Source organism: Paramormyrops kingsleyae, chromosome 19 (genome assembly GCF_048594095.1).
Source record: "Paramormyrops kingsleyae isolate MSU_618 chromosome 19, PKINGS_0.4, whole genome shotgun sequence".
In the NCBI taxonomy this organism is placed as follows: Eukaryota; Metazoa; Chordata; class Actinopteri; order Osteoglossiformes; family Mormyridae; genus Paramormyrops; species Paramormyrops kingsleyae.
The window spans coordinates 26,744,614-26,813,568 of NC_132815.1; the positions used below are offsets into that span (position 1 = coordinate 26,744,614).

The 68,955-nt window shown below is 41.3% G+C and overlaps 1 protein-coding gene across 5 annotated transcripts; it reads right to left on the bottom strand.

Moving 5' to 3' along the window:
• Window positions 1-28,412: 28,412 nt before the first annotated feature.
• Window positions 28,413-58,512, bottom strand: LOC111859255 (hepatocyte nuclear factor 3-beta-like). Of its 5 annotated transcripts, XM_072702838.1 has the most exons (6): window positions 58,238-58,438; window positions 54,983-57,642; window positions 54,537-54,693; window positions 31,111-31,361; window positions 30,349-30,453; window positions 28,413-30,036 (listed from the first exon to the last, which is right to left on the bottom strand). In XM_072702838.1, exons 1-2 carry the CDS (start codon window positions 58,304-58,306, stop codon window positions 56,497-56,499), a joined length of 1,215 nt encoding a protein of 404 aa, XP_072558939.1. In that variant the 5' UTR covers window positions 58,307-58,438; the 3' UTR covers window positions 28,413-30,036; window positions 30,349-30,453; window positions 31,111-31,361; window positions 54,537-54,693; window positions 54,983-56,496. The 5 variants fall into 5 exon arrangements, with proteins under 5 accessions (XP_072558939.1, XP_023697547.2, XP_023697546.2 ...); XM_023841779.2 differs by having other exon boundaries at window positions 28,413-30,453; window positions 58,238-58,512; XM_023841778.2 differs by having other exon boundaries at window positions 28,413-30,453; window positions 54,537-54,690; window positions 56,532-57,642.
• Window positions 58,513-68,955: the final 10,443 nt, after the last annotated feature.

Consider the following 68,955-nt stretch of genomic DNA (forward strand, 5'->3'; position numbering starts at 1 on the left):
TTTTTTGTTAAAAAAAAATGTCTAATAAAAATTTGGTCACAAAAAAAAAAAAACTGGTCCAAATTTCAAAACATAGCAATGCTATTTGTAAAGGACGCTTCATGAATTCCCATGCTTGGTAAATTACTAGCTTTAACAAACATAATTACTATTTACAGTCAGTCCTGCTACAATGCAACTAGTGTGTTCCTGAAAAACCTTGTTCACTAAAATTGTGTACTAATATCCAACAGGAAAAAAGTTAGGGGAACTCCAAATCTTAGTTACTTACACCAAACAAAATGAATTAAATAAAAAGTGATATCACTGGCCAATAATGTAATTAAATGTGTTTTACATAATAGTACATTAGCAAATTATATCATAAACATCTGCTATGGGTCTTAATAATTCTCACGAGAATTGCCTAGTAATTACTTTAACCAAACATGCTGAATTTGTTAACTTGTCATTTGCCAAGTGTCGGGAGTAATGATGGCCAAAACAATCTTTCATGAACCATTTGCTGTTTCTACTAGATACTTAATACTACTTAAGACTATGCAATGCATGGATGAAGTTAAATTCTTTTAGATTTGAAAACCAGTTTGACCGATTCACTGAAAAAAAACGGCTCAAAAGAACGATTCGTTCAAACCTGCATGTTATAAAAACATGAAAATGTTTCTGTCACAGGAAAAGGTATCTAAGGCTACGTTCACACTGCCATGCTGAAGTGACTCAAATCAGATTTTTTGCCTTAATGTGACACAGATCTGGGCCGGTATGCATAAAACTTCCTAAGAATGGTCTTAAGAATGGTCGTACACTTGGACTTAAGAGTTAAAAAAATCTTAGCAAAAAGTAGGACCTAAGAGCATTGTATAAAGCTGCAAAAAGTAACTTTCAGCAAAGTCTAAGCCCAATACCTAAGTGCCGATGGAGGCAGCATTTAAGTGTCCTGAAATGAGGACTACAAATAAAATCCCACCCCAAATACTGAGCTCAACCAATAGAGGAGCTGCACGGTGAATATATTAGTGACATTAAACTGTTAATATACTGTACACTATTAGGAACACCATACTAATTACGGTGTTTGACCCCCTTTCGCCTTCAGAACTGCCTTAATTCTACGTGGCATTGATTCAACAAGGTGCTGAAAGCATTCTTTAGAAATGTTGGCCCATATTGATAGGATAGCATCTTGCAGTTGATGGAGATTTGTGGGATGCACATCCAGGGCACGAAGCTCCCGTTCCACCACATCCCAAAGATGCTCTATTGGGTTGAGATCTGGTGACTGTGGGGGCCATTTTAGTACAGTGAACTCATTGTCATGTTCAAGAAACCAATTTGAAATTATTCGAGCTTTGTGACATGGTGCATTATCCTGCTGGAAGTAGCCATCAGAGGATGGGTACATGGTGGTCATAAAGGGATGGACATGGTCAGAAACAATGCTCAGGTAGGCCGTGGCATTTAAACGATGCCCAATTGGCACTAAGGGGCCTAAAGTGTGCCAAGAAATCATCCCCCACACCGTTACACCACCACCACCAGCCTGCACAGTGGTAACAAGGCATGATGGATCCATGTTCTCATTCTGTTTACGCCAAATTCTGACTCTACCATTTGAATGTCTCAACAGAAATCGAGACTCATCAGACCAGGCAACATTTTTTCAGTCTTCAACTGTCCAATTTTGGTGAGCTCGTGTAAATTGTAGCCTCTTTTTCCTATTTGTAGTGGAGATGAGTGGTACCCGGTGGGGTCTTCTGCTGTTGTAGCCCATCCGCCTCAAGGTTGTGCGTGTTGTGGCTTCACAAATGCTTTGCTGCATACCTCAGTTGTAACGAGTGGTTATTTCAGTCAAAGTTGCTCTTCTATCAGCTTGAATCAGTCGGCCCATTCTCCTCTGACCTCTAGCATCAACAAGACATTTTCGCCCACAGGACTGCCGCATACTGGATGTTTTTCCCTTTGCACACCATTCTTTGTAAACCCTAGAAATGGTTGTGCGTGAAAATCCCAGTAACTGAGCAGATTGTGAAATACTCAGACCGGCCCGTCTGGCACCAACAACCATGCCACGCTCAAAATTGCTTAAATCACCTTTCTTTCCCATTCTGACATTCAGTTTGGAGTTCAGGAGATTGTCTTGACCAGGACCACACCCCTAAATGCATTGAAGCAACTGCCATGTGATTGGTTGATTAGATAATTGCATTAATGAGAAATTGAACAGGTGTTCCTAATAATCCTTTAGGTGAGTGTAGAGCTTTATACAACATACCTTTTTGTGATCATACCTTTAATTGGTTGTAGGAAAATCTACCTAGCACATCACCAATCAATTTCCACTAATAGATGCACATGTAGTATAAATTATGGGTCAAACGCAAAACTCATAGCAAGACATTGGATCCTAAAAGAAAACCAAACTGGACGACAGACAAAACGGTTCTTTTGGCACAGTTGGTGCTTATATGGAAGGAGGTAGTGCGACGAAAGTTTGGCCCAGCTGTTACAAACACGGACAAAAAAAAGCTTAGGAGGCTCGGACAAGGCGTTCAGCAGAGGAATGTGAAAAAAGGTGGTATAATGTTCTATCGACCTCGCGAAAGGAAATCACAGTTTATAAAGCAAGCATGCAAGCTACAGGTTTGTGTCATTACTTATATTGCTCTTATGACCCTTGCTATAATAGATGATGATGATAATGATGATAATAATAATAATAATAATAATTTTATCTTTTTATCAACTCGTTATCATCGTAAATCCGCAGTACGTCCTTTCTTTGATGGAAAGTGCGCGGTCTCCGTCTGGGTGCGCGTAGTGCAGCTGCCATCATTCACCTAACTGGCTTAGGAGTCCTCTCCAGCTCTCTTAAATAATTTAGGAGCTGAGACCAAGTCTTAACACTTAAGAATGTTTATGCATGCCACTTATTCTTAAGTCTGGGAGTAGAAGCAAAATCACGTCACTCTTAGAATTGTGACGCATTTAAAAGTGAAATTTTACACTGAGAAGTTTTATGCATACCGGCCCTGGGCTTCTCAGAGTGAAATTTCATTCTTAAATGCGTCACAATCCTAAGAGTGACGTGATTTTGCTCCTACTACCAGACTTAAGAATAAGTGTCATGCATAAATATTCTTAAGTGTTAATAGTTTGCACTCGCGATCTCGTTCTTTCAGTCACTTCCCACAGCTTGTGACCATAGGTGAGGGTAGGAACGTAGATCGACTGGTAAATCGAGAGCTTTGCCTTTTGGCTCAGCTCCTTCTTTACCATGACAGAGCGATGCAGCGCCCGCATCACTGCGGACGCCGCACCGATCCGCTTGTCGATCTCCCGTTCCATCATCCCCCCACTCGTGAACAAGACCATGAGATACTTAAACTCCTGCACTTGGGGGAGGACACCATCCCCGACCCGGAGAGAGCATTCCACCCTTTTCTGGCCAAGAACCATGGTCTCGGATTTGGAGGTGCTGATTCTCATCCCAGTTATCACTGGGAACTGCGAACTGTCCCAGCGAGAGCTGAAGGTAACGGTCCGATGAAGACAACAGAACCACATCATCTGCAAAAAGCAGAGACCTAATCCTGAGGTCACCAAACCGGACACCCTCAACACCCTGGCTGCGCCTAGAAATTCTGTCCATAAAAACTATGAAAAGAATCGGTGACAAAGGGCAGCCCTGACGGAGTCCAACCCTCACCGGAAAGAAGTCCGACTTATTGCCGCCCATGCGGACCAGACTCTGGCACCGGTCATACAGGGACCGAACAGCCCTTAAAAGGAAGCCCGGCACCCCATACTCCCGGAGCACCCCCCACAGGATTCCCCGAGGGACACGGTTGAATGCCTTCTCCAAGTCCACAAAACACATGTAGACTGGTTGGGCAAACTTCCATGAACCCTCCAGAACCTTGCGGAGAGTATAGAGCTGGTCCACTGTTCCATGGCCGGGGGGTCACTGCTCCTCCTGAATCCGAGGTTCGACAATCCGGCGGACCCTCCTCTCCAGAACCCCCGAATAGACCTTACCAGGGAGGCTGAGGAGTGTGATCCCCCTATAGTTGGAGCACACCCTCTGGTCCCCCTTCTTAATGAGGGAGACCACCACCCCGGTCTGCCAGTCCAGAGGCACTGCCCCCGATGTCCACGCGATGCTGCAGATGCGTGTCAACCAGGACAGCCCCACAGCATCCAGAGCCTTAAGGAACTCCGGGCGGATCTCATCCACCCCCGGGACTCGGCCACTGAGGAGCTTTTTAACCACCTCAGCGACCTCTGCCCCAGAGATAGGGGAGTCCACACCCAAGTCCCCATACTCTGCTTCCTCATTGGAAGGCGTGTTGGTGGGATTGAGGAGGTCTTCGAAGTACTCCTTCCACCGACCCAAAATGTCCCAGGTTGATGTCAGCAGCACCCCATCCCCACCTAAATTGATGTTGCACCGCTTTCCCACCCAGAACCGCCGGATAGTGGACCAGAATCGCCTCGAAGCCGTCCGGAAGTCATTTTCCATGGCCTCACCAAACTCCTCCCAAACCCGAGTTTTTGCCTCAGCGACCACCGAAGCCGCATCCCGCTTAGCCTGCCGGTACCTGTCAGCTGCCTTTGGAGTCCCACAGGCTAAAAAGGCCCGATAGGACTCCTTCTTCAGCTTGACGGCATCCCTCACCACTGGTGTCCACCAGCGGGTTCGGGGATTGCCGGCGCGACAGGCACCGACCACCTTACAGCCACAGCTCCGGTCAACCGCCTCCACAATGGAGGCGTGGAACATGGCCCATTCGGACTCAATGTCCCCCGCCTCCCCCAGGACATGGGAGAAGTTCTGCCAGATGTAGGAGTTGAAACTCCTCCGGACAGGGGATTCCGCCAGATGTTCCCAGCAGACCCTCACTATATGCTTGGGCTTGCCAGGCCTGGCTGGCTTCCTCCCCCACCAGCGGTGCCAACCACCACCAGGTAGTGATCACTTGACAGCTCCACTCCTCTCTTCACCCAAGTGTCCAAGACATGCGGCCGCAAGTCCGATGACACGACTACAAAGTCGATCATTGAACTGCGGCCTAGGGTGTCCTGGTGCCAAGTGCACATATGAACACCCTTATGCCTGAACAGGGTGTTCATTATGGACAATCCGTAACAAGCACAGAAGTCCAACAACAGAACACCACTCGGGTTCAGATCGGGGGGGCCATTCCTCCCAATCATGCCACTCCAGGTCTCACTGTCATTGCCCACGTGAGCATTGAAGTCCCCCAGCAGAACAAGAGAGTCCCCAGAAGGAGTGCTCTCCAACACCCCTTCCATGGACCCTAAAAAGGGTGGGTATTCTGAACTGCCGCTTGGCGCATAAGCGCAAACAACAGTCAGGACCCGTCCCCCCACCTGAAGGCGAAGGGAGGCTACCCTCTCGTCCACCGCAGTAAACCCCAATGTACAGGCGCCCAACCAGGGGGCAATAAGAATGCCCACCCCCGTTCGGCGCCTCTCCCCGCAGGCAACGTCAGAGTGGAAGAGGGTCCAACCCCCCTCAAGGAGGCTGGTTCCAGAGCCTAGGCTATGCGTCGAGGTGAGCCCGACTATGTCTAGCCGGAAATTCACCACCTCACGCACCAGCTCAGGCTCCTTCCACATTAGAGAGGTGACATTCCGTGTCCCAAGAGCTAGCTACTGCAGTCGAGGATCGGACCGGCAAGGTCCCCGCCTTTGGCCACTGCCCAGCTCACATCGCACCTGACCCCTATGGCCCCTCCTATAGGTGGTGAGCCCATTGGAGGGGGGACCCACATGCCTTGTTCGGGCTGTGCCCAACCAGGCCCCATGAGTATAGGTCTGGCCACCAGGCGCTCGCCATCAAGCCCCACCCCCAGGATGCCATGAGTCGTCCCACAGATATGACGTTTTTTGTTGTTGGTGATGCAGTTGACCCGTGTAAAAATGGAGCAATGTGTGTATGCGTGACCCTTCGAAGGACCGATGCGTTCACATTGCAGTCAGATACAGGTCACTTGTAGTTATGAATGTGAACTGTCAAGATAGACAAATGAGCAAAAAAAATGAATTGAACGATGTGGCTTGCAGTGTGTACGTAGCCAAACAGTTGTATTTTGTTGCTCCCTTTGCAACTTTTCCATAAGATTAAAATGTTTTCAGTTTTCAGTTAGCCACGGTCTGCAAAGAAAAGCTTAGAGTGTTTTTAAAAGTAGACTATAAAACACTTTGCATGCTCTGTTTTTTTTTTGTCATTAAGTCCATATACTGTAGAACCCCAGCTGCTCCACACGTTCACTTGCAACACCTGATTGTAATAATGTAGTAATATAGTGGTACCTCAGTTCTCGAACTCATTAGAACTCGAATTTCTTAAAAGTTGAACCATCCAGTTAGAAAAAAAAATTACCTAGAGCTCGATCTGAATCTCAGAATTCAAACCATGAATGCCGACCTAAGATAACTTGTACATGCAGGGAAATGAGTCACGCGGCACGTCTCTCAGCCTCTCCAGTCTCAGCCTCGCATTCGCTGTGATAGCATCCTGCATGTTTACACTAGCTGAATACATATATTTAGACAGTAAAAATACATTTAGACAATGATAGACAGTAACAGTAATTATTATATAATAAAATACATTTAAATTTTTCTTATTAACGATTTTAATATAAATAATAAACCATTAATACATTTAATTATCATAATATTGTCGTGCCGAGCGGGGACAGAACGGAAACAAAGGCGCAGACGTCAGGGTATGGGGGAATATGGGGTTTAATTACAGGTAAGGCAGGCAAAATGCAGACAGACAATACAATGACCGGACTGGGGAAACAAACTGAAACATGGACTAAATACAGAGGACTAATGACAAAAACCAGAAACAGCTGATCACACGGGAATTCCACACAGGGTTAACGAGGGGGCGTGGCACACGGATGGAGCAGACAATCGGGGCAGGAGACATTGTTTTTTTTAACTTTACACATTGTTTGGATACATGTATTTTCTTACTTTACAAATTACTGTTTTGATAAATGTGCTTAGATGTGTTTTGTACAGTATATGATGCTCTTCTTGTTTTATCCGGTTCATTTTGTGTTTAAAAAAAAAATAAAATTGAATCTGCAGGAATTTTAGGAACTGTGGCAGCTTGGATCAAAAACTGGCTAACTGATAGGAAGCAGCGAGTAGTTATTAGAGGCACTATGTCACAGTGGGCCTCCGTTTATAGTGGGGTACCGCAGGGTTCAATTTTAGGACCACTATTGTTCCTAATTTACATTAATGATATTGACACGAATACATACAGTAAACTGGTTAAATTTGCAGACGACACTAAGGTGGGCAGGGTAGCAGATACTAATCTAGCAGCAGAGAGGCTTCAACGGGATCTGGATTTAATTAGCGAATGGGCTGATACCTGGCAGATGAAATTTAACACAGATAAATGTAAGGTAATCCATGCAGGGAGCAGAAATATACAGTACAGATATTTTATGGGTTCCACTGAAATAAAGGTAGCTGATTACGAGAAAGATCTCGGTATGTATGTTGATGCTTCCATGTCCCACTCTCGCCAATGTGGGGAAGCAATAAAAAAGGCGAACAGAATGTTGGGTTATATCTCTAGATGTGTGGAGTTTAAGTCAAGGGAGGTGATGTTACACTTATATAATTCCTTGGTAAGACCCCACCTAGAATACTGTGTGCAGGTTTGGTCACCATACCTCAAGAAGGACATTGCTGCCTTAGAAAAGGTGCAACGAAGAGCTACGAGAATGATTCCTGGTCTTAGAGGAATGTCTTATGAGGAGAGGTTAACGGAACTGAATCTGTTCAGCCTTGAGCAAAGGAGACTAAGGGGGGATATGATTCAGGTCTATAAGATTCTAACGGGTCTGGATGCTGTTCAGCCAAATGACTATTTCAATATTAGTCTAAATACTAGAACTCGTGGCCATAAGTGGAAATTAGCGGGAGAACATTTTAAAACAAATTTGAGGAAGCACTTCTTTACACAGCGTGTAGTCAGAGTATGGAATAGTCTTCCTGCTATTGTAGTGGAAGCTAAAACCATGGGTTCCTTTAAATCAGAGCTAGATAAGATTTTAACAACTCTGAGCTATTAGCTAAGTTCTCCCCAAACGAGCTTGATGGGCCGAATGGCCTCCTCTCGTTTGTAAATTTCTTATGTTCTTATGTTCTTATGAAACATATTTAGGTGTATTTTTTTGTGGCCGGGAACCAATTAATTGGTTTTCCATTATTACTTATGAGGAAAATTCAATCACAACTCGAACTTTTTAGGATTCGATCTGGAGTTCTGAATGGATTAAATTCTAGTTCTGAGGTACCACTGTACTAGATTTACTATATAACTATATTACTATATTATGTAGAGTTTCAAACTGGTACCTTTGAGGTCCCATGGGTGGAGAGCCCTGCCGCATTTCTCTAATTCCAGCACCAGTTTTCCACACAGGGAAAGATGTTAGCCAGTGATTCCAACAGGGTAGTACTCTTTGTATTCAGCTGTAAATCCATTGTTAGCCCTGTAAAATCAATCAATTTTATTTCCTAACAACAACAATTCCAATCAAGGGATTGTTTATTCAAATATGCTTCTTGAAGTATTATTTTGATTTTATCCCTCTTGCCTTTGATTCTGAATTGTTCAGCTGCTTATGAAATGCTATATATATGTCATTTTCTAATTTAAAGAATCAACTAACCATCTTCCAACCATTTCTCCTGGTCAGAGTCTCAGGGGAACCTGGAGCCTCATTTAAGAAATATGAAAAAAAAATTGAAGGTGAAATAATTTAAAGTAAAATAGAGGAATTGACTAGACATTTATTATAGCAGCTGTCCAATAAAGGGTGGTATAACAGTACAGTTTTTTTCCACCCTTTTTCGGGGTAGCAAGCTCTGGCATCCTCCTTAATGCACTCTCATATTCTCTCATGCTTTGTCACATTCCCTCATGCTCTCTCATTATCTCTCATGTTGTCTCACACTCCATCATGCTCTCTCAAAGTCTTATACTCTCATGTTCTCTTATGCTCCCTCATTCTTGGTCTTTCATGCTTGCCAAAACAAAATCCAATAACATGACAGTGGAAAGCAAAACCACCGGGCAGATTTCTGTGAAGGAGCATCCTCATTCCTCAACAGCATGGATTTGTTGCTAGGACAACTGAGCATTGGTTATTTGGAATGTGGTACTTTGGAATGTGTCTCCATTGGTTTGCAACCCCATACAAATGCCCCAAAAAGGAAAGATCTTCAGTGGTAGAACATCTGTCTAATGGTGATGCACTGTAACTTCTGCACCTCCAATCATACGGTTCCTAGGAGTAGCTCTTCCTGCCATTTGTTCAGTAGGGTGATGCCGCAAACAGACTGCAGGCCTAGCTAGTAATTTTTGTACTGACAATGTCAATTCTTGTTGTCATCTGTCTGTCAGCCTTGTTTGTTTTACTCCATATAAACCAAGTAGACCACTTCCTCAGCTGCTCACCACTGCATTAAAATCACACTCCCATTTCATCTTATCTGAAATTCATTGGCAGCAATTACTCGGCTGATCACTTTAGCATTGCCATGGAGACAAAAGGTCTTTGGCAGGCTTCGAAGGGATTAAGAACTTGTAAGAATTAAGTAATGAAATACAGTTTCTCCAAAGTGCATTTGCCTGTTGCTGAGGAGAAACCAGCTCTTATTAAAACATTATAGGTAGATCAATAATCATACACTAATCCACAATAATGTATGTGTAGTGCACTTACACATGAATATTCAGTATTATTTCAAAGTACATTTCTATTCATTTGTTTAACCTTCATTTTCATTTGAATGCCACAACCAAATGGCATGTGTGCATCTGAATTTATTCTCTGCTTCAGCCTAAGTCACTGTGACTATTGACTCTATTTTCTGCACTGAAATGATAAAAGTCAAACCAAGCTTCTGGCCCTGCTCTGTGACCTCTTTCAATGCTTACAGTTTGGGGAAAGTGGTTATCGAATGTGATTTTGAAGCTCCTGTTGTTAGATGAAGCGGTAGTCTATCAATTCCGAATAAACATGATGTGAACAGCAAGATGAGTGGAATGTTACTTTTACATTTATAATTTTAATGTGTAGCCAATAAACATTATAGATCTACCATAGATATATCCACTGTTGTACTACAGTCCATTACTATATGTTATATTGTGATGTAAATAAAGTAGCATCATGCAATGAAGTCTGTAGATTACTTTACTGTTTTCATTTCTGAATGTATATATGACACCAGCTACGATAAAGCAACTAAAGATTGGCTGGAATCTTTGTCCAGCCTCCCTCATGTTCAAGTCAGACCATGTGATTAACAAAGGTGGCCCAGATTTAATTTGTTATGGTTCTTTTTTGTCTTCATCCTCATCCTACCTACACACCTCTTTCTCTCCAGGCAATATTTGTTTTGCATTGTTGTCCACACCAAGAGAACTAACCTGTTACCTATTCATGGTGATCTTGCTCTGCTATCTAAGTGGAGAAATTAAAGGTCAGAGTTTTCACACCTGGGAATCGGGTATAACAATTTGATCAATCAGTCTAACGTGTATAATCAATGCTCAGTAGTGCAGTGTTACATTTTGATTTTCCAGTTTACACACTAGAACTTTCAGTTTTGAAAACGGTGCGTACTGTAGAAAACAGTGTGCAATGCTTTGTAAAGTGTGTGTTTTGAAATTGCTAACCTAGTTCAAAGCAGAGAATAAGCATATTGTTCTGCAGTGTTGGTTAAGAGATTTGATACATGTGTTCATTGTTTCAGTGACTGTGCCTAAAGTACCACTTTTTGTGTGTAAACATTCAGAAAAAAACAGTGATTTGATTGAATTTCCATAGGCCTATATCTCTACAATTTTACTGTTCGTTTTTTACAATTGCAAAGACACATTTCTTGAAACCTTCCACCCTTTTCTCAAAATGCAATCTTCAAACTATATTCATGTGACTATTCTGGCTAAATCAATCACCTCAAAACCATTTATCTGAGGCCAAAATCAAGCAATGCTTTCCAATCATACACACATTCAAAATAAAAGCACTACTGAGTGTTGATTATGCCCTACATAAAAAATGGAAAGCAGTGTTCAGGGCTACAAAAAATACTTATTGTACATAATACAGTTAAGGCATTTTGCTTTTTTCAAAATAATGTATATACAGTATTCACAACCTAGTAACACAGTTCAGAAAGTGTACTGTAAGTATTGCAAGCATTGAATGCCAGTAGTATTCAGTTCTTGCATACAGCAAAAATACAGTACTGAAAAAGGCCAAGGGATGAAGACAAAAATGTAAATGAAATGCACATTACAGTACACTTCTAAATGTTGTACAACTGCAAAATCAACATTGACGAGCGAGTCTTTCTGGCATTACATCTCTGTTCTGGGTGAGGCCAGAGGACGTCTTGTACATGACAGGCAATACTCTCCCTAGTCAGGCAAAGGGGAAGAACCCTCTGGTGTGCAAGATCCAGCCTTCACGAAACTTCACATCTATTGGTGTTTTTCCACTAGCATACTAGAACCAAGCCATAACTATGCTGTACCATGAAAGGTGTTACCGGGTTTGGAGAGCAACAGTGACGTAAGACCAAAGTTAAACATAATTACTGGAGATCATAATTACACACTGTACATCATGATTTTCTATGTGCTAATTTGCACTAGGAAGCCTGTAAAAATTGCCGTCTTATGTTAACATCAGGGGCGACATGGTGGTGCAGTGGTTAGTGGTTGCCTCACACCTCTGGGACCCGGGTTCGAGTCTCCGCCTGGGTTACATGTGTGTGGAGTTTGCATGTTCTCCCCGTGTCATCGTGGGGTTTCCTCCGGGTACTCCGGAGGACATGATGTCCAAAAACATGCTGAGGCTAATTTGAATTACTAAATTGCCCATAGGTGTGCATGTGTGAGTGAATGGTGTGTGAGTGTGCCCTGCGATGGGCTAGCCCCCTGTCCATGGTTGTTCCCTGCCTCGTGCCCGTTGTACATGACATGCCGAGGCGCCCCCTGCTGGCCGCGTGCCGGAGGAGCCCGCCGAGGCGCCCCCTGCTGGCCGCGTGATGGCGGTGCCCGCCGAGGCGCTCCCTGCTGGCCGCATGCCCAAGGTGCCTGCCGTCACCCTGCTGGCCACGTGACGGCGGTGCCCGCCGAGGCGCCCCCTGCTGGCCGCACGGCCGAGGTGCCCGCAGAGGCGCCCCCTGCTGGCCGCACGCCCGAGGTACCCGCCGAGGCGCCCCCTGCTGGCCACGTGATGGTGGCGCCCACCAAGGCGCACCCTGCTGCCCGAGGCGCCCGCGGCCCTGCCTGAGGCCGCCTCTCCTGTCCTGCCCGGCTCGCCCGTACTGACTGCCCTCTCCGGCTGCATCGCCAGCCACCACGCCCCCTGTCTTGCCCGAGCCTCTACCCTGGGGGGCCTCCCTAACGACTTCCTCGCCCTTGCCTCGGCGAGGCCGACACCCCCCAGGACGCCTGTGTCCCCTGGCTTGCCCGTTCGGCCCGTTCAAGCCCTGGCGGTGGCTTGGTGGCTGCCTGCGGGGTCTGCGCCATCGGCTCGGCGGTCGTCTCCGGGCCCTCCCCTGGTTCCTCGGCCTCTCCTCCGGCTCCGTGTCAGCCGCCTCCGGGCCCCCCTACTTTGGCGGGGCGTCAGACGGCACCTTCGCCGGCTCCAGCTTCCCCTCCGCCTACTCCGGCTTCCTCCTTCTGCCTGCCTCAGCCGGTGTTCCCTCCGTGTCCCCTCCGTCTCTCCCTCATCCCGTTCCCTTGGCCCCTGTGTGGTTCCCTCCTCCTCCCGTCCACCTGCGGCCCCTCCGGCCGCTGCCCGTCGCCCGCCTGGGCTCCCTCGGGCTCCCTTTTGTCCCCCTTCCGTTCCTGTCTGGTCTCCCCTGTCTGCTCCTCCTCCCTTCGTTCTGCCTGTCTCTGCTCCTCGTCCTTCTGTTCCTCCTCTGTTCACTCCTGACCCCTTCGTGTCGCCTGTGGGTGTTCCCTCTGTGTCTCCCTTCTCTGTCTGCCTGTCTGCCTTTCCTGTTCTTTGTCAGGTTCTGTCTTTGTTCCAGTCCTTGTCCTTGGTCTGTGTCTCTGTCTTGTTTCCGGTGTCTGGTTAATGTTTTTTGCTTTTGTCTTCCAGGTCCTGTTCCCCGCTGATTTAATATTGGCAGTACTTTAGTACTTTTTCATCTTCAGTCAGATGAAACCAAAATATATTTATCTGGATCAGATGGGGTCCAGCAAATTTGGTGTGTATCTGACCAGGACTACAACAGTGACTGGACTGTACTGACACTAAAACATGGAGGTGTGGGTCTTCTGCTATGGGGTTGCATGAGTGCAAAATGGGTAGGGGAGATGACGTTTATAGATGGTACCACAAATGAATGCCCGTACATCGAAATAATGAATGAAATGATGATTCCTAGTCTCAAGAAGCTTGCCAGTTTTTTTCAACAAAAAAAATACTGCAAAAATTACACAAAAAAGGGAAAACTTTGAACTAGCCAAGTACTGTATGTCTGCTGACTTGAATCACCTTTGATGTATTTTAAAGAGGAAGGTAGAGCAACAAAACACCTCCAGCAATGAGTAGCTGAAAAGAATTTTCTATGAGGAATGGCAGACAGTCTATCCACAGATTTGTGCAAGACTTACTACCAAGAAATATATAGCAGACGGACAGGCCAGAAGACCCAAAGGAAGGAAGCAAAGAAAAAGGTTTTCATGAATGAGAAGCAGGGAAGAGCCAGGCTGGAGCTTGCAAAAAAATATACATTTTACCCATGAATTGAGAAAAAATATTTAGTTGACTAAATCTACAGTAAATTCAATCAAATGAAATTCACAGTCTATACTCGCACATTCATGTACATACGTGTGCACACAGATTAGTCTACCAATCTACCTCTATTCACTCTAGATTGCTGAAGGAAACATCTGTAAAGCTGTCATTATAGCATGCCATTTGGTTTGGACATAATCTTTAAGGACATAGATTTAACAGCTGTAATGTGAACACTGTAATTCTTAAATGGCTCTTTATGAACTTTATCATTAAATAAAACCAAAATTTCAAACAAACAAAATACTTTATAACTATCTTGATTCATATTATAATTAATAGACAGTTCCCAACTTTGGTCAGGTTGCTGGTATGAGATTTTCAATTCAAGAGAAGTCTGCACACGCATTTACATGTATGTAAGAGTTTTATTACCTTGTAAGAAGTCGGTAGGGTTTGCAAACTACCCCAACGATTTTGATATAGCTAATTTTGGGTTTATAATGGGATAATATACACTCACCTAAAGGATTATTAGGAACACCTGTTCAATTTCTCATTAATGCAATTATCTAATCAACCAATCACATGGCAGTTGCTTCAATGCATTTAGGGGTGTGGTCCTGGTCAAGACAATCTCCTGAACTCCAAACTGAATGTCAGAATGGGAAAGAAAGGTGATTTAAGCAATTTTGAGCGTGGCATGGTTGTTGGTGCCAGACAGGCCGGTCTGAGTATTTCACAATCTGCTCAGTTACTGGGATTTTCACGCACAACCATTTCTAGGGTTTACAAAGAATGCTGTGCAAAGGGAAAAACATCCAGTATGCGGCAGTCCTGCGGGCGAAAATGCCTTGTTGATGCTAGAGGTCAGAGGAGAATGGGCCGACTGATTCAAGCTGATAGAAGAGCAACTTTGACTGAAATAACCACTCGTTACAACCGAGGTATGCAGCAAAGCATTTGTGAAGCCACAACACGCACAACCTTGAGGCGGATGGGCTACAACAGCAGAAGATCCCACCGAGTACCACTCATCTCCACTACAAATAGGAAAAAGAGGCTACAATTTGCACGAGCTCACCAAAATTGGACAGTTGAAGACTGGAAAAATGTTGCCTGGTCTGATGAGTCTCGATTTCTGTTGAGACATTCAAATGGTAGAGTCAGAATTTGGCGTAAACAGAATGAGAACATGGATCCATCATGCCTTGTTACCACTGTGCAGGCTGGTGGTGGTGGTGTAATGGTGTGGGGGATGTTTTCTTGGCACACTTTAGGCCCCTTAGTGCCAATTGGACATCGTTTAAATGCCACGGCCTACCTGAGCATTGTTTCTGACCATGTCCATCCCTTTATGACCACCATGTACCCATCCTCTGATGGCTACTTCCAGCAGGATAATGCACCATGTCACAAAGCTCGAATCATTTCAAATTGGTTTCTTGAACATGACAATGAGTTCACTGTACTAAAATGGCCCCCACAGTCACCAGATCTCAACCCAATAGAGCATCTTTGGGATGTGGTGGAACGGGAGCTTCGTGCCCTGGATGTGCATCCCACAAATCTCCATCAACTGCAAGATGCTATCCTATCAATATGGGCCAACATTTCTAAAGAATGCTTTCAGCACCTTGTTGAATCAATGCCACGTAGAATTAAGGCAGTTCTGAAGGCGAAAGGGGGTCAAACACCATATTAGTATGGTGTTCCTAATAATCCTTTAGGTGAGTGTAGATCTGCCATAAGAATTCTTGCATTAGAGTTGGCAACCTTGGATCATGCAAGATCGGAACCAGGGGAAGGAACCCTACAATTGGGATTGGTCACGAGCAGGATCGACATTAATGCCAGGACTGGGGAGCACTTTTATGAGGGACAAAACCAAGAGGCAGCTGTATCCCTTTTGTAACTCACACAAGGGCAGGAAAGAGAGGTAAGACAAACGCATAACAAATCAGCGTGTTGGCCGACCATAGTAGAGTGGAGTGAAGTGGAGTGGAGCAGGATTCTGCCTGATTTCCTGATGGTGCCCAAACTAGTGTTTTTCAATTACGTGCAAACAAGTTTTTAAAATAGCACCACTGCATTCATACTCTTTGTTTCTTAGTGGACCATGTCATGTGTAATAAAGATCTACAAAGAGCTTCACATCACTCATTGTCCAGTTGTCTATTTGTAACATTTTTGTTTTATTTTTCAACAATGATTTTAAAAGCATTTGTTTCAGTATTCGTCATTAAAGGCACCTTTTTGTTTAGTTTTTGTTCCTTTTTCGTTATAGAAAAAAATGTCATTGAGAAGTATTTTTTGTCTTAGTTTTTATCAACAAAATTAACACTGTTAGTGTCTGAGAGAATAGCAAAATGAATGCTGTTGTTTGCCAATACCATATTCACAATAAGCTCCTCCTGCCGTGGGGTAAAGAGACGGTTTCTTCTACCAGATTCTTTCAAATCTGCATAACCATGATTTGAATGGTTAGGGTGTAAGATGTTTGTACATTTACTGTAATTTTTATGTGTAGACAAAATACACTGTAGATCTACCATGGATATACTTCTGTATATAGTGAAAAAAAAGTATCATAGCACCGTGAAGTCTATAGGTTATTTAGCTGTTTTCATTTCTGAATGTTTGGATGACACCAGCTACCGTGAAGTAGCTAAGGTTTGGCTGGACCCTTTACCCAGCCTCCCTCATATGCAAACCGCATGATCAACCAGTATTTGTGATACAACCAGGGTGGCACACATTTCATTAGTTATGGACCTTCTTAATCTTCTTGCCCGTCCATGTCCTTCTCTCACTCTAACACCTCTTCCTTTCTGAGCAATATTTGCCTCCATTGATGTTCAAAGCAAGATCACTAACCTGTTGCCTATAATGCTCATGCTCTGCTATCCAGGTGAAAAAATTAGCTGTGAGTGTTCTCACACCTGAGCATGGGGTGTAGCCAGTTGTTTAATGGGTGTTGCATTTTGATTGGCTGTGCTTTCCAATGAACACACAAGATGGTTCCATTTTGAATGAGCATATTGTTTTGCAGTCTTGGAAAAGAGAGTTGGTGCATGAGTTGATTGTTTCTGTTATTGTGCCTCAGGTTCTATTTTTTGTGTATAAGCATTTAGGACAAAAACTAAATATGTTTTTGTGTTACTGCAAGACAAAGTGTTCTGATGAATTGACAATTGATTTTGCACAGGTGCAGCATGAGTAAGACTAATTGGTAACCAGGGTATTGCATTTTGAAGACCAGTGCTTCTACAGTAGGTGAATACGTAGTCGGGATTATTAATAGTCACACATCTAGTCAGGTAAAGTTAGGGTGACCAGATAATCCATGTCAGGGAGGACACTTTGAGCTACTTCAGGTTTTACAAACTACTTTCAAATTGAAAGGCTCCTGTGCTCGGCTAATTAGTTCAGCTCTTCTTGTGCTTTGACTGGTTTATTTCCTTGACTGAAAGACTCATCCAGCTGTTTCACATTAACATTAGTGACACATGCATGATTATAGGAGACTGACCAATCAGCACACAGCAAGAACTCAGTGCTCAAGTGAAATCCAGGTCCGTTTAATTGAAATGGTAATTTACAATTCCTGTCCTAGCTCAGAGTGTCCTCCCTGACATGGATTATCTGGTCACCCTAGGTAAAGTTGGATTACTACATGTACAATATAATAATCTATACCACAAGTGTGTCTGCTGGGGTGTGGCATGAGTAAATGGTGCCCTGTAGTTGTGTTCTGGACATACAGCAACTCTGGATATAACGGACTTCAGATACAACGGACTGTTTTGCCAGGTCCCTTGAAGTCCATTATAACTGGATTGTACTGTACAGGAGGTAAATGCAAATAGACACATGTTATTTAGTAGTGTAACCAGTGGATATAAAGCCCCCAAGAAAGCTGATACATGGAAAGATATCACCTTCTCCGTGAACGCTGTGCCAAATAAATCTAAATGATCTTCAAACATGCGTTCCCTTCTCAGAGCACCATTGGCAAGCTCTTCAAGAAGTAACAGAAATGATAGCAAGACTAATGCACAGAAACCGACCTATTTATAATCCACGATTGCCGTTATTACCATGAAAATAATTTTTACACTCTAAAATTGCTATAACTGATTATTTTGAACAAACTATCATTACTCAAATGTGCGTACGAATGGTCTTGAGTGTGTGTAGATTCTGTTCTTAGCTAAGAACAAATTCAGATAAGAAAACATTGGTGAATATCAGAATCTTCGTAAAAAAGTGCGTACGTGGGGTTTAAGAACAAATTTGTTCGTAAGAACGGTTGGTGAATGAGGCCCAATGACTGCTGCCTGGATGTGTGAGGGAATCACACTGTCAGCCAGTAGTTGGAGTATGTTTTGGTATATTTTACAATCATGTGGAAACAAGTATTAAAAGGCCCATGGAAAGTTAAAGTACAAGCAACTGGTACCTCGCACGGTAGGTAGCTCATACCTATTCCAGGTATCACCAAAATATTCACGTTTTTCTGGAAGACTTTTGTGAAATTGTCCGGAATTTTACCAGGTCAGTCACATCCCTTCAGCTGTTTGAAGCACCAGTATTAATTACAATTAGCAAAAGTTTGTTTATGTTTGTTATTTATGAACAACTGGTATTGTAGTCAAGTGCCTGAAACTGAAACTGCATTGATTTAATGCCTTCAGCTACAAGAATCTTAAAATCGCTTTGCTGGCTGTAAATCCAAGCTGTTAATGAATCTTAAATGAAGCAGCAGTCTTTGAAAGACCTGCGTGCTGCATACACGTTAGCATAGCTCACCCTGGCTGTTGAGAGGAGCCTTCACAGCCTTCCCAGCACAGCACTGCATGTAGCTACGTGCATTTCGTGCAACAGGTCCCGCCTTTCTTTTCGTTTGTCGAGAATTATCTAAACAATGCTGGATCCAGAAGTGCCCTGTTGTTCTATGTACAGGTGGGGTGGCTGAGGTATTTAGAAATGTCTTTTTTCTGGGTGCGGGTGGGGACGTGGACTGGTTTTCAGCCTTATGCAGCCAAAGCATTGTTTGCACGCTCTGTGCGTTCAGATCCGCATATCATTGTCGTCATTAGAAACCTAAGAAGCTTTTTTTATTGTTTGTTTGTTTGGATTCTTGCTATTGAGGAGTTCTTCTTTGATGGGATTAGACGGGAGTTTCAGTGTAGCCCACTGAAGCTCAAGTATGTGTCATTGCCATTGGAAGCCTGTGCCACATTTTTTTAATTTTCCTGTTAATATCTATATCCTATGACTTTGCCTTTGCAGTTCAGTAGGCGGTTTAATTTAGAAGAGTTTCTGACCACCCAGGTTCCTGAGCTGCTTTGAGCACCTTCAAAACCCAGAAAAATGCAGAATGACACGTCTGGTCTGAATGTTTGAAAGGTCAACATTGAGTAGCTCATGCATCATTTGGGAAGGTGTGCCACTGATCGGTTGGGCAGCAAAAAGAAAACCGTGTTTGTCTTTGATATCGGCATGCCCTGTTAATGTGTAACCTGAAGATTCATGTACCAACAACTCCCGAAGTGTCATTTGCCAAGGCTTTGTCAGAGGTGATTTCTTTTTTCTTTCTGATGTCGCTACAAAAACTGATTATTCTCTTTTTTTTTTTTTTGGATTTGCATGGGTTAACACTGAAATATACATTAACTGTACACTGAAAACAACACTTAACTTTTTAATCAGTTGGTGCTTAAGAGTGGTGCAGGAGCTCAGAGGGTGGCACTGTAGCCTCACATCTGCAGGTGTCAGGAGCTTGCATGTTTTCCCAGTGTTTGCATGCATCTCCTCCCATTGTCCAAAAAACACACGTTCTAGGTGAATTGGTGTCATTAAATTGCTGCTTGTGTATTTCAGGTCTGTACTGTGTGAAATACTGTGCCATTCTCTGTCATACGTTTCGTTAGAATGGCTCTGGGCTTCTGTGGTTTATGGAAAATAGATGTAGTTTCTGCTTAATACGGAATATTATTCACTGTTCCACCAGATGTCGTGAAACTGCCCTCTGATTGGAGAAAAATGGGTGTGACCACAAAATAAGCAAATAGCTTGGTCTGCAGAGAATAACATCTGAACATTGCTGTGGGAACGCACAGCTCTGTTCTCAACCTGATACAATCTTTTAGGGGGCAGGACACAATACCACCATGTTTCTATAGATGATGCTTTGAGGCAGTTGTTAAAGGCTAAAAATAATTTTTGTCCATAACTACAGTACATATTAGCTAGTAGACATAAAAACGATATTTGCAGTAGCTAATAGAGAGGCAGGTATGTTATTTTGCATGTAGTATGCAGGAAAGTGTGTCTCTGATTTTTGAGTCTGTAGTTCAGTAACAGTGCCTTGCAAAAGTATTCACCCCCCTTGGCATTTTCCATGTTTTGTTGCCTCACAACCTGGAATTAAAATGTTTCTTAATCTTATTTCATGTGATGGATTTGCAGAAAGGGGGCAGCATGGTGATGCAGTGGTTAGCACTGTTGCCTCACACCTCTGGGACCTGGGTTCAAGTCTCCGCTTGGGTCACATTAGTGTGCAGTTTGCATGTTCTCCCCGTGTCGTCGTGGGGTTTCCTCCGGATGCTCCGGTTTCCCCCCACAGTCCAAAGACATGCTGAGGCTAATTGGGGTTGCTAAATTGCCCTTAGGTGTGCATGTGTGAGTGAATGTTGTGTGAGTGTACCCTGCGATGGGCTGGCCCCCCATCCAGGGTTGTTCCCTGCCTCGTGCCCATTGCTTCCGGGATAGGCTCCAGACCCCCCCCCCCCCCCCCCCCGCGACCCAGTAGGATAAACAGGTTGGACCATGGATGGATGGATTTGCAGAAAATAGTCTAAGTTGGTGAAGTGAAATGAGAAAAGAAATATATAAATAAAAAAACTGAAAATTGGCATGTGTGTATGTATTCACCCCCTTTGCCATGAAGCCCCTAAAAAGTCCTAGTGCAACCAACTACCTTCAAAAGTCACATAATTAGTGAAATGAAGTCCACCTGTGTGTAATCTAAGTGTCACATGATCTGTCAGTATAAACACATCTTTTCTGAAAGGCCCCAGAGGCTGCAACACCACTAAGCAAGAGGCATCACACCATGAAGACCAAGGAGCTCTCCAAACAAGTCAGGGACAAAGTTATTGAGAAGTACAAGTCAGGGTTGGGTTATAAAAAAATATCCAAATCTTTGATGATCCCCAGAGCGTCGTTAAATCCATCATCTTCAATTGGAAAGAAAATGGTACCACAACAAACCTGCCAAGAGAGGGCCACCCACCAAAACTCACAGACTGGACAAGGAGGGCATTAATCAGAAAGGCAGCACAGAGACCAAAGGTAATCCTGAAGGAGTTGCAGTGTTTCACAGCAGAGACTGCAGTTTGTGTCCATAGGACCACAATAAGCCGTACACTCCATAGAGCTGGGCTTTATGGAAGAATGACCAGAAAAAAACATTATTTAGTGTTAGAAATAAGAAGGCACATCTTGAGTTTGCCAAAAGGCATGTGGGCGACGCCCCAAACATATGGAGGAAGGTGCTCTGGTCAGATGAGACTAAAATTGAACTTTTTGGCCATCAAGGAAAATGCTATATCTGGCGCAAAACAAACACATCCCATCACCCCAAGAACACCATGCATTCCCACAGTGAAACATAGTGGTGGGAGCATCATGCTGTGGGGATGTTTTTCAGCAGCAGGGACTGGGAAACTGGTCCGAGTCGAGGGAAAGATGGATGGTGCTAAATACAGGGATATTCTTGAGCAAAACCTGTGTCAGTCTGCCTGTGATTTGAGACTGGGACGGAGGATCACCTTCCAGCAGGACAATGACCAGAAGCATACTGCTAAAGCAACACTCGAGTGGTTTAATGGGAAACCTTTAAATGTGTTGGAATGGCCTAGTCAAAGTCCAGATCTCAATCCAATTGAGAATCTGTGGTCAGACTTGAAGATTGCTGTTCACAAGTGAAAACCATCCAACATGAAGGAGCTGGAGCAGTTTTGCCTTGAGGAATGGGCAAAAATCCTAGTGGCAAAATGTGGCAAGCTCATAGGTGACCAGTTATGCACGCTGAAGTTTTCTGTTATTTTGTCCTATTTGTTGTTTGCGTCACAATAAAAAAAGAAATCATCTTCAAAGCTGTAGGCATGTTCTGTAAATGAAATGGTGCAAACTGTCAAACAATCCATTTTAATTCCATGTTGTGAGGCAACAAAACATGAAAAATGCCAAGGGGGGTGAATACTTTTGCAAGGCACTGTAATTTTATATCATAGACTTATCTAATATGGTGCATAAGATCACGATGTAGGCTGCAATCCACGTGATTATTATTCATTTGTCTTTGCTGTAGCCGTTTGCTTTTGTGAGTGTTCAGCTCATGTATTGTCTTTTGTTTGGGGAGTGAGGTTTGAGTTCTTTGTTTGAGGTTTAGGCCACATTATCTCATAGGAGTATGCTGAACATAACCTCCCCTGACACCCTTGTTTGAGGAGCAGCTAGGGGTTTTTTTTTTTATCACATAAGCTGTCCCTCCCCAGTCCCCCTCCCTTGATCTACTGCTTTTGGTCTAGCACCAGTAATGAGGATAATAATGCCACCATCTGACCTAGCCCCTAAATGGCAATAGCATGTCATCAAAAGGACTAGAACTTCATTGAGGTGCAAGGATTTTGTTGGGAATCTTCGAAGAGTAACTGCATAGTACTGTATTTGCTTTTCACATGATACTGTTGGTCTTTCAAATGTGGCCTTCATGTGTTAAGAGGTTTGAGGACATATCTCAGAACTATTATTAGCATACATTTCACCTGTTTGCTTATATGATTTCATCTCTTCCATCAGAATGAAAAACTAACCTGGGTGACACTTGAATTAAACCTTGTTACTCATTATTATGACACATGCTTTATGGGCAAGCAATAGAAGCTTATGCAATCTTACTCGAATTAGATGTCACTTTTGAATTGGTTCTAGTTGTATTTTCATTCCGTGGATAAGCGTCTGTTTTTGCATTAATATGCTTTCTGTACATAAACAGGTATAACAAATATGGCCAAATTATTTATTCATCAGTTGTTCAACTGTTTATCCTAGACAGGGTCACTGGGGGGCCAGAAGCCTGTCCCAAGGAGGAGGAGGCTGGGGTATACTCTGGATGGGAGGCCAATTCAACACAAAGTACACACATGCATACATTCTCAGTCTGCAGGCTATTTAAAGATGCCAGTCTTTACTGTGTGTCTCTGAACTGCGTCGGGAAACCCGCAAGATGCAGACAGAAGATGTGAACTCCACATAGACAGCAGAGGAAAGATTCAAACCCCCATCCTTATGAGTGTGATGCAACATTGTGCTGGCTCCCACTAAATATAACACAGTCAAAAAATATTTTTAACCTTGTTTGTTTTGAGTTAATCATTTCAGAAAATCAGAGAGTAAAAACATACAGTCTTGCCAACAGGCCAATGTCTGGAATTTATTTACAAATCACGGTGACTTTTTCTTCCTGACAACTTTTATTGACTTTGCTGGATTCTCCGTCCTAGGAATTTCACTATTGTGAACTAAAATTGAATGGGGTATAAATTAAAGGCCACGTTTTTAAAAAAGTCTTCCCCACTCTTGTTCCCTGTCACTGTCATCTTTCACAATTCTTCTTCATCTTGTCTTCCTGCTTACCCTTTTATCTACTCATATGACTGGTTCTTATTTCTTTGTCTCTCTTTCTCTCATGTCTTTGGGCTCTCCTCAGAGTAACCTCCCCCTGTCCTTTACCCAGCTTGAGTCCGTCATCTTCGAGTACTCCACCCGCACGTACACCCGCGGGGACTGTGCAAACCTCGACATGTGGATGGCCATCTCCTGCGTATTTGCCGTGGGCTTTATCGGGTCCTGATTAGTCTCCAGAACAAACTCAGGAGGAAAGAAAACATCAGAGGACGTTTGTAAGCCAATAGACATGGCTAGTTTTCAGCACGGGCTGTTTACATGGACAACTGTGTGTTTCGCTAAGGCTCCCGCAAAGTGAGACAGCACAGGCGGATGGATGAATAAGAAAAGTTTTATAAACATTTTGAGGGAACGATACAACAGGCCGCCATGTTTGTTAATCTTTCCAAATGTTCACTGATCGGTTTATGGATCGCACACAGAGTAGGCTGACTGTTTACCCGGCCTGAATATCAGGAAGTTTGCTGATAGTTGCCAAGAAGAGAAAAGTGAATGTTTGAGTCCTCTTATGTTTTTCCGATCAGTCTTCTGGAAAAATCCATCAAACCCATGCCAGGTCATGTGACCTAGCCAACTCTATTAGTCAATGTAAATGTTTCTAATCAGAGGCCAATCAGGTCTCCATCCATGTGTGAAATCAAGCTGTAGTACCACTTTGTGGCATTAGACAAGGTAAGTGGAGACCTGGATTTCTCACGTCTGCAGTGGATCAGGCACCCTGTCCTGGCTGTGTGTGCATGCAGTTTGTATGTTCTCTCTGTTTTTGGTTTTCACCCACGCTCTAAAGGTATGTAGTTTACAACTGTGTAATTTGGGTAGAATAAAACCAAAGTGGTTAATGTATGAACCAAATGTTTGCAACACACGTTGACGCAAAGCAGGAAATGGTATTACTCAGTAAGTATAATATGCTACAGGCAACCTTCCTGTGGTGACAGATGGATGCACTCATTCAACAAATTATTATTTTGTTCATACAATCAAAGATTCTGAGTAAGAATGCCGTCTCATGCAACAGTGAGTCAAACTGTCTTCCAAAAGTGCCAAACTCTTTGCAGTAACCTTACTGCAGCCACTTGCCAGAAAGAGCTTTAGAAATGTCGGTCATGAATGCACAAAGAAAACAAAGGAGAGGCATGGTCCTGAATGTGAACCTGCTCCAGGTGAATTGCCATCAGTCCTCTGCTCTTGTCCGCCCATAACTGCCGAGATGAGGCCAGCCAAGCTTGGGCTTCATGGGCACCTTTCCCGGGTGAACCTTCTAGCATCCCCTCTGGGCTGACTCTTTGCCCCACCCACTCTATCCAGCCCACACAGGTCGTCGGGCAACAGGTGGGTGGTGAAGTGGTACAGGTACATGCTGTGCCCCCCTCCAGCCCACTGAGTCATCATTTAGAAAGTGAGAGAATTTGCTATGTGCTAACAGTGTTTGACAGGTACTCTCTGTAAAGTGCTGTTTCAAACCTGCTTGAAAAAAACAAATGCTCTTTTTATATGTACACCAAAACTACTTAGAATCTTTTTTATTTAATAAAACACATTAATGGTAAGAAAAAGTCCAAATGTATTGAGATTGAATATTACATAAAATACTTTATTTAGCAGACATATTTCTTTAAATTAATGTAAAACAGGAACAAAGAAGACTGTCTCTGGAATGAGTGAGCATTGTAATCTTACTTGCCTGGTCATGGCGAGTGGCTCAGTAGGCACAGCCTTTCTGCCATTGCTCAGAAGATTGCGAGTATGAGCCCCAGCCGTGGCAGAATAGTCACATGTCTGTGGGCCCTTGAGCAATGCCTTTAACCCCCAGCTCCCAGCTGTGTGGTGGCTGACCTTGTGCTGTAACACCCCCCTTACCCAAGCTTTCTCTCATCTGTATGTTATAGTTTACCTGTACTTGTGCAAATGGCAAATAAAGGATCATTATTTAGCATTCTAATCTCAATTGCTGGATATTTAAATAATATGTCTCATAATAGCAAAGCAATTAATTATTTTCATTAGGGCTGGGAAATTTATCATGTTAACCTGTTGCATTAATTTTACTGCCCATCCATTCATTTTCAGAACCTACTTATACTGTTCAGGGTCGCTGGGGGTCCGGAGCCTGTCCTGGAGGCTACGGGTGCAAGGTGGGGAACAATGTAGAATGGGGTGCCAACCCATCGCAGGGGACACTCACACAAGCACACCTACAGGCAATTTGACAACTAATCAGCCTCAGCATGGTTTTGGACTGTCAGGAGAAACTGGAGTACCCAGGGAAAACCCCACAATGATACAGAGAGAACAAGCAAACTCCACACACATGGAACCCTGGTGGGGACTCAAACCCAGCTCCCTGAGGTGTGAGGTTGTCAGACCCCTTTTATAGTTATTTGCTATAAAATATTTGCATGGTTGGGAATAAATAGTGTGTTGATCTGCCTGTTCACTGCCTGTGTGTGTTATTTGTACATGTGGTATACGGCATTAATCACTAAGGTATGTGATTAAAAAATAATAATTGAACATCCCTATTTATAATACAATCCCTCTCTTTTCTTGTTGCCACCTGTTCATCCAGCCTTCTTCAAACGAAATATAAAATATAAAAATATGGGTCATTCTCACAAACTTCAGATTTTTTATTTTTTTTTAAAAAGAGCAAATGTGTAGAGCAAATGACATTACCTTAACTTTTATATCAAAATTATGTGATTTGTGCTCCGATCTGATTTTCTTTAAAACCATTTTCCCCAAATAGGTAGCCAAAACCAGTATATTTATGGCTGAGCGGGTAGGTGTCTACATTAGTGACCAGCTACCTATGTGTGTTTTTCTTTCTCTCTATGAGCATAAATACATAAACATTTTTAAAATCTCCTCAATTTTTCAATTTCTATGATAATATGCATATTTTTGCTCAATTTGTTGTTAGTTTTGTAATGTTTACTATTGGCTTGGATTTGATGAAATACTTTTGTTTATTACAGAAAGAAATAGTAACATAAAACTGATTAACCCTGATTGATTAAAGTTGACAGTTTGCACAATGAAGTTGAAATGTAATTCGAGTCTGCCTTCAAACTACAAATTATAAAAAAAGACCCCTTATGATCTCATATGGGCCTCACCGGAAACAAGTCCGACTTATTGCCGCCCATGCGGACCAGACTCTGGCACCGGTCATACAGGGACCGAACAGCCCTTAAAAGGAAGCCCGGCACCCCATACTCCCGGAGCACCCCCCACAGGACTCCCCGAGGGACACGGTTGAATGCCTTCTCCAAGTCCACAAAACACATGTAGACTGGTTGGGCAAACTCCCATGAACCCTCCAGAACCTTGCGGAGAGTATAGAGCTGGTCCACTGTTCCATGGCCGGGGGGTCACTGCTCCTCCTGAATCCGAGGTTCGACAATCCGGCGGACCCTCCTCTCCAGAACCCCTGAATAGACCTTACCAGGGAGGCTGAGGAGTGTGATCCCCCTATAGTTAGAGCACACCCTCTGGTTCCCCTTCTTAAAGAGGGGAACCACCTCCCTGGTCTGTCGGGGGGGCCGTTCCTCCCAATCACGCCACTCCAGGTCTCACTGTCATTGCCCACATGAGCATTGAAGTCCCCCAGCAGAACAAGAGAGTCCCCAGAAGGAGTGCTCTCCAATACCCCTTCCAGAGACTCTAAAAAGGGTGGGTACTCTGAACTGCCGCTCGGCGCATAAGCGCAAACAATAGTCAGAACCCGTCCCCCCACCCGAAGGCGAAGGGAGGCTACCTCGCCTAGGGATTCCCCCAGAGGAGCTGGATGAAGTGGCCGGGGAGAGGGAAGTCTGGGTTTCCCTGCTGAGACTGCTGCCCCCGCGACCCGACCTCGGATAAGCGGGAGAAAATGGATGGATGGATGGATAATTTGGTAGTGGGATTCGTAACAATGCCCCATGTACTCCCCTTTGTGGTAATTCTACATAAATGTGGGTATTAGGTGCGATCAATTGCGATTTATCACAGAAAACTGTGCGATTAATTAATTTTTGGCACAGCAGGAACATACAGAGTTACTCAGCATGTGTGGTCACTTCGTTAGGGATATGCCTCTTTGTTAGCCTGGAGCCCGATCCTCCAGCACTGACAGGTCTAAACAGCCCTTGTGTTTTGCATATGCTGAGTTTACGCCTATCTGTAGGGTCCTCACCCACAAAGTGTGGTTCCTGTTGACTTTTACAGCTTGATACTGTTTGATTTTTTCATCAAGATTCTTGCCTCAAGAGGTGTCCTGTTGTCTGGTTAGCTGCCCATTATTTATGGCCGAGCGGGTAGGTGTCTACATACGTGTCCAGCTACCCATGTGTGTTTTTCTTTCTCTCTATGAGCAGCAGTGTTTTTTTTGTAGACTCTTTCAGCAGGGGTTTAACAGGGCTATTCAGAGCAGTGTGTGTGGTGGGGGGGGGCTTGTTTAGAAAGGGAGGCACTTCGGTACATGGCCTGGTCATAAACATACCTCACCTACTGGTCTTCTGATCAGGAGAAGGACAATTTGTGAGGCCTTGAATGGAAGAAGGCAGTTAAAACCAGCCTCATTCCAACCAAAGTGACAGTATTGAAGAACACATCCGGCACCATCAGCCCACAGGATTTACAACTTTCCCCATCCTCCGGAGTGTACCAATGCCATGAAGAGGTGTTGTAATGGAGCAAGAGAACCACAGCGGTTTATATCTGTGTACTGAATTCGCAGCTCCCAATGACATGGTACAGAGTCATTTGTGATAAATCACAGTGCTCTGGCATGTCAGCAGTTGGAGTGTTATGTAAAATATATAGTATAAATAAAGTGTTATAGATTTTATATTTTTCATATAATTCTTTTCATTACTGCTTAGGTAATGACAGAATAAACAGCTTTGAAAGTATAATTTTACACATTTTACCCATTGCAATTACATCAGGAATATTGAAAAAAATATATATACATACTGGACGGGAGGCCAGTCCATTGTAGGACACACAATTATGCATACACAACTTAGACACACCTATGAAGACTCCACAAGACACAGGGAGAACATACACAGAGTGGAGATGGGATACGCATTGAACCACCATGTCTCCTTCATTTGAAAATGTCATTTGTAATATTCCCTGTGACCCTGACCAGCATGAGCCGTTGAACAAGTTGCAAAACTGACAAACAATACAAAGCATTAATAAACACTAACCATACAAAGGGTAACATAACATTCAAACAATGTGGGGCATGACAACATTAATCTTGACAATACGGAAATGTCCGATTTACATAAACAGCAAAAGCTGGAATCCATATTTCTAGCTAATTTATAACAGGCATGTGAGGCTATTTCACACCTGGTGCATCTCAAAATGTGACCACACATGACTAACCTAAAGGTGTCTCTGATCCAAAGGTGGTGTCCCAATCTGAGAAGCCTTGATTTCTTAGTTATTTGGTTGGGTTTGTTATATTACCGGGATCAGCCCCCCAGGGACCTATCAGCATTTCATAAAGATTCTTTTTGGGAGCATCTAAACAAACCTCACAATTCCACGTTTGTTTATAGGAGAAGCCTGACTTGCCTACCTTCTGTTAGCATCAGAGCAGACATGGGGGGGCACTGGGGGCAGGTCATGGGTAGTATCCCCAAAAACCCAAAACCACAGTTCTTATCTGTCCTTATTTGCAGTAGAGGGTCAGGAAGTCAACACCGATGCCACTCATCATTTTCTGTCTGACCCTCCCTTTGTTTCCCCACCTATGGCCTCTGTCTGGTCACTTTTATCAGTGCTGGCTGAGATCCAGCCCCCCCCCCCATTTAGCCAGTCTTTCTCATTCAGCACTTCTCTCTTATCTCCCCTCTCATCTTGTGCATCATCCCAGCCCTGCTCCAGACCAGGGTCCTCTGAGTATCACTCAGGGCTGACAGAGCAGTCACCTGTCCTTGCTGCTGGAGTCTGTGTTGCTCCATGTCAGCTCCCCTTCTCCCCTGGATGCACCTTCAAAATTTGATTTGCCATACGGTCTTAAGAACTCTTTCATATACGAGTATATGTAAGGATATTCCCCCTGGGATCAATAAAGTATATGTTATCCTGATTGTATATTTCCACAGCCTGTGAGATTGATATGTAGGGTTCTCTCTGTTTCTTCAGCTTCTGTGGTGGGAGACGTCTCCTCATTTCTGCCCTTCTGCCCCCCCCCCAGCTTCATGCAGACCTGCCATCCTGCCCCTCGTCGTGCCAATGTGGGGCTACCCATGGTGCCGACAGCATTCCCTCTCTTCGCTTCCTTGCAATAGTGGGCACTGGAAAGCCCACGTTTCTGTCAGCAGCTGGCTGCTCCCACGTGCCCGATCTTCTCAGGTGGGTTTCGGCCATCATTTGGTATGGCATGTGACCAGCGTCTCCCTGGCAATGGCTAATTTGACCTCTATTTACCCTGTAAGTTTTAGAAAATTACACTTAAAGCATCTTCTGTTATACACACACACAAGCCCACACACACGCATTCATACATACAGAAATTTAGCATTTATTGAAGTGGCTTGCTCTGTGAGTTCTTGGTTAATATTTTGGGTGAGGTGGTCATAAAAAAAGAAATAATAACCCAGTTTATTTTAATTTGGTCATTACAATGTGCTGTTTGGAGAAAAACACGCTGTTATCTTTAGTTATTAATAACCATAAGCAGTATAAAAAGAAAACAGGTCTGGAAAAGTGGTGGGTGGGATTATGGGGTGGCGGAACTTGCTGGAGCCGGGAGGCGGGGCCGGCCATCGCTGTTCTTGTTTGCAGTCGTCCTTGACAGCGCCGCTGACTCCGGAGCACCTGTGTTTGCTCACCGGCTTTCCTCAATCTGCCCAAGAGAAAACGACGTGTCATGTGATGGCCAGATAGCCTTGGCACCCAGCAAACACAAAGGGCCCTGGCTCCAAGAGTTAATCATTAATGGCCGCCTTTCCTTTGCCACCACTCACTGACGCTGCCTGGCACTTGGTGGTCTCGTGTTTGTGGTCGGGATCGACGCCGTGGTCGCAGCCAGGTACTGGCAAATTAAGATGGTGCTCTCAGCTGGTGTCTTACTGCTTACATTTCTATTCATTCCACTGACATGACAGTGTGCTTTCTATACCCTGCACTGATATGCGTGTTATGGATAGTGGCCAATGGTCCACAGAGTAATTTTTTTATATATCTATCTACTACACTGAAAGAGCACTGACTCCTGTAAGTGCTGAGCTGAGACTCAGGGAGAGAGTTAGACCTGACCTCCGGAACTAAGTTAGTTGGCTGTAATGATGCTCGGACGTAGCCTCTGAAGGCTCATGCCAAGTCATACAAGATTCAAGATTCTTCTATTTGCCTTTTGTACAACAGCACACAGGAATTCTTATTCATATCACCCAGTCAGTAACATATAGCACCCAACAGCATGCTGCTGAAAAACAGATAGAAACCCAAGTTAATGCAGTAAGAACAGCACCAGGATCCTGATATTTGATTTGTACTGTACCCCTTCTTAGCTGTGCACCGCTCATGTGGTTTTGAGGTCTTTCCTGCCACCCGGTTTAACTTGAAGAGTCCATGGAAGCGTGAAGGAGAGCACGACCCACATCTTTATCCTGTCAAAGGTTTGTCTTGAGGTCGAGCTGAACAGGAGCTTTCAGAATGGCCACATTCTAAGTGCGTGTATTGGGATAGGTGTCGTGGGATTCCTCAAACTTCCATCTGCTCATGTTTCAGCAGGGTTGTTTAGGTCTCCCCCTGTCAAAAAGGAAGGGTACATATGGCAAGAAGGTTAACATGAGTCCAGAAGGGCATATCTGACACTGGCTGAGAGTCATTGATTATAAAAGGATACATTTCACCAAAAATTAGAAGCAGAAATGTGATAAGGCCAAGACAGCCACATAGAGATATGGCACAACCATGATAGATTGCAAGCCACAATTTTCACAATTTCTACGATTCGCCCAGCGATAAGACTTCTTACTAAACCCTACGCTCCAATACCTGAATAGCTGAAACATGCATTTTTTACAATCAAACTTGAAGAGGTCCTGTGACTTTTATCAAATGGGAGGTACTGATGCTGCCATGGCAACTATAATGGAACTATTCACAGGTCAGCTTATCCTTACCTGGGTAAAAGAAAGTAAAGAGGAGGAGCACAGTCAGGCAGGGTGGTGAAATTTTCCATTTTATTTCACATAAGGGAGCCTTAAGAAGGGCAAACCCTCTTTAAAGGTTGGGCATATGCCAAATCACAGTACAGTAGCCATACTCACCACATACAAAAGATTTAGGAGAACATGCATGATGCAATTCCGATAATATTGCGCCCCTTTATGATTCTGCAGTTTTTACAAGAGCACAATTTATGTAATTCTGCAACAAAGGGCTGAACAAAGGGCTCAAGTGTTCAAGTGTCACGCAAATGTACGCAAACACAGTAAAGTATTTGGGTGGAGGGTGGCACTCCAGTTAAAAAGGGCCATAAATTCAGGCTCAGAACAACAATCTGTCTGACAGACGAAATCAAGTTAAAGAGCACAGTTAACAAAAGTCATAGTTTAAACAAAGGTTCGTGTTTTAATAATTAATTTAACCTTTATTGTCCCTCATGGGGAAATTCTTTTTACGCCTCCATCAACTTGCACTTCGTAGAACAAGCTGTCTGTGAAGGGCAGCCACCTGTTGGGGCACCCAGGGAGCTGGGGGTTAAGGGCCTTGCTCAAGGACCCGCAGACATGCTGAGGCTGGGTTTGAACCGGCGACCTTGTGATTACAAACACACAGGCTTAGCCCACTGAGCCACACGCTGAACAGTTACATGAACAGGTAGGAGACAGCTGTACCACTGTAGAGTTCCCTACCTCCCATCTCCAGCAGAGCCCCAGAGACCCTTCCCCTAAATAGCGTTCAAACCAGACTGAAGGTGCTACAAGCACATTTCATCCACCTCAACTGCATCATGCCTTCAACCATTCATCCGCTTCCAGTTCATCCTCTTGGCCAGTTTGAGCTCCAGAGTGGCCTCCTTTTGCACCAGTGCCTGGAGATGCAGAGGAGCTCTTCCTGCTTGTTTAAAACTTGCAGTTTTGTTTCATGTCATTTTCACACTTAGTTCTCTAGGACTAATAAATCTAGACTCATTACTCTGAAGCTACACCTATTTATTTATTGCACATTCTGCTTCCATGCCAATTTGCACAATTTTTCCCCACCAATTAGAACTGATCGTGTTTTCAAATGTTGATATTGTTTACTTTTTCATTTGCACTATGACCAAGGAGAATAATACTTCACCTGAGTGTAAGACCACATGTATCATATAACTGAAGCTGACAATAAAAGATACTTTGACTTAGTACACATATTCCTCTGAATCACAGCACAGATTATAACTTAAGACTTACATTTTTTACAAGGATGTGAATTTGGTTTTGGACGGTAGGGACATGTCTCTACCAATATTGTGAGGGTGGGGGGATCAGGAATTATTTAGTACCTACCAATGTTCACACCAAACTTGAATTCTAAATGTTTAGTTATTTATATATTATTCTAATATTTACATTGTTTTACTTATTGCTGAGTTTGTGCTCTCTGTCTGACAAAACTGATGTCCCTAAGATTGGACCCGTCTCAGAGAGGCTACTGATTAGTGGAGAGATATGAAGACATTTAAATGCCATTCTTTAATTATTTTTCTTGCCATAATACTGTTTAACTAATGTTTTCTCTTGGGTGTTCATCAGCTTAATTAAGGTACCACAGCAACACAACAGATTTCAAGTAAAAAATCTGAGTTAACCACAATGGCATCTGCTGGCCTGATTTGGTATATGATATTTTGACAGGTGCAGCAACTAAAACATAAGAAATTTCCAAACATCAGGAGGTCATTTGGCCCATCTAGCTCATTTGGGAAGCTAGTTGTTAAAATCTTATCTAGCTCTGATTTAAAGGAACCCAAGATTTTAGTTTGCACTACACTAACGGGAAGACTATTCCATAGTCTAACTACATGCTGTATAAAGAGGTGCTTTTTAAAATCAAGGTTAAAATGTTCTCCCACTAATTTCCACCTATGACCACAAGTTTTTGTATTCAAACTAATATTGTAGTAACTATTTCAAGATTTAAGATTCTTTATATTTGTCACATGTATAGTTATACAGGTACAACACGCAGTGAAATGTATCCTGAACCGCTCATACTTTGTGCAAACAACAAAGAAACTAGAAAAGAAATTGTAAAATAAACTGTAAATAAATTATAGATAGTGTAAACAGAAAAAAGAAAAATAACCCATGAATTTACAATCTTGAGTGTATATACAAATTACAGGATGAATTACTGTGCAAGAAATGCTTATAGCCAGTTTAAAGTGCAGTGTGCAGTGTCCGCACAGCAGTGTAAGGTGAACTGATAACCATAACACTATGACTGGGAGAGTGGCATGTCTTGGTTGAGGAGTCGAATCCCCTGGGGATAGAAACTCCTCCCGAGTCTCTCCATCTTGGCCATAATGACACAGAAACTTCTGCCTAAATGCAGAAGTTTGAACAGTCTGTTATTGAGGTGAGACAAGTCCTTAATAATCCTAGCTGCCCTGGTCTTACAGTACATCTCCTGATGTAAATGTCCTGCATGGAGGGGAGAGCTAACCTGCAGCAGCGTTCAGCTGCCCGGATTACTTTGGTTGAATTTGGTTGAACAGCATCCAGAACTGTTAGAATCTTATATACCTGTATCATGTCCCTACTTAGTCTCCTTTAGTTGAGGCTGAACAGATTCAACTCAGCTAACCTCTCCTCATAAGACATTCCTCTAGGACCAGGAATCATTCTTGTAGCCCTACGCTGAACTATTTCTAAGGTAGCAATGTCCTTTTTAAAGTAGGGTGACCAAAGCTGCACACAAAATTCTAGGTGGGTCTTACCAAGGAATTGTATAATATTAGCATCATCTCACTTGACTTAAACTCCACACACATGTAACCCAACATCCTACTGGCTTTTTTAATTGCTTCCCCACAATGGCAAGAGTGAGACATGGAAGCATCAACATACACACAGAGGTCTTTCTCATAATTAGCTATGTTTATTTCAGTGGAACCCAAAAAATATCTGTACTTTACATTTCTGCTCACTGCATGGATTACCTTACATTTGTCGACATTAAATTTCATCTGCCAGGTATCAGCCCAGTCGCTAATTAAATCAAGATCCTGCTATAGCTTTTCTACTGCTAGTTCAAAATCTGCTACACTACCCACCTTGGTGTAGTCTAGAAATTTAACCAGTTTGCTGTATATACACTCACCTAAAGGATTATTAGGAACACCTGTTCAATTTCTCATTAATGCAATTATCTAATCAACCAATCACATGGCAGTTGCTTCAATGCATTTAGGGATGTGGTCCTGGTCAAGACAATCTCCTGAACTCCAAACTGAATGTCAGAATGGGATAGAAAGGTGATTTAAGCAATTTTGAGCGTGGCATGGTTGTTGGTGCCAGACGGGCCAGTCTGAGTATTTCACAATCTGCTCAGTTACTGGGATTTTCACGCACAACCATTTCTAGGGTTTACAAAGAATGGTGTGCAAAGGGAAAAACATCCAGTATGCGGCAGTCCTGTGGGCGAAAATGCCTTGTTGATGCTAGAGGTCAGAGGAGAATGGGCCAACTGATTCAAGCTGATAGAAGAGCAACTTTGACTGAAATAACCACTCGTTACAACCGAGGTATGCAGCAAAGCATTTGTGAAGCCACAACACGCACAACCTTGAGGCGGATGGGCTACAACAGCAGAAGACCCCCACTGGGTACCACTCATCTCCACTACAAATAGGAGAAAGAGGCTACAATTTGCACGAGCTCACCAAAATTGGACAGTTGAATACTGGAAAAATGTTGCCTGGACTGATGAGTCTCGATTTCTGTTGAGACATTCAAATGGTAGAGTCAGAATTTGGCGTAAACAGAATGAGAACATGGATCCATCATGCCTTGTTACCACTGTGCAGGCTGGTGGTGGTGGTGTAATGGTGTGGGGCAGGGTTCTTCAACTCGGGACCTCGATTCCAAATCCAGGCTGTGTTTTCAGTTCTCCAAGGTAGTTGTTTAATAATTACTGATTCTGATTGGTCAGAGGCTTCACACCTGACTGACAGGTAAAGGAAGGCTGGAAAACCAGCATTGCTCGGACCTCGAGGACCGTGAGTTGAATAACCCTGGTGTGGGGGATGTTTTCTTGGCACACTTTAGGCCCCTTAGTGCCAACTGGGCATAATTTAAATGCCACGGCCTACCTGAGCATTGTTTCTGACCATGTCCATCCCTTTATGACCACCATGTACCCATCCTCTGATGGCTACTTCCAGCAGGATAATGCACCAAGTCACAAAGCTCGAATTATTTCAAATTGGTTTCTTGAACATGACAATGAGTTCACTGTACTAAAATGGCCCCCACAGTCACCAGATCTCAACCCAATAGAGTATCTTTGGGATGTGGTGGAACGGGAGCTTCGTGCCCTGGATGTGCATCCCACAAATCTCCATTAACTGCAAGATGCTATCCTATCAATATGGGCCAACATTTCTAAAGTATGCTCTCAGCACCTTGTTGAATCAATGCCATGTAGAATTAAGGCAGTTCTGAAGGCGAAAGGGGGTCAAACACCGGATTAGTATGGTGTTCCTAATAATCCTTTAGGTGAGTGTATAGGCGTCATTATCATTCATATAAATTAGGAATAATAGTGGTCCTAAATCTGAACCCAGCGGTACCCCACTATGAACACAGACCCACTGTGACATTGTGTCTCTAGTAACTACACGCTGCTTCATGTCTATTAACCAGTTTTCAATCCAAGCTGCTACAGTTTCTGAAATCCCTGCTGCATTGAGCTTAAGCAAGAGTCGTTTGTGGGGGACAACATCAAAGGCCTTCTGGAAAACAAAGTAGATCAAACTGTAGGCTTTTTTGTGATCAATTTCTTTATTAGCTTCCTCAAAAAACTCAAGTAGATTAGTTAAACAGGATCTACCTCTCCTAAATCCATGCTGGCTATCCCTCTGAATGTTATACGATTCCAGATAATCTACCATACTCGTTTGGATTATAGCTTCCATTACTTTTTCAGTTATTTAAGATAAACTAATTGGCCTATAACAAAAACCATGGATTGTGAGCATAATTTGTTCCGGAAATGTGCTCGCAATCCAAAGCACTCATATATCAAAGTGAATTTTCCCATTAGAAATAATGGAAACTCAGATAATTTATTCCACAACCCAACAATATTCATTAAAAAAAAATATTAATACAAAATATGAATTAAAAATACATAAAATAAATTAACCTGCAGTTTACCTTTGAAAAGAATCGTGGACGGTGTGAGGGAAAGGAGAAGAGGAGGGTTATTTTGTAGGATTTATTTATTTTGAGCTTAGCTAGGTTTTGTAGCACATCAGCTTTGTAGCACATTACTGTAGCTAATATACATATATTAGTCATAGACGATGCTCGATTAGTAATAAAAGTCAGTATGTTACTTGTGTCCTTTATGGTGAATACCCGTGTAAAACAATCATTACACTCATTAATTATATCAATTTCATTGTCAATTATAACACCCTTACTATCCTGCAGAATAGTGATTTCCGCTTTTGGAGCTAAAACACCGAAAGAAACTTAATCCTTAACCTCCAATGCAATCTTCCTTTCGACATTCCTCTTAGTGAGTCAAATATTTTTTTTTAACTCAACCTGTAAACATATACACTCACCTAAAGGATTATTAGGAACACCATACTAATACGGTGTTTGACCCCCTTTCGCCTTCAGAACTGCCTTAATTCTACGTGGCATTGATTCAACAAGGTGCTGAAAGCATTCTTTAGAAATGTTGGCCCATATTGATAGGATAGCATCTTGCAGTTGATGGAGATTTGTGGGATGCACATCCAGGACACGAAGCTCCCGTTCCACCACATCCCAAAGATGCTCTATTGGGTTGAGATCTGGTGACTGTGGAGGCCATTTTAGTACAGTGAACTCATTGTCATGTTCAAGAAACCAATTTGAAATGATTCGAGCTTTGTGACTTGGTGCATTATCCTGCTGGAAGTAGCCATCAGAGGATGGGTACATGGTGGTCATAAAGGGATGGACATGGTCAGAAACAATGCTCAGGTAGGCCGTGGCATTTAAACGATGCCCAATTGGCACTAAGGGGCCTAAAGTGTGCCAAGAAAACATCCCCCACACCATTACACCACCACCACCAGCCTGCACAGTGGTAACAAGGCATGATGGATCCATGTTCTCATTCTGTTTACGCCAAATTCTGACTCTACCATTTGAATGTCTCAACAGAAATCGAGACTCATCAGACCAGGCAACATTTTTCCAGTCTTCAACTGTCCAATTTTGGTGAGCTCGTGCAAATTGTACCCGGTGGGGTCTTCTGCTGTTGTAGCCCATCCGCCTCAAGGTTGTGCGTGTTGTGGCTTCACAAATGCTTTACTGCATACCTCGGTTGTAACGAGTGGTTATTTCAGTCAAAGTTGCTCTTCTATCAGCTTGAATCAGTTGGCCCATTCTCCTCTGACCTCTAGCATCAACAAGGCATTTTCGCCCACAGGACTGCCGCATACTGGATGTTTTTCCCTTTGCACACCATTCTTTGTAAACCCTAGAAATGGTTGTGCGTGAAAATCCCAGTAACTGAGCAGATTGTGAAATACTCAGACTGGCCCGTCTGGCACCAACAACCATGCCATGCTCAAAATTGCTTAAATCACCTTTCTTTCCCATTCTGACATTCAGTTTGGAGTTCAGGAGATTGTCTTGACCAGGACCACACCCCTAAATGCATTGAAGCAACTGCCATGTGATTGGTTGATTAGATAATTGCATCAATGAGAAATTGAACAGGTGTTCCTAATAATACTTTAGGTGAGTGTATATTCCTGCTTTATTCTGACTATTTATTATCCATTTGTGGAATAGAGCCCTTTTCCTCCTGACTTTATTCTTAATTTAAATTTAACCATGTTATGATCATTACTGTCAAGTGGTTCTAAAACCTCAAACTTTCCAATGCTATCCTGGTTATTAGAGAAAACAAGATCAAGAATGGCTTCTCCCCTGGTAGGGGTTTTAACAAACCGGGTAAAAAAGCAATCCTGTACCAATTCCACCATTTCAAATTCATTTACAGTAGAGCCAGAGACTGTCCAACTGTATCCCAGGTAAATTAAAATCTCCCTTAACTACCACATAATTTTTTATTACTCATAATCCTGATATCGACGTATAACATTCTGCTTTCCTCTACATTAGGTGCTTTATAACAAACACCAACAATTAGGGCATTAATTTCCTTATCTCAGCTAACTTAGCTGTGCTCGTGTGTGGCACGGGAAGTATTCCAGAGAATATCTCCATGGACGTTCTACTTCTAAGCTGATCTGTGACCTCTGTAAATTTTTCCTGCAGAACAGCTCTCCTATACCTTTGCCTATGCCGTTGGTGCCAACATGTAGCACAACCACTGGATCCACCCTGGCTGGGGCCAAAAGCCTGTGCACATGATCCGGAAGGTCTCCTACCTGGGCACCAGGCAGGCAAAACACCGTATGGGACCCTCTATCACGGGTGAACACATAACTGTCTACACCTCTAATAATTGAATCCCCTACTACCACAACCTCCCTCCTCCTCGGGGGAGGGGGCTCCTCGGTGCCCAAGGGTACACCTGCCTCCCCAGTCTCTTCTGGCTCTAAAGCTGGAAGTACCTGAAAAGTGTCTATGCCGTTTCTTACGCCTCTGAACTATGGTCATCCAACTGTCTCAACCACTCTGTTCTTCATTCTCCACTCTCCCCGCTTGTGCCAGACACACTATCTACCTAAAATGAGCGTTACCTATCTCTTCTAATTCTGTGTTGTGTCAGATGAGAGCCAGTTGCTCCTCGAGGTCACAAACCTTGACCATGAGTGAGTCCACCAGCTGACATCGCTCGCAGATTAAGTCCCAGCCCATTATATTTATACAGAGTATTTATCTTTTAGTTAATTTGAATACAATAAAGTGCCGAGTACAATAAAATAAGTACATTATGACGTTAAAACGGAACTTTAATTATCCGATAGGGTCAAAGAGATTTTAAATTATTATTTTTTTTTAAATAACCAAATTAATTATTACTTACCAGAGAATAACTTCCTACGACGCGAAATCGCTCTTGGGAGACCGAAAAATCACAAAAAAAACCCTCTCACAGCAGGATACTGCCGGAGCGGGAAAAAAGTGGAAAACGTCCTCCCGGCCACGACTGGCGACCGAGCTAAGCTCAGGAGCAACTGTCTTTTACCGGAACAAGTTAACGTTACCGCTGTTAGATAATATTGTCTCGCATTTGTTTGTTGCGAAGTTTCAAGGACAGAAAACGCCGCTCACGCGACACCCGCAGCTGCAACTCATTGTCGGAAACATTCGCGCTGTTTATTAACAAGGACATACAAGCGCATATGCAGACCAAAATAAAATATAAAAAACAGCCACCGACGTAAACTGTAATAGCACACAAACACACAAATATACTCCCAAGCAACCGCTGCAACACGCACACAACACAACTGCACACCTCTCTTTCTCAGTGCAGCAATCCCAGCAGCCTCTGCCTCTGCGGCAGATCATTCGACAGGCGTGCTGAATACTGTAAACTGTGGGTAAATCATTATTCGGTAAAATCTCATTAGTGTAATTAATATTATCATAGCATATATATATGCATATATATTTCTATATTTTATGCTTGTGATTTATGTGTTTTGATTTTTTAAATATTGAAGAATATAGGAGTACTCAGTTCAAATGTCTAAAACAAAAGCATCTCTTTCAAACAGCCAAGTCGATTATTACTTTTCTATATTTTTGTCATGCACTCGCTGTTTGGTTTGTTTAATACTGCAAAGTCCCCTGCGTGAGTATGCTGATCTATTCGAATCTCCCGGCTTGTGCCGTGCTCGGTCTTAATGCTTCCGTGATGTGAAAACACTCCAAAGCCAGCTTCACCTTATCAGCTTTTTAAAAGGCTCTGTATTACAATGTTTCAGGTACTCCATTAATCAATCTATTACTGAATGCAGCATTTCAGGTACTGCAGTTCATTAATCATTCCTCCTTTATCCAAAGTATATTCTGGGACACACCTGTGAACCTTCTGTTCTTGCATAACACTGATTTTTTTTTAGCAAAGAATATTGACATGACATCAATGACAGCTTAGTGTGCCAATCTATCAGCCTTTATCGGATAAACTCTCTTCTGAATACCGAAAATAGGTCCATCCAAAGGCTCAACAGGTGATTTTCTATATGGGATATATGTATGTACATATTACAATTTTTTTTATTCAAAAGAAGTATACATAAAGTAGATAACATTTTTATATTATTGTACTTATTCTCATAGGGGGAGATTGATGTGGCTAATTCTGGAAAATTAATTAAGACCTTAATTATTACTCACAAAATATTCTTGTAAGTAGTCTTCAGGTTAAAAGCCTTATGTCACTCTTCTGGGAACTAGTGTTTTTATATATATTGAGAAAATCCTATGTTGCTAAAAGATCTTAACAAGGGTGAAAAAGCAGCTGAAAGGTTTTTAAAACAAACGTGTTGCACCAAAAGAGGTAGGAGTTGTCTTGAACAACTTCCAGTATGGCGTTGTCACAACAAATGATGTTTTATATACATATACACTCACCTAAAGGATTATTAGGAACACCATACTAATACGGTGTTTGACCCCCTTTCGCCTTCAGAACTGCCTTAATTCTACGTGGCATTGATTCAACAAGGTGCTGAAAGCATTCTTTAGAAATGTTGGCCCATATTGATAGGATAGCATCTTGCAGTTGATGGAGATTTGTGGGATGCACATCCAGGGCACGAAGCTCCCGTTCCACCACATCCCAAAGATGCTCTATTGGGTTGAGATCTGGTGACTGTGGGGGCCATTTTAGTACAGTGAACTCATTGTCATGTTCAAGAAACCAATTTGAAATGATTCGAGCTTTGTGACATGGTGCATTATCCTGCTGGAAGTAGCCATCAGAGGATGGGTACATGGTGGTCAAAAAGGGATGGACATGGTCAGAAACAATGCTCAGGTAGGCTGTGGCATTTAAACGATGCCCAATTGGCACTAAGGGGCCTAAAGTGTGCCAAGAAAACATCCCCCACACCATTACACCACCACCACCAGCCTGCAGAGTGTTAATAGGGCATGATGGATCCATGTTCTCATTCTGTTTACGCCAAATTCTGACTCTACCATTTGAATGTCTCAACAGAAATCGAGACTCATCAGACCAGGCAGCATTTTTCCAGTCTTCAACTGTCTAGTTTTGGTGAGCTCGTGCAAATTGTAGACTCTTTTTCCTATTTGTAGTGGAGATGAGTGGTACCCGGTGGGGTCTTCTGCTGTTGTAGCCCATCCGCCTCAAGGTTGTGCGTGTTGTGACTTCACAAATGCTTTGCTGCATACCTCAGTTGTAACGAGTGGTTATTTCAGTCAAAGCTGCTCTTCTATCAGCTTGAATAAGTCGGCCCATTCTCCTCTGACCTCTAGCATCAACAAGGCATTTTTGCCCACAGGACTGCCGCATACTGGATGTTTTTCCCTTTGCACACCATTCTTTGTAAACCCTAGAAATGGTTGTGCGTGAAAATCCCAGTAACTGAGCAGATTGTGAAATACTCAGACCGGCCCGTCTGGCACCAACAACCATGCCACGCTCAAAATTGCTTAAATCACCTTTCTATCCCATTCTGACATTCAGTTTGGAGTTCAGGAGATTGTCTTGACCCGGACCACACCCCTAAATGCATTGAAGCAACTGCCATGTGATTGGTTGATTAGATAATTGCATTAATGAGAAATTGAACAGGTGTTCCTAATAATCCTTTAGGAGAGTGTATATATTTATTTAACAGACATTTTCATCAGAAGTGATATACAAATGAGGATCAGAGCGCAGGGTCAGCCAGTGTCCCTGGAGCTATTGGGGTTAAGGGCCCAACTCTGATATGATTGCTTCACCATTTGTGGGATTTGAACCCATGACCTTCCAAACATGGGCACAGATCCCTAGCTGAGTCACACCCCATCCCACCCCACACTTTTCAGTACTTACTTATATCTTGAGTAGAAACTTAAGGGCTAGCCATATTGCTATAGAATAATTTAATTGAATGTAGACTTAGGAATATATAAAATAAAAATTCAAAAGGCATATATGTTACGCTCTAACAAAGACCATCGACTTCTGTTGCGTAATTGTCATGGGGGGTGCAGAGCGGAAACCAGCTCATTACAATGTTTGCCATTAATGTTTTTTTGTATCTGGGCCCTGATAAGGGGCTGAGCTTTTCCTCCATTTAGGCAATCAGTGCTCTTTTGTGTCTGACACCTCATAGCATCCTGCAGCTTGTTCCACATCTCCTCTGATGAGAGACCTCGCAGGCCAGAGACACGTCCGTGTCTGCCCATGTTAATCTCAGGCAGATTGATCTCTCTGCAGATCCGACTGCACATCTCAGATGTGCTGATGCCATTCTAAAGTAGAAATGCAATAACTAACTAACTATCTAACCAAATAACTACTAAAATCAGAATCATTTATTTGTTGCCAAGTACATTTACATACAGGGAAATTACTCATGCAAACCAATCAACATAATAAAATTGTGCACGTAAATACAACAATAATATTCTGTGCTTAGTGCAAATAATGTGCCTAGTACTGCCTAGTGCATAGTGTAATCTAGCAGTAGGTGGGTTAGGTAGGCTGGGTTGACCAGCTAACTGACAACTTGAGAGTGTGCTGGTTCATTATCACACCATTACCTCTTCATTTGTTTATTGAACTCATTATTAGGATGGTAAATTTATTCAAATGTATCACACCAAGCTGAAAAGGGTAGCCGAATCAGATACGGCATGCCAGAACCACCCACACACCCCCACTCACCACTCCCTCACAGGTGGAGCAGAGTGCAGTGCTGGGAGAGTACTGCAGATCTCACCTGTAGCACACAGATTGCACAGGTCACAACAACTATTTGTCTTTTGTCTCTGGAGACGTTTGACATGGTCTTTTCAGGATAGCATCCATTTAGCTGCAGAGTTATTGCCTTTCAGTCTGAGGTCCTGACCACCCAGGGGCAGGATTTCTGTGTGTGTGTCTGGGTCTGGGTGGGCAGTGTTCGCAGGTACCTAATGAATGAACATGGATTTCTGTCCATCAGTATCTTGATGTCTGTCTGGCTGTGTGCCTAACCCTTTGTGTTGTGTGTGTGCCACTTGCCAGTGCAGTGTAGAAATTGCCATCGTAAGTTAGGCAACCGGTGAGTCACACCCCATGTGATTCACTCACACAAGGCTTAAGACAACCAAAAATACCACAGATGTTTTTTTCTCCTCTTTGTTTTATGAAGCAATTGAAAGGAATTCTGACTACAATGGTTTTGCAGCTTTGAGAACTTCCAAAAGTTTGTTTATTTAAAAAGTGCCAATTAATTAAGCCCAAACCATTGTTGATTTTATGAAGTACTCATTCTCCTTCAAGTGGGACAAATCCCACTGACATTTCATGTGCAAATGCTGGCCTAATTTTTAAATGAATGAAATTTCTTTTCCCCACTGAGAGCATGATTGGAAGGCTGATGTATCCTGGACTGACCAGCATATGAAAACATGAGCGAATCATCATACAGTGTCATATGCAATGGAAATTAATGGTGAACAGCTGTGGCCCTTATCTAGCTGAAAGAGAGGTTCCCTTCGTACCCAGGGGTGGAGGAGGGGCCCTGGCTGCATGCATGGGAAAGCCATGGACCAGCCATTATGTCCACCCTTCTGCTAAGCAAATAGCTCAGGCTGCTCACTGCCCATCTCCCATTCTCCCTGAGCCACATTGTCTGTGTCCCTGCATTTCATTCTGTCAGAAGGACGGCCGGTGAGCAAACAGGGCAGTCCACCATCTCACCCAGTTCCCAGGAGAACCCGTAGCCCCCCAAAGCCGTCAAAGGGCCAGTGAGTCTGTGTCGGGACACTGAATACATTTCTTTAAGCAGGGGGAGGGGGGCAGGGGGCTTTACCTTTGTTACCAAATATTCAGTAAAACATGTCCTAGCAGTCCCAGTGATTTTTACCCCTCCTCTCCTTGCTGATTTGTTATTGGTTACCATATTTGAGAACTCTCTGCTTTATAAACAAGTTCTTCTTGCACCTAGATAATGCCACACGCTGGACAGTCAGAGCCAAGTTGCTGTCAGCATTGGTTGGCGCAGATCAGAGGGGTGTTTTGTTTCCATTGGTGGCCAAGAGATACCGTGTACTGTCAGGGTACATATTACAGACACAAAAAGAAAAAAAGAATCTTTTAACTTAAAGCAAGCAAACATACCATTGCATTGCTAACAAGACCTAAAGAAAATTTATAACTGGACTTCAAGGCTAGATGTGCTGGTTTCATACCATGTCTTGAGCAGAGCTTGGCAAATTCACATTGGAGTTGCTGTTCTTAAAAACAATAGACATTTGTTTCTATGTTTTGTTTTCATTGTTGATTTTTTCAAGCATTAAAAGCCGCACTGGTTTTGCAACCATTTGATACGTCACTAACAAAGTTGGGGCAGTTCAAAAAGCATGTCCAATGCACTCAAATTAGTGTCCTGTAAACTTGTCCACGTAAAAAAATAATTGATACATTGTACTGAATGCTTTACAAGTTATACATATGATGACATATCCTCAAAAGTCAACAGGTGACATGTAAGCTAAGCTCAAGTGTCGTGGGTCTCTACGGTTGTTCTTTAAGCAGGAAAATTGCTAAGGGCATTCATACATCTGAGTAGCTGTCAAATAAAAATAAAGACATTTGTAAAAGTGGTAACGAGGACATAATAGGGCACACAGCTGGATATTTACTTGTTTGCTTTCCAGCTGAAATGTATTAGTCCTGTCAAGCAACAGCTAATGAGTAACTGATGACAGCCCTCTCCCCCCCCCCCCCCCCCCCCAACCCGTCCTGTGACCTCTCATGTCATGTCTGCCTTTCTACAAAATGGGTCACCACGCAGCTCCAAGGGACTCTTTGGTATTTGGTGGCATGATACAGATGCGGGGTCCCTCAGACAGCCTGGGCCTTGCTTAGACATTCCAGAAACTCTATGAACAGAAGCCACATGACTGTTTTCCCATAAAACAAATGCATAGCCACTTCGTTATGTTTTTCCTCAGAAAATAGGAGCTGTAGAATGTTTATGATGAATGTTAGAATGTTTCCCCATTCTTCTGTTTATAGAAAGATTACAGCATTGATACCTTTAACACAGGTCCTGCAACATACAGGTATAGAAGTTATTGAAATGCCCAGCCTCTCTGCTATGACTATGACCTTTATTCTCCACTGCTGCTTTGAAACTAGAGGGAACAGTTTTGCAATTTGCTAATCCTATTTGCATTGAAACAGTGTTAGATTATTGTGGTTCATTTTAAGCGTCATATGTAGGTCGTCTATCAGCTGCAAATACCCATTACACCCTGTTAGCACTGCATAATGGCCTCATTTTCCTGACTCCATGGCATTCATTTGCATAGACATAAGCGACAATGTTTCTAAATAAATAACCTTAAGGTTACTGAGGTGTCAGGATGTTTCTTACGCTTCAGCAAAGAGTTAAACACCTGTAACTGATTCCACTTGTAAACAATTACAAGATGTGAAGAATAATAGTATCCTCTTTATATATGACCCCATTTCAGTTAGCGGCACTGATGTCACTAAGGATTTTGGGCCCCATGAAAGCATATTATATTGGGCCCCCAACTCAGATCAGTTGGCTTATGTTCCAGATTTTTTAGGGTCACACTCACTCAGGGGCCCTTGGAATCAATCTAACTCCCCCCCACTTTACGGCACCCCTGGTTAGTGGTGTAAATCATCAGCGTTGCCACGATACAGTTCGATTTTGATTTTGCAAGGCAGCCATTCAGTATCTGGCAATATCTAAAGAGTTACTGAGATATAATATGGTTCAATTCGATTCAGTAATATACAGTCAATATTTCCAATACTGTGAGACATGAGTGGATTTTTGTGGAATTCATTCTGAATTGAAAAAGCCAGCAATAAATATTACATTTTTTATTTTAACAAAAGAATATGTTGGAAAAACTATGCAAAGTGCTTTAAAATAAAATTAAATAAAAAAACAGAAATGTCTGCACAAAAAAACATTATGTCTTGTACATTATGTACTTGTAATTTTAACAGCAGAAAATTTCTGGAAATGTATCGCTCACACTCTGAAAACATAGGATCATTGCTGTGCTAAACTGCATAAAATATACTGTAATGTACTGGGCCCGGTTTCCCAATAATGGTGACTCCGAGCATCTTACAAAGACTCTAAATATATATCTTACAAAAGGTATTTGTTTTCCTATGTATGTTTCCTGAACAATCTCTTAACAGATTGCTTAAGGGAGAGCTTTTTGAGAGTGACCTTAACAGGCACCAGAACATCTGATTGGTTGACATTGATGGCTGAAGAATTGATTATTCCCTCCACTCAGCACTGCTTGACTGAGGCATGAGAGAAAGTAGTGTTCTTTATAAATATAACACTGCAGGAAATGCTTCAAAATGTTACATTAATCAGAACTGGGGAGGAGCTAAATATAAAATACAGAATAAACAAATTCAATCATCTAATCGTAAATACGATTTTCGCCGAACCCACCTCCCCAGATTGTAGTATCACCATTTTATTTTTATTTGTTTTATAACACACATGCCTGTCATTGATATTGGGACGAGCAATGGCATAATAGCCGAAAGAAAAGTTGCGTTATTGTGTAAATATATGAGAATGTTGAATGTGCTTCAGTATTGACTACTAAGGACTATTCTGGGGTGGTTTTTTGGGGAAAATATATTAGACATATATGTTAACGATCCTGCAGCGTCAACTCTTATCAACCTCATGAACCAAAGTTTCGATATACCGTGACTTTGGTACATTTAGGGAGGCATGTGCATTCCAGGGGCTTCGAAAAGAGGGGAACGTGTCCATCCCAATATAGGCAGAACCCCCCCCCCCATCCTTCCAATTTAATAAATAAAATACGTAATCAACAGCGTGTTCCTTATCTTTCATTATGAATCCCCGCGTTACTGAGGACAATTTGCTGCACATTCAGAGGGCAAGGACGAAAACTAAGAAAGACTGTAGCCATGTATCAGACAAAATAATTTTATCATATGGATCAGCTATTTTTTTAGCTAAGTGATGTTTGGTTATGCAACTGTACCCTTAATGATGTTAGTCTTATTTTAAATGAGCAGTATGAGCCAACAACAGTGATAAGAGACAGCTAAGAGAGGCTCAGACTAACCTTACGAAAGAATATCTTATGGAAGATATACTGAACTAAAAATGTCTTGGGAAACACATAGGTGTGTTAAGGTTTCGGGAAACCAGGCCCAGGTCTCTACTCTCTACTATGGGGAGTCTCTAGGTTGCTTTATGTGAGAGACTTTTTCTCAATTATTTTTTCAGCAGCATTTCAGCATATCATCATAATTTAAATGATATGAATCAATATTTGTTGATGAAATTGTATCATGGTCTTAACAATCGGTATATTGATTATAATCGATAAATTGTTGCACCCCTAGTATCAGCATATATAAAGTATTATTTTCACATCCAGAGATGACAAAAGTATTTAAAAAGTATATATCTACTCACATATTTTTATTCATATGTGATATATGATAGTGGTACTGAATTCATCCTAATGGTGAAACTGTCTTGATCATCATAAGACACCCTGACACATACAGGTGAGCATGTCTGGGCGTCAGAGTGCAGGGTTGGCCAGCATTCAGTGCCTCTGCAGTAATTAGGCTTAAGGGTCTTCTCAAGGGCCCAGCAGCAGCAACAATCTACTAACCTTCCAGTCATGGGAACAGAGTCTTAATCTTCAGAGCCACACACCATCCCATTAATACCTATTACACATATAAGCACCCTTCTTCTGTTAAGTTTCCATCATGGGACACACAATTGTAAACTAAGGCAATCACAACTGCAGTCAGCAAACATACTCCATGAAACAGCAAAAAGGTTGGGTGAGGTAATGCTAGTGATGAATTCAAAATGATGTGACAGTCATTGCAAGGCCCTTGTCAGCAGTGATGAAGCCTGGTATATGGGCTTTAGGTGAGCCATTTGCAGGGGAGGAACTGCCCCTGTCATCCCACACTATCTGCTGAACTGTGCCAAGCACACCTCCCGCTTTTATAAAGCAGTTAAGCATATTGGTACCCTAATTCAGAAACGTCACCCCATTATATTGGATTAGGAGGTCACTGTGTTGGATTTGGGGTTCTCTGAATTAATGAATGGATTCTCGATTAGTTCATATCTGGGAAATTTGAGGTAATTCCATGGGGAAGGACGGAGGAACTCCTGCACTTTTAAAAAATCATTTTCCTTGTCACTCAACACTTTTTTTTATGGAAGTAAAAATGCAATTAAGGAAAGTTGAGGGTAAACTGGCCTCTCACGTAGTTTGACTCAACCTACTAATTTTTTTAACATGCCACTCAATCTGAAAGGTGCTGTCCTGGTTACAAAGCTCAGATGAAGCACTCAGTTTATAATAGATTATATATTATTGATATAGTTCCTCAATATTCACTTACACTCAATATTTGTAACTAAATACTCAGAGAAGTGAATGACTGTGATGATCCTGAACAGGCAACCCAAACCTAAATGTAATAATAGCTTAAAAGGAGTATTGTACTGAGCATCAAACCATACAGTAAAATGTAGTTTATATTCTTAGTTGCACTCAGAAGAAAAGGCAAGGCATACTTCCATTGTGTACGTTTTAAAATCGAGATTGATTGATGTAACTATTATTAACCTAACTTACAGTAGGATAATATGCACACATCTTGCTCTGCATACTACAGTGGGGTAGTTCTAGGACTTCAGGGTCCAGCTTCATATCCTTAAGCACATTTTAAAATTTCCTACAGTCCTTTAAAAATCTGTATCACTTCATTCCCTTTCATGGCTATAGCATTAGTGTGTAGAACTAGCAGCTTGGCGGCTGTTTAATGTTCTCAGTATTAGGAAATATCTTTTGACAGCTACCATCACTCCTGATATTCCTCCTATATGATATAATATATAAATAAAGAAGACAATGTGTCTAGGTGCCTAGCAACAGAAAACATGTGACGTAATTCCCTTGCTGTGACTGACTGATGTTTGTGGATAATTCATCATGTGCGAAAGCACAAGGGAAAGGCAGGTTGGTATTGGGTGCTGACGTGATGCACAGAAGGCAGGCCTCTTACTGTGATCGACAGGCACCATTCACACCTGGCAATGACGGGAGTCTGTCCTGTAAACAGTGAACTGGAATTTCACATTATCCTGAGAGGTTGGGCCCCTCAAGGCCACCCACAACTTGTCCGCAGCTTGCCCTTGTTACAGGTGACCTTTCTACTGTATTTTTCGGACAAAATAAAATAACCACTTTCAGTTAGGTATTGTGTGCAGGTAAATTATTGCATTATTCACTCTTATAAGTGTGATGTAATAAATATTGTCTGATGACTCTTGACTGAATAAGCAGTAAGAAAATGACTAGATTTAAAATAAATAGCTATAATTATAATGTAATATTATGTAAAAAATAATGTCATATTTTAATATTCAAAAGGCCAGTAAATATTGAGAATCACACATAGTTATACGTTTTTTGATGAACTTACCTTAGTTATCTGTGATTTCTTAATTAATTTAAGTTCTTATGTTCTTTTAGGTCTAAGTCAGATATAAAACTAAAATGTTTGTAATGATAAAGCATTTCCACAAGTGACATGATTTTCAATCCCAGGGGTCTTATGACAAGTTAAATCTCCACAATATAATGCATGAACAAGCTCCAGAAATGAGTGTCTAGTTTTTGTCTTCTTCCTGTCTTTGTGTGTTGATTCCATTACTTTTATGATACAGGTTCACTTGCTGCATTGACGAAGCCCAATATGATGTTGCCTTTATTTTTAGCAACTTTTCAAAATATAAGATTGAAACTTTTGAGTGCCTGTGAAGCTGAACTCAAGAGACAACATGTCAAGAAACTTATGAAACTGTCAGCGTTCCCCTGGTCGGCTTAAAATAACTCTATGTCCGTTGACACTCTCTCTTAAATCCCTTGTTTGGTTTCCAGAAACTCCCACGCCAAGCAGGATCTTACATGTGTGTGTATGCAGAATACTTGTGATTTTATCCTTCACTTTTACTCCCAGGTGCACGATCAGTTTTTTCCCAGTATATTTTCCATCTTAACTGGTGTGGTTCTTATTGCTAAAATGTCATGACAGCAGTAAGAACAGTGAGAAAATCAGGCTGTAGATGACAGTTCCAGATATGTACATACTGTGAATTATTTATATTATTATTGCCACATCAAACTCACCCAAGACAGTAGATCAGACCATCTCAGACATACCCTCCAAACAAATCACAGATGACTCCATTACATCTCCCAGGAAAATCCTTTAAAAATTAGGTTTCTATAGGACATTGTTAACCGTGACAGGAAATGGATGTTACCTTACAATAGTGGAGTCATTCAGTTAATAGCAAACTAATACTGTATTATGCAAGTGTGGTGCAAAAATCAGTGGCCTGAATTTCAGCATTTTCGCTAGATTTCACTAGGAGAACGAGAGACTGGAGTGAACTGTTTCACACACACATTACAGTGAACCCTGTGACTGCATGGAAGGACAATGTAAATTATACACAGAAGAGTCTGATCACAGTCCAGTTCATCTAAGAGCATGGTCACAATATTTTTTTAGTCATTTTACCTGTATTTCCATAGGGTGAGAATTCTTAAAATGGGACACTGATCATTATCACTTGGGACACAGTGTGTTTGCCATCTAATCGGATGTCAATCAAATTAACTTTAACAATTGTCCACTTTAAGGAGCTTGGAGTTTACACCTGTGCATGCATATATTATGTTTATTACTTATAGTTAAAGTTAGGGCTTGGTAGGGGTTAAGGATGTCATACGTGAGATTAGGGTTATGCCCATAGAAATGAATGTCCCCACATATATATGAAAACAACTTGTGTGTGGGTTTGTGCACACACACATACCATTTCCACTGTAAATAAAACCTTTTACATGTAATCCCCTTAATTTAGCCTATTAAGTTAGTATTGGGCTAATTATAAGCAGCAGGTTATTTATTGTAGTTGTTCCATTTAGCCATTTTCGATATCCACCTGTTTAAATTTTTTTAAATAATTTAATAGTCATAGTAATAAGTACACAATAAATCAATCGCATTTTTTATTATATTTATCGCATAAAACAGTTTATCAATTAAAATGATACTATTTAAATGACAGTGCAACTATAGCTCATGGTGGAAGATCAGCAGTTAGTTGCCTTTAAAATTTACGTTGAAAGTTGTATGTAATCAAGTTATGCGGATTCAGTGAAAAATCATATCCTATAATCACATTATAAATAATTATCCATGTTTTTTGCGTCATTGTGTAATAATGACCATGTCCGATATGCTGCGATACTTTTTATATATAACGTTGGGAGCCACTAGTAGCCTTAGTATTCCTTCATTTCCGACACACACACACATATATATATATATATATATATATATATATATATATATATATATATATATATATATATATATATATATATATAGTGAGATACCGGTCGCTTTTGGTAAACTGTTGGAGTATATGTATTTGCTAGGAGAGAAATGGTAAATCGGCTCACTGATCAAACCCTTGAAATAGGCAAAGTAGAATTACTGTTTGGTAAGACTGGTTTCCAGAGATCACCCAGGAAAACGTTCTACTTGGGTGTTCCGCACATTAGAAGTTAAACCAAAAAACCCAGTAATTAGTTATTTTCTTGGTTGTGTTTAGCCGCTTTCATGCAACTATACATGCAATTTAATGTTACTTCTGATATGAAATACCGAATTCAACCTATTTTACATTGATAACACTATATTACGTTACTAAATAAGACGATGGCATCTTTTTTTTCGTTTTTAAATATGCAAATAATCCGACTCGTAAGAAATGTAATTAAATCGGCTTACCAAAGTAAAAGGATAAACAAACCTCCCTCTGGATAAACGCTGATGTTGTTGCTATAACAACATCAAAAGGGTCAGCCTGTGGCAATGGTATATCGCTATAAGTGACACATGAACGCCTTTTTGTGTCCCTCTGTGGGTGGGAAACCCGTGTAGCTGACATCTAAACTTTATATCCTAAACTGTATATCCTCATTCAGATATAAAGTTAAATTGCATAAGAATAATCAAGTGACACAATTTTGTACAATTTTTATGAATAAGAAGAGTACTGGAAAAACATTTAGTCCAAAAAATATGTCAATATCAGTTTTACATGGATAACGAAATAAGTGTTTCATAATATGTCATGATATTGTTAAAACCAGTTAATTGTATAAAATATTGTTTGTTATTAATTATGTTAGTAATTATTTTCTAAAGTTTCAATTCAACAATACATGCCAACCTATAGTTGTATATTTCAAATAAACAGAAAAATATCTATTTATTTCCCAATGTAACGTTTATTGTGCTATAATGAAGGCAGCCATTCCTATTTTATATTTGGTGGACCTGGCTGAGGTCACTCCTCTATCAAGGGATCTGAAATGAACTACGTGGGTTTACACTCATTTAATGAGCAATTGACAAAACTGGGGACTTGCATTAGTACTGAAATGGGACAGAATGAATAATTTAAAAACCATTATCCCTTCTGTTTGCCCAAGACCAATTCCATCTTCCTCTGGAAATAGAAAGCATCAAATGAAGAGGAAGTTATTGCCAAGATGGTGATGATGCTCAAGACGATAATGTTATTGTTATTATAAGACATTTTTTATTTCTGTAATTCTGATAGCAGTTTCCCGCATTTATTGCTTTGTAGACTGCTTCTACAATGTCTGAAATGTTATCTGAAAAGTTATGAAACGAAAGGTTTCCATATTAATATAGCACAGGAATCGCAATATTTTATGATAAAACAATAAATAGTCATAATTTTTATTGGTTCGTTCTGAAGCTGCTCGTGTGGAAGTAGGAAGGAACCACAGGTTCAGTTCAGAAATCGATTTGAGATGCTCGAAGACTCACATGACATCGTATTTGTTACTATTACACCAACTACAGCAGTGTTGTAGGGCTTTTGGTTATACGGCCATATGTCTAATTACTTTAGTAAAATTAAGATATCGAATATATGACACATAAAATCGTTTAACTGAGCAGTTACCAAGAGGGTAACAAATGTCTGTACATGAAAATCCATAGAAATTTTTCAATTAAAACTAAACAAAAATGCTCAGAAAGAAGCAACAACAAAAAATACAAAATTTACTTTGGTTGTCTTGGAATATCGGTATAAATAATTTTATCTGTCGTGTGTGCATCTATCTGCCCAAATATTTGTGGAATTGTTCCACTAAATACTGAAATAAATATAGAATGTCTAATTGTCAATTGGCATCACGCATTGACAATGGCCGGTTAGACAGCAGCATCAGATTGTAAACCAGAGATCTGACACGACCAAGCTCCAAACTGGATTTTTCCTTAACAGTTACCAACACGAGTTAAAACTGAATCAAAATTGTTAGATACACGGACCGACCAATTAACAGCATGCATGTCCTTATTCTACGTACTTTTTAAAAATCAATTCCAATTCCAAAAACTTCCTACCTGACACAGATCCGGATGTTGCATATTACACCGCGCCAAACTCCAGTGGTAACGCTTCTCCTGTGAGCCACTGCAGATGGTCGAAGTCATCCCGGCATTTATTTGAGCTCAAACGCCACTGTTGACTTTAGCACAAAGCAAAGCTTTCACTGCCCTGCTAGTTAAAAAAAAAGATTATTTTACCAAGATATCGATCAGTGTACCGTAAAAAAATCAGCTCAGCATTACAGGTATGTTTAAATTGAAATGTACATGTGGCGTCTGTGTAATTTGCCGACAGGCAACGTTTGCCAATTTTAAGTTGACATTCCTGTAACATGGTTTTTAGAAATAGGTCACACACCCTACTGGTGTTTATGTGGATACTGATATTGCCTGGTTAACGAATGTTTGTTTTATTTCAGATTGCAACCATCTAATGCAGAGATATGCACCAACAAACCCACCACTATAGGAGTCCTCTTGGATGAGTTTGGTATGAACTGCAATAGAAGATATAAAAAGCTGGCCGAGTTTTTTAACATCCCACGTGTGCTGATAGCTTTTATTGTGTAAGTGCTTAATTCCCGAATAATGAAACCATTAGGTGCGAAGGAGAAATTGTGGGATTTAGAAGTGTCCATTAAAAATGTATATGAATATGTGCGTTGCATATACCTATACATTATCTCTCACTATAGTGAATCCAAAGCAATCCGGTTATTCTCCTACCCTGTAAAATTGTACTACGCAAAAATGGGGCACATTTCATAGGAAATTAAATTTTTTTCGGGTCACCGATTTGAAAGCGAGACGAGATTCAGACATGTGGAGTAAAAGAAAGAAATATTTATACCTAATCTTGTCCAAGCTCCTTGCCAATCAGGAAAATAATACAAAAAATAATAAACCTGGAATTTACTTCTTTGGGAAAGTAGGCCCTAGGTGAAAAAAAGTATTATAAAATAAAATTCTGCGATTAAGCTTCGTACGCAAAGAAGATAGAATTACGAAGAACGCAGATTCATTCATATGAAGTAATGCTTTAATAAATATTCCATGAAAATATATTCATTCGTTTTGCACAAAATGTTTAATGTAAACATTAACTGATCATCGATCTTTGTATCCTGTTTTTTCAGCAATGTTACTGAATGTAGGTCTTAAATCTGATTCCTAACATTATGATACAATTTTCCGATAGGTTTTTATATATATATATAGGCCTATATGGCCTTTTAAAGTGTTATGCAAAAAATGTATTAATTACGCATGTAACTAACTTTCCGATATATTTCGCAATAACGTGCAGTGGTCTGAAAAAATGTACAATTAATAGAAAAGGATGTGTTCACGAAGTTTACGTTTATTATTATTATTATTATTACTATTATTATTAGATAGCACGCATTACCTGCACGAGACAAAGTTTTTTGACCATCGTCATGAAAAGAATTTGGAGAAATACAGTACATCCATTTATGCAATATTGAATTGGCCCATATTTGTTTTTTTTCTAAACAAATTGATTCTTTCTATGTTACACCAATAATAATAATAATAATAATAATAAACACTTTAAATTCATTCTTGTTATTTATAATACACAAAACCATCCTTAAGCATAAAGCAATACTTTTTTGTTTAAAGGCCTTCAGTCTTGTCAAATTGTCTTATAAATTAGATTACTACTATTTCCTTCTTTTACAGCAATTTATTTTAAAATGCAGTTTACTTCTGATGCATCTTAAAACCTAGAAAAACATATGAACAAATCGTGCCTGAACACTTTTCATAATATATATATATATATATATATATATATATATATATATATATATATACACATACATATATACATACACAGACACACACACACACACACTCACACAGGTTGAGTTTTGATGGCGAAAGCTTATGTGAAAATGCATGTGCATAAACAGTCAATTTACACATACTGTATATACAAATCACCAAAAAATCATGAAGAGTTCATTATTGGTCTGGAACAAACACCTTGGTAGTAATAAGCATCAGGGGGAATTTGCGAGGGGTCCAGGCCAGTTCTGCTTGTCATCTGACCTGATAAGGCTCCTGCCACAGGCGAGCCATACCCAGAATATTGCATCATCTGTTCATAGCTCTTTAAGTCCATTTTATGATGCTGCTGGTCAGAGGACATCAGATTATTAATGGAGAAAGGATGATCAAAAGAATAGTGATGTTCCGCCTTTAGGTGGGCCTCATGAGCGAGGGCCCCGTGATGCTGTGACATTGTGTGATGTGTTGTAGAGGCCACCTGCTCCGGGCTCAGAACCTGACATGACTTCTCATCTGATTTCTTGTCTTTTGAAGACTTATTGGAGCGGGGAGTTTCATTTTCATTGCTGCTTTCAGAGCTACTGCTAGAGCCATTCTCCAAAGCCTTACTGCCCGACTCCTTGCAGCGTATCCTCTCACATTTGAAGCGCTTCTGTCTCCTTAAGTAGCAACCATTCTCAAACATATTCCCGGAGTCTGGGTGCAGGGTCCAAAATGAGCCTTTTCCCGGCTTATCTGGAGATCTGGGCACTTTTATGAAACAGTCGTTGAAAGACAATGAATGTCGGATAGAGTTCTGCCAACGCTGTTGGTTCTGGCGATAAAAAGGAAAGAGGTCCATGATCCACTGATAGATTTCACTCAGTGTGAGCATCTTGTTCGATGATTGTTGGATGGCCATGGTAATCAAGGAGATGTAGGAGTAGGGGGGTTTGGCATGAGTGTAGCTTCGCCGGTACGTTTTTGGGTCCCTCGTCCTGATAGTGGACTGCCCGTACATGGGACTCATGGCATTCATGTTCGGGTAAGATGTGAGTGAGTTCATGGAAGGAGGCTGCACCGGCATGGAGCTCATTCCTGGGCTTAGCGCTGCGCCCATGGTCGCCATCCCAGTTCCCATCCCGTTCATGACCCCGGCACCTGCTGTCATGCTATTCATTGACGGGCTCATAGCTGTGTTCATATATGACATGTTAACAGAATTGCCTGTCATGTTTCCACTGCCATTCATGCCCGGCATACTCAGGTAGGCACCCACAGAGTTCATTCCTAGCCCTGCATTCATGTTCCCGACAGAGGAGTAACACTGGAAGAAAAAGGCAAAGTTTTGCTTAGTTACTTATGTACTCAAAATATTCAAAATTGTCTGTATATTTCAGATAAATAATTCTAGTGGCGGAACATCTAAGACTATGAGCAAAAGTAGGCTATAAATTTAAGGTAACATTGGAAAATAACGTCATAACTGGAAATGCCAATGTAAGCTATTTAAACCAACCGTAAACATATAGTATATAGCACGCGTGTGTTCGAACAGAAACAATACACCGTGAATTAATTTATACAAAATTAAAAGTGTAAAATGTTTAATTACGTTTGTTGTTGTACATAAAAGTATGCAACGAAACCAAAACGAAATTTTAAACAATCCCCTTAAAAGGGTGATGTTAAAGTTTTTGAACGAGAAAAACGTCTGCGAGTTAAACAACTGTAAGAGTCACGGCTGCAGAAATAAAACTTCTCCAAACACAGCTATCCTAACTGTGTTATGATAGTACATAGTAGATCTCATGGAGGATTGGGAGCTGTTTCCAGTCAATATTTGATTACAAAGTTAATATTATCTCAGGGCTAATATTTAGTTGTATACTCGAAAATAAATATATATAAGCTCTACCAACCTCGGGTTCGCCGTAATAGGTGCTCCAGTCTGAATGATCATGTCCTTCCATTTTAACAGCACCCAGCATTGTAGACGTTTGAAAGCAGAATAATCCAACAATTTGCCCTTGGTGGCACGGCGAATAAATAGGTCCTTGAAATAAAATGTGTGGGATCACTGTATACACTGGTTTTGAGACTACGATCCCGTCAAGGAGCGGTGCATTTGTGCGTTTGAGCTCACGGTGTCCACTGGCACTATAAAGCGGCAGATGATGACAGCGGTTGAGTGACGTTCACTCTCGGCTACTGGGATATGCCGTGATATAGCTCCCTGCTCCAAGACAACCGCCAACCCCTTTCTTTACGTTGCCCCATTAAAATAACTAGTTCACACCTAAGCGAGACTCCTCTGTTTGACCCTTTGTCATACACATGTGCTAAGAACAAACCATTTTCAAAAGATTCTTTAAAATATAGTCTGATTTATTACTTTTAGATAAAGGCCTTTAAAACAGTTACGGGAGTTTTTTTTTAACATGTGATCGTTGTCCTCGTTGCATTTTGGGCTTTCTTACGCGACTTCGTTATCATTTTCTGTGTTTTATCCGGCAGAACTACAGTCTTAAGATTTGAATATGACATGAGATTGTTCACTTTATAGCTTTCTTAAATTAGCAAGCAGTGTTTTAATGGTTAAAGCATTTAAATTCACAAACATAGCGATCGATGTTGTTTTTGCTAATTACATATTTGAATACACATTGCCACATTGAATTCACCCGTAGCCTAAATAATCTGGTCGTTGCATCTAATTTAAACCCAGAGACAATTGACATGTATTATGTATTAATTACATTTAATCGTTGCTATAATTAAAATACGATTGCGACGGATAGCTTAAAGATAAAGATGAATTTTATGCAGTGTTTAGTTTTTTTTTTTTTTTACATACCAATAATAATGTGAGGTTGTTTAATATAGTCACTTCGTCGTGGAAGGACTAGAACACCAAATCAAGGCAATTTATAGTTTCAGAATTTCGAAACAAAGTAAATACTGAGTAATCATACAAGAGTAAAGTGAGCGAGGTTAAAGTTTGGTATGATGAAATATTTTAAATTTCACTCTAAATTACCAGAAATAACAGGGCTTATAGTCAGAAAAACAGGTTCATTTGACAAGATCTGAACTAGTTTTAAAAAAAAAAAATCAGTCTGTGATGCCATTTGGATAATCAACCCCTCAGTGACCACTGATGACTAGTTTTCCAGTTTCCCTGAAACCGCAGGAGTTTGACGATTGATGGGTTAATAAGTGTTAAGATTATCGGTTGAAAGCGCACTCTATAAACTATATCAATTAGGCCTAATTAAATAATTGATCTTTCATAAATGGATTTTAATGTTATACTGTTTAGACTACCACTACTACTGCTACATCATCAGTATCATCATCATCATCATCATCATCATCATCATCATTATTATTATTAGTAGTAGTAGTAGTAGTAGTAGTAGTAGTTACTGGACCGTAGTACAAAATACGAAGGAAATGCGTGTTGAGTGGATTTTCAATAAAGTTTGAGAGCGCCCTCTGTTGGTCATAATACTTCTACTGAAAGTAGCCAATACAAGATCATTTATTATACTTTTACAATACAATAGAAGGCTAATCAGAAGGCATGGTGGTGCAGTGGTTAGCGCTGTTGCCTCGCACCTCTGGGACCTGGGTTCGAGTCTCCGCCTGGGTCACATGTGCGTGGAGTTTGCATGTTCTCCCCGTTTCGTCGTGTGGTTTCCTCCGGGTACTCTGGTTTCCCCCCACAGTCCAAAGACATGCTGAGGCTAATTGGCGTTGCTAAATTGCCCTTAGGTGTGCATGTGTGGGTGGCTGGTGTGTGAGTGTGCCCTGCGATGGGCTGGCCCCCCATCCAGGGTTGTTCCCTGCCTCGTGCCCGTTGCTTCCGGGATAGGATCCGGACCCCCCGCGACCCAGTAGGATAAGCGGGTTGGACAATGGATGGATGGATAGAAGGCTAATCAGACCTGCATATACACTCCAAAATTCTCCACATATCGTAAGCATGGTAGTAATACATTTTTGCATGTTTATTTTATGCAAACCAAACTAACAGAAGATTTATACTGTCATGATTAACTTGACAGTTTTGATGTGAGTAAATTATTGTCAGGCCTTGAAAAGAATAGAAAAATGGCTAAGTATTCAATTTTGTAGACGCTTTCTGCTGCAGTTAACAATGGTGAACATTGAAAGCAGAGCTTCAAATGTGTTATAAACACAACTAATATAACCGCACCTGAGAAGTTTCTTTGTTCAAAGAAAGCACAGCAAGTGGAGCTTAAGCACAACCCTGTAATTACGCAGAAAAAAACACACCCTCTGTTTGTACATTCCACATACATACAGACACAGACAATCATGGTGTCGCACCAGCCCACCAAATTTTTAAGGTTGTTTACATGGTAATATGGATATCAGTCCCTGGGGAACGTATTTGATCTTCAGCCTGAGGGCAGTACTGGTCAACCAATTAGGTGACATTGGCAGCCGCCAATCTCTGACGGGATGATGACTTAGCAAACTGTTGGCATTCACCACCACCCACCCCCCACCCTTGGCTGAGGAGCATGTAGAGTGCCGTTTGCAGTGTACTGTCCAAGACAAACTGAAATTCAGTGGTGAAGTTCACCCTGGTCTCCACATGGGTTTCAATCAGCAACAGTTTCTATAATCCATCTCTCAAAAAGCATCAGGCTGAAACCAGCACCTACCTACTGCTGTAAGACTAGTCAGTAAGCCTTCTAGTATACTGAAGTCTGAAAGAAAAAACATGGAAACAAACACTAGCAGTTCAAGAAAATACCAGGCTAATATAAGTCAATCAGAAAGGTTACCATGAAAGATCAATTTAGTCAGATACAGATTAGCCTCAGCGATAGCTTCAGAGACAGGTTTGCTTCCGAGACTTCAGATACAATTTGGTTACAATTTGGTATAGAATATTGGTTAGTTTCAGAATCATGTAGGGTAGCTTAAGCAATAGCTAAGTTTAGAGACAGATTTGCTTCAAATATTCAGTATGATCCTAAAAAGGAGGACACCTGTGCTGAAAATAGAGGATTAAGGCTCAAAACGAAAAGCTGTTCGTGGGGGACTACGGAAGCTGTGAACCGGCAGCCTGGTTTGGGGTAAGGCTACAGAAGCTGTGAACAGTACATTGATCTAGAAAATGGTCCCCTTATCTCAATAGCATAGCTTCAAAAAAAAATTGTCAGCATGGCTGTTTTCGGGTTCTGTAGTATGCATTTTTGGATGCTTCACGTTTTTTGTGTGACCAGGGGTGAGAGACAGTGGCATTAGTTGTTGACAGGGAAGTGGATGGGAGGAACGGAAAAGGGAAGACAAGGGGGCTAAAAGGAGGACACCCAATAGCAGTTTGGACAGAGGGCTGGAAATTACGGTTAGCTTCTGATACAGGTTCAGCATCAGAGATGTGTTTGCTTTAGCTGCAGATCTGCTTCAGGCACAACTTAGCTTCACAGAGAACTTAGCATCAGAGAGAGCTTAGCTTCAGATAGGCTTAAATTGCAGTAGTGGTGAGCATGCCAATGCATGACTGGATTTGCCATCTGCTCTCACAGCTGTGAGCACCCTGCCATGGTTAATAGATCTGTGTGTGAATCTAAAAGGCATTTCAAGTTGGGAGGTTGTTTTGGAGCAGGTTCAGTATAGACATCCCTGAGCTCCAACATTACTGTACAGCGTTCCACAAAGATACCTTTTGATGATCAAAGAATGAGGCAGATTCAAAATAGTATTCAGGGCCCTATAATTCTAGAACTTCTTCTCATATAATGAACTTGTGACTTTTTGCATTATATTAACAGGAATATAAGACGTTAGGAAGAAAAAGGCACATTTACTGCAGCTACATAACAATTATGTGGACTACATAACAAGCATGGTCTATGGATGGTAAAATTATATTGACAAGGCCAGCATATGTCTTAATATCCAAAGTATTTTATTCAACTTGAATAAACCATAATCAAATTTTCCTTAAAATTACCAATAGCCAGCTAAGAAAAAGAAACCAAAGACACTTTTGAAACTCATGTGGCATCAATAAATTACGGTACTATCACAGAAGAATGGCTTAAATACGCAATGTATATGTTTTTTCTGAGTAACAAATGGTGCTTGAGGGCATTGTGACTCCAGTGGCAGGGAAAGAGCTTTTTTTCACTGAGAGTGTGAAGTGACAGCTCTCCATGGTTCCGACAACATAAGTGCGCAATCTGTGTTTGCTTATGTGAGGACACCCTTTATAAGCACACACAGGCACTCACAGCAATTTTCAGCAGAGCCCAATAAACCTGGCCCTATACCGGCCACCAGCAGCCTGCTTTGGAGTAAGGCGACTTGAGGAATTAGCATCTCATCAGCTTCCAGCAGCTCCAGACAAACATGGCTTCCCTCCGGCCCACACCAAGTACAATGAGGCGACCCGGTCGCGAATGGCCCACCTCTCAGCAGGGGCGGCAGTTGCTAAACTTCCCACACAGCCTACATCCCCCACCCCCCCAGCCCAGCCGCAGCGCCATCGTCTCTCCTCAGCCTCTCCTAAAGTGGTGTCTTCCTCTCTGGTGAAAATTACTGCTGTTGATTTCCACATTGAATGGCCTCCTCCTCCGAATCCCAGGGGTCCAGTGCCCCTGCAGAAGACACGTGGACTTGTTCTATGATGTCCCCTAAAGAAAGGCCACCTGGGGCTATTAAGTTAAAAAACGCAAATTGGCCTTTAAATTTTACATCTTCTGAGTAATTTGTTTCCTCACTCCATGCTCTCCTCCCACCCCAAACACAGCTAAATCCCTAGCAGGTGTGTTTTGAAGCCAGGAAATCTTTTGAATAAGAAAATACCTTGAATGTTGGATATAGAAAATAAAATATGATGCACACAGGACAAGATCCAACACAAGCAAGTGCTACAAAGATCTTGAGTGTGTTTGCTTATTGCCGTCAAGGTAATAGAAAAGGAAAGTTCCTTTTTTAAGATGCTATGCTTTGCCAAAGAGCATGTCCACACCTTTAATATGTGTGTCATGAATTCTTTCATTTTTGCAGCCACCAGGATCAGAATCAGCTTTATTTTGCCAAGGACAAGTATGTACAAGCAATTTGTTCTGGTGTGTCTGGTCATACATGTTGCACACATTAATGCACATATTACACATTGTTATAATAAATACAATACAAAACTGCTTATATTGCAGTTATGTATTATATTTTACATGTATTCATCTATCTGATGTTTTCATTCAAAGCAACTTACATTAGAGGGAAAGGTTACTATTCGTGTGTGCTCCCTGGGATTTAGTTGTATATGTCAGTTTCAGTTATCACCCTTTTTATATTGTAGTCTTGATTTTTAGACCATATTAGATTTGTTACACTCAGCAGCCAGATGATTAGGTACATCTGCTTGTTAATGCAAAAAAGCCTGATCCTATAACCAGAAAATTATGTGGCTGCTACTAAATATATACAACATGTAAACAGGAACAATAAGTTCACTTACTGTTTGGCTATGCATTAGGATGGCTGATGTAAGGGACTGAAAACATAGAATGATTGTTGCTGCCAGACATGGTGGTTCTAGCATAAGAAACAGCCACTTTCCCAGAATTTTCAGGCACTGCATTGCTTGAAGTGTACGGAGAATGGTGCAATAGACAACGAAAACAAACAAAAAAAAACAGCTAAGGAGGAGCATTACTGCTCCGAAAGCACATTGCTAATTAGAGAGGTCAGAGGAAAATGGCCAAACTAATGCCCCCCCAAAACACTAATTTGACTCCAGCCTTTACAATGATTTTAAGATTAATTCTTGGAAGTTCTTAACAAAGTTGCACATGAATTTATTATTTAACAATATTACCTGGATAGAGCTTGGATACTCTGCCACACCTACTGCCCTTTTGACTGAAGTGATAAATTAGCCAAGCATGTGAAATCAAATAAAGAACCAAAGCATCAATGCCAACAAATGACCCAGTAGCATAGAATTAACATGGACATGAGAGTTAGATCCTTCAGTGACATACTTCACCAAAACACCAGAGAGAAATTCGGTGGAAGTGAATCCATGCTAGTTCTGGAAGGAACTGCTTTTCACGAGATTTGCTGGGCTGCTAATAGAGACAGTTCAATTCCAATCTGATTTTCACCTAAATGACCAAGTCAGGTGACTTCAATAAAGCAATTAAGACCTGAGACTGGGTGAAGCTAGTATACCGTGCACCTTGTGAAGACTGGAGCTGCTGTTCATCATAAAAAATGAGGCTTTCTAAAGCAATGAAACTTTCCAGCCAAACGATTCACCAAATGATTCACATCACCTCCTGACAGCTGGATTGACAAAATTTGATGATGAGCCTGAGCACTACTCATAGTGAAAATCAACATTCTGCAATGCCTTTGACGGAATGAAGCTTAAACCAAACAAAAAACATGACGCTTCATTACATGGGTTTGACCAGGATCTGCTGAATGTATAAGATCAGTTCATATGAAGCATCTTGCTGTTGCACTCAGCATGGTCTGGCAAAGACTAGAGGATACATTTTATATAAACTGCCCTCTTTCGCAGGCTTGTTTCCAAAAAATTCCTATAAAAATCTGTAATGTCATTGAGAGCTTGGAGACCTGCTTCTTGTGTCACTTAACCCAGCCAGCATTTCAACGTTTAGTCACAGGTGAATTAACATGATGGATCAATTTTGAATTACTGCTGAATTGTTTGTCAATTTTGAAAAAATAACCAATATTGGTATTGTGATATTGTTTCAGTGTCTTACTTTTCAACATTGGTGAATTCAGGTCTTGTGGCAAAACGGAATTAACGATGAATAAAGTATTGATTTTGAATTTGAATTTTGATATTGATCAATGTTGAAATTACCACTTTGTTTCATCGTCTTACTTTTCAACATTGATTAAGCTATAGATCGAGTTTCCTTTTCACTTTACACCGTACATAATTCTGTTATACCTAGTTTGCAGTTGGATCAACATGACAATACTGACAATTATTTACTGTATCACATGGTTTCAAAGCAATGGTTTTATGTGTGCAACTTGCAATACTATGCATCCCCACACCATACACAAAATAAACACCCCTGAATAAGTCATTGTTTAAAGCTTGAATGCAATCAAATGAGACACCAAGGGAAAGGATACTATGCCACCTTTCTGAATAAATATGAGGGAATGCATCTGTTACAATTTATCTTCCGTAGATGGAAAGTCAGACAGTCAGATTTTATTATGGTTGCTATATCAGAAGGCAAAATATGGAACTGAGAATCCTATATGCAGCTATTACAGGGTAACCCCCATGAGGGACTTTATTTAAGGAGACAACAAGCCTTAAATGTCCTTGGGAGGACCAACAGGGCAGTATCAGCAGCAACAGGTAACAATGACAGAACTTGGAAGAACATATAGGCGCATATATATATAGAGATGGATGTATGGGATTGGCACATTAGGGCTAGGAACAATAAAGAGAACACAGAAAATGGGGATTTAGGAAACGTGAGGGAGTTTGAGGATGGCTAGCAGTGACATCTGCTGGTCAAACCGGAATAGACAGAAACCGATCATGCCAATGGTAGTTAGTGTAGTGCAGGAGTGGGAGATTCCACAATTGAAGCAGAAATCTGTGTGAGATGCACGAATGAAAAATGAAAAAAATACCTCAAACGTCACAGAATGACACTATGATTAAATCAGTTCAGGGAGCAATGTCATGACAATAATAATAATTATTAACATAAAGAAAGAATGAATAATAAATAAAGTCTCCACTCCTGAAAAAACATCTTAAACTCTTAAAATAAAGGTCTTTCAAGAGTCCTTTTATGACCACCACCAACCATCCTGTCTGGTGCATACTTAAAATATTTTGCATGGTCTGCATTACTTTTGTGTAGTCTGGTGATGACACCATCTAAAGATGAAAAACAAACCACAGGTTAGATCATCATCTAAAAATACTGTACCTTTCAGCCCATGTTGTTTCCAACCATTTTCCAAAGCAGTACCAAACTTGTTTCTTCATGTTCTGAACAAATCTCTCCGAATTAAAAAAAAAAAACTTTTGAAAAATGTACTTCATTTAATCTGTTTGTTATGAGGTACCATGAGTTTGTCCACACAGAGCAACTAAACACACAAAATAAATTTTATTAAATTTTGGGTGTTTTATTTTACATTTGCACACCCATGAGGCACACCCATCCACACACTCCTGGATGATGTGACAGCAGCCATTCTGCACCAGTATGCTCACCACACAGTAGTTAAGGTGGTGAATAGGCAGGAGAAAAATCACGAGTTAGATATAGGGGATGATTAGGGGGCTATGTAATAGGGCCACAGTGGGCAATTTTAGCCAGGACATCAGGGTACCACCCCTTTTCTTTTGAAGGATACTCAGGGATCTTTTACATTCTCAGAGAGTCAGGACCTCAGTTTTACATTTCATCTGAAGGACAGCACTATTTTTACAGCCCAGTGTCCCCATCACTGCACTGGGGCATTGTATAAAATTGACTTCAGGTACATGCCCAATCATCTCTCTCTCTCTCTCTCTCTCTCTCTCTCTCTCTCTTTCTCTCTATTACACACACACACACACACACACACAGTCATGTAATCATATCTTTTTGGGGACCGCTCATTCATTTCTATGGGAAACTTAGAACTGTAACCCCTACCCAGCCCTAATCATAACCATAAGTAACCAAGCAAAATACAAGAGTTTTTGCATTTTTAGTCTTTTCATTGCAGTCAAAGTTTTTTATAAAATAGAGATTTCCCATATGGGGATCAGGAAACTGCTATGTAATTGTTTTCTTGCAATTTGAGGGATACATATTGGGTAATTCCTGATATAAGCACACCATGATTGGTTGCTATGTAGCCCTTTTCCTGCAGTTTGAGGTATAAATATTGTGTTTTATGGGTGTCCTGATATTTTATTTCAGAGAGGCACAATGACCAAATGGTTTACTGCTTGATTGTATATTGGATCATGATTCTGATGAGGAAGAAAGAGGCCTGGGCCATACTGAGTCAGGAAAAGAAGCTGAAGAGGAAGTGTCTGAAATTGAAGACAACACTAACTATGATCCAGAACATGAAACAGTTGATGATGATTGTTTTTACCTCATGTACTCTTGGTGAGGAGCTGCTCATGAAAAGTGACAATGGTGGGGACAATCCGAAAAAACAAGCCTGAGCTCCCTTCATTGCATTTAGCATCAAAAGATAGGGATCAATTCTCTTCAAAATTTACCTTCACAGATACACACAACCTTTTGTCATACTGCACAAAGAAATGCAAAAAATGTTCTTTTTATGAACGCACAGCATAATGATACCACTGTAAGCAACAGGGAGGACAAGACACCCAATGTAAACCTGGATTACAACCTCAACAAAGGAGGTGTCGGCAATCTTGATAAGGTATTTTACTTTTTTACCTTCTTTCATGATTTACTTGTGTGGAAGTAGAATTGGACATTGGTAGGCCTGGGAGGGGAGGCATATTGGGTCTGTTATGTCTTAGTCCTTAGGCAAGAAGAGATTGTTTTGAATACTGTGTGACCTCGCTTTGTGATAGCTACCTGCAGTTAGTTCCGCAGACCCTGAAGAAAGCTCGGACCTTGGAGAGGCAGGGGGGGAGAAACCACTTGCAGGAGGAGACTTGAAGCTGCCCCAACAGGTGCACAAAGAATTATGGCTTAATAAAATAGTTGCAGTAGACAATATATAATATGTTATGCAATTGATCACATAAGTAATCATGTTAATCATACTAATGTTAATCATACTAATCATATGTTAACCATGTATTTGCAGTGATTCAGGGACAATACGTCAATGTGTTAATCATTAAAGTGTCTGGACAGTAAACCAAAATTTACACACTAAATTCAACATTTCATAAAGCATTACAATCCTTAACCTACAATACATCTCACATGACTTTAGTGATTGTTAAAATCAGACACAGAAGACTTACCTGTTAAGTCACACTGCGAAACATCCATATTACACATGAACAAGCTTCACCTTCAAAACTAACTGACAAATGTTTCTCACATGTATTCCAATTTTTCCTGTCACTATAATGCAATTTATTAGAATTGCTACAAATTACTCATCCCACTGATAAAAATATACCTTTGCTCCTTAAAATCAATATCATGGCCATTTACCAAATTGGGCAAAAGCACCTCTGTCACTACATATTCAATGTGCCGTTTTATGAACAACTCTTTTGTATTAAAATTAATATTTTAAAATTAATTTCAGGAAGCACTTCTTCACACAGCATGTACTTAGAGTATGGAATAGTCTTCCTGCTACTATAGCACACGCTAAAACCTTGGGTTCCTTTAAATCAGAGCAAGATGAGATTAACAACTAACATACTAAGCAGTACCACAATTACCTATACAATACTATGCTTCTATTCCTATAGCAAATTGATGTAGTGGCAATGCTGACTTCTCTAAGTGCACAAAGCATACCGTTTATCACTTTTTCCTCTGAAATATGTTACTCCAGCAGAAATCTGTAGAGGAAAATGACAGACGACTTTCATAGCATCAACATTTCCCAATAGTCAGTCTTTATT

Excerpts from the sequence above, each read along its gene's own strand:
- LOC111859255 (XM_023841779.2), bottom strand. The coding sequence starts at position 58,306 with ATGCTGGGTGCTGTTAAAATGGAAGGACATGATCATTCAGACTGGAGC. Across the intron at positions 57,643-58,237 it reads CCTATTACGGCGAACCCGAG|TGTTACTCCTCTGTCGGGAA; the intron begins GTTGGTAGAGCT and ends TTTTTCTTCCAG.